This window comes from Pituophis catenifer, unplaced genomic scaffold (genome assembly GCF_029215685.1).
Source record: "Pituophis catenifer annectens isolate HBS135680 unplaced genomic scaffold, rPitCat1.0.hap2 SCAF_10, whole genome shotgun sequence".
NCBI classification, from domain to species: domain Eukaryota; kingdom Metazoa; phylum Chordata; class Lepidosauria; order Squamata; family Colubridae; genus Pituophis; species Pituophis catenifer.
Window position 1 is genome coordinate 31,741,533 of NW_027256890.1, and position 56,372 is coordinate 31,797,904.

A 56,372-nucleotide genomic window follows, 5' to 3' on the forward strand; every position below is an offset into this window, starting at 1 on the left:
CTTTGAAGCCTGTTACACGCCCTCCCTGTAGGCCAACTCTACCCTGTCCATGACAATTGCCTCCATCCTCTCCCCTAACAATTGGTGGCAGGACGCCAGTGAAGTGCCAAGTTGAAGATTGCAGTTCTGACATTCTGCCCCCTTTTTCAGAGATGTTAGTCCTGCAAAAACGCTTAAAACGTTTTTCTTTCATCAAGCTGGCCTGGCCTAAATCTTCTCCCCTTTTAAATATAAATTTTAAATACAAATTTTAATCTGTTTAAATTATGGGGTATTTTAAATTCAGCCAAATTATTTAATTCATTTTTAATCTATTTTAAATTTTTGTATCTCTGTGTTTTATCTTCTGGCTGTTCACCGCCCTGAGTCCTTCGGGAGAAGGGCGGTATAGAAATTTAATAAAATAAATAAATAAGGAAACACAAATGGGAGGGGAGATAAAGACAAATACGAATGCAGAGTTAACTGATGTTCAGTGAGGTTTCAGGGCTTTGAAGACTGGCATAGGCTGGTTCTGTTATGTATAAATGCCCACCATTCACCATCCCAGGTATGATAAGGGTTAACTCTACATCCACCTAGATCCTCCCCTGACCCCTCCTTACCTTAGCTCCGCCTCCCAGGTACTTAAGTCATGGTCCAGGAGTCCAGGGGCCACTTCCAGCTAAATACCTGTAATAGAAACATTGATCAATAAAGAGAATTGGTTCACTGCATCCTGTGTTTGGAGTTATTGGGTAAGATCCTAGAAATCAGTCACAGGTTGGTAGCAGAGGACGGCTTACCCACAACTCACAGAGATGGCAGAATCAAGAACCCAGACAGAGGCAGAGAAAAGAATGGCCACCAGAGCCTACATCAAACAGATGAAAGAACTGCAGGCTCTCGAAGGTGCCACAGCAAGGACCACCACAACTGAAGGTGATGGAGACTACAACCCGAGTCCACAACTCAAGGACGAAGGGCCAAGAGAAGAAACCTACTACTGCGAAAGGGCAGAGCCACCAAGCAATGAAGAATTCCGATCCACCATCCTGGGGATGATGGAAGCGACTGCCAGCAAAGAGGAGCTCACCGCGAAACTCCAAAGCCTACTCGAAAGCAATGGAGCAGCGATGAGCACCCAGCAACAGAGAGAAGAAATCCTCAGCCCGGCAAGAGGAAGGTATCCCCAAGCTGAAGCTCCGGACGTAGAGGATTTCATTTCCGCGCCATGCTCTCGGTGGCCATCTTGGAATGGCCAACAGCCAATGGGAAGCCAAGATCGAATGGCAGGAAACAGCGAGAACCCCAACTTCACTGGGGAAGACCCCCAAAACAGCACCCAAGCAAGATCACAAGCCTGCGGGGGCTCACCCATTGAGCCCGAAGCAGACGAAATGTTCGAAAACCTGGCTGCAGCACTCGGCTCAGCACTCAAGCCCCCAGGAGCCAGGAAGAAACAAAGCGATGCTCAGCACCCCCAAAAGAGCAGCAGGGTAGCTACTGGAACCCTTGCAGCATGCCAGCAGACACCACGCAGGACAACGCACCCCAAAAACTACACCCAAGACCCGGCCGCTTGCAGGACTGAATACCCGCAGGATTCACGCTCGCCACCCGCTGCACCAACTTCCCTAGGCCGCGGAATGAGGAGAAGAAACAACGACTCACCAACCACGCGGCCTCCACCAGGCTCCCCGACCCATCCGGAGGTCCTCCAGCGTTGCCCAGGATCCACCGCTGCTGCCGTGCCGCCGAATCCGGGAGATCCTCGACTTACGACAGCCACTGCCGCCGTTTTCAGGGATCCTCGACCTGCGACCGCCTCACCTCCTCGCCTTCTTCCAGCCTTCGCCCAAGATGCAGGGGCCCAGCCATGGCATCCGACGCCCAGGGAGGGCTACGGGCCCGCTAGGAGCGAGCCCAGCCCCCCACCAGCAGGCCTAGGCCTAGGCCTGAGAGCAGCAATAAGGAGCTCCTCACCAGACGACCTCCGGCGCGAAATGAGCCTCGCGCATGCCCAGTCGCCACCTACAGGAAGTACAAGGAACATAGAGATAAGTACAAGGAACATAGAGATAAGTACAAGGAACATAGAGATAAGTCAGTTCAGACTGGCAACAAGCATTCCCCCAGCATATTGTGAGTTCACTCACATAAAGAACCATGGACAGCACCAGACTGTAAGTAACATAACTTTTACTGCTGACAATTACAAATTGAAATTAGATGGGGCCAATCTCTTGGAGTGGTACCACCAACTACAGATTGCTTTTCTGAAAGAAAATATGTTGTACTTATTTGATGACCCACCCAAGAAGCCATGGACTTTTGAGATTGACTGTTTGCACCACAGGGCTTACTATCTGCTAATGTCTAGCTTGTCACCCAGCATTTACCCCAGTCTTGGCCGCCACTTAACTGTGGCAGAGATACTACAAAAAATACTTAATTTATTTTACAGTAAGAGTGCAGCCACTACAACCAAAATATCCAGGGAATTTTACTCAGCCAGGCATAAGGCAGGGACACCCATGGGGGAACATATACTCAAGCTAAACACCACCAGGGCAGAACTCATACAAAGGGGGGAAACCATTTCTGATAATATCATGAAAAGCATCATCATAAACTCCCTAAACCCCAGTTGGGAGAACTTTATCATGCAACTGGAGAGTCTCAACATAGAGCACCTCTCTTTAGAGACATTATCCAACAGGCTGATTGCGGAGGACAGCCTGAGAAGGGAACGCTCATCAAGCCTCAGGGAAAGCAGACCAACAAAAAGGGTAGACTTCCAGACCAGGGACCAAGATAAGCCAGAATGTTTTAACTGTGGGTCTAGGAATCACTATAGGAGAGATTGCCCCAGAAACCAGAGGGACAGGGACCACGGCTACCGTAGGGAAAGGCAAGGCCGCAAACCAGGATACTCAGACAGGCGCTCCCCAGAAAGCAGGTTCAGGCGCAGGGATTCACCCAACTCCAGGGACAGGAGAGGATATAGGGATAGCTCCAGGGATAGTCAGACCGGGTCACTATACGAACTTAGAGACCACCAACACCCAAACACCCAGGCAAAAGGAAGGAACACATGGCTCATTGACTCAGGAGCCACCAATCACACCACTAACAATAGGAACATACTGGAGGCATTCACGCCTAAGGAATACCACATCAATGTAGCCAACCAGAACAAGGTATTGGTGAAAGGAGAAGGGAGCACACACATAGATGGAATAGGGAAGATAGAGGGGGTACTATTCATCCCAGAAATACCCCACAATATATTAGCAACAGTCAAACTAAGTAAAGACTTGGGCATTGAGACAACCTTCAGGGAAGGGAAAGCATATATGACCAAAGGAAAGAGAAGCATAGGAAAGATCATGATAGAAGGGGGACTATCCTACTTAGTGCCCCAAGAGCACTCAAACACTAACTCAGAAAGTAACGAGAAAGGGACAAGCATGCCCACAGAAAATAGAGGGGGTGAAGGAGAACACACTGCAGGAGGCAAACCCACCACAAACACAACACACAAAGGGAAACCACATGTTGGCAAACCCATTCATGATGGGTGTGCCCACTTACTACACAGAAAATTAGGCCATGCTAGTTTTCCAATGGTACAAAAGATGAATGAATGCTCAAATGGCTTGCCATTAAAGAACTGTAAAAATTATTTGGAGTGTTCTGTGTGTAAATGTTCGAAAATCAAAACCAAACCAAGGCCCAAGAAGGCCTCCCGCACCACCAACTCAATATTCCAATTAGTTCACATGGACGTGGTGGGACCCATGAGACCCTCTATTAAATACAAGAAGAGGTTCTTCCTTACCATAGTCGATGACTATAGCCGTTACGGATTTGTATACACCCTCAACCACAAAAGTGAGGTGTTCCAAAAATTTAAAGAGTTCTACAAAAGGGTAGAAACTCAACATAACATAAAAATAAAGCAAATCATGACAGATAGGGGCTCAGAGTTCCTATCTAGGGACTTCTCCAATTGGACAAAGAAGCACGGGATACTACACTTCTCCTCTTCTCCGTTTTCGCCATTCCAAAATGGAGTATCAAAACGCAAAAACGGCGTATTACAAACAATGGTAAGGTGCGTCTTAGAAGACGCCGGACTAGGGCAACACTTCTGGGCAGAGGCACTCACATATTCAAACTACACACTGAACAGAATATGGTCAAGCGTAGTGAACAAAACTCCCTACGAGGTCATGTACAATAGGAAGCCTCAGATAGCACACCTGCACATATTTGGGGTAACTGCAGATGTACACATACCCAAAAAGTTAAGGAGAAAAGGGGACAAAGTGTCAAGGAGACTAAGATTCATGGGGTATGAGTCCGGAACCAAAGGTTACAGGTTCATCGACAAAGACAACAGATTTGTCGTGTCCAGATCAGCTGTGTTCCACGAGAACACAAACTGGTCAAGAATACACCTCAATGAGGTACTGCCCGGGCAAGAAACTGATGACAATGCTAGGACCAATAACAAACCAGACACAACCGAAAGCGAGACGCGCGAGAAACAAAGACCCAAACACAAAAGGGTAAATGCCAAAGAATGGAAAGAGAACCACCCCATCCTAAAGGTAAAAGTAGATGCACTCACTGAGAGGGAGGCCCAACACATGCACGACTCAGAAACGATACCCAGCAGGCCCATAAGACAGCAGATCTCGTCTGAGCTCTCCATATTTGCTCTTTTGGGAATTTAGTCAGCTTCTCTAAACTGGAGCTCAAGGTGATGTTCAGAGAGGCCAACACCTACCTGCCCCGTCCCGATCTAAGAGAGAAGACCATCGGGAAGCTTTTCTTCTCGGGGGTGAGGAGACCTTGGGATGCACCCCAATATTCTGGACAGCCATTTGTCTGACGTTGTAGAGCAGGGGTCCTCCAACGTTTTAAAGAGGGGGCCGATTCATTTTTTTTGCCTTTCTCCTTCCTAAGCCCCCGTTTAAATTGTTTTTAAAGACTTTTAATTTGAAGGAGTTCTTTACAAGCCCACAGCTGCTTTTCCAGGCTGCACCGGCGAGATCACCCCTCAGCTGGCCCTCAGCTGGCCTTACAGCTGGCTCGCTGGGAGATAAGGCAGTTAGGGGCGGGGCAAGGGGCGGGGCTTAATCACACCACTCCGCGGGCTGTATTCTTTGCCCGTGGGCCGTAGTTTGAGGGTGCCTGTTGTAGAGGGTCTGCTGCTTGAGCAGGGGGTTGGACTGGAAGACCTCCAAGGTCTTCTGCTAGTCTGTTAATCAGTGGAATGGCTTCCCTCCAGAAGTTGTTGATGGGGAGGGAGGGAGGAAGAAAAGAAGGAAGGAAGGAAGGAAGGAAGGAAGGAAGTTCGCCTGATTCGCCAGTTGCGTCCCTTTCTGGATCGGGACTCGTTAAATACAGTCACTCATGCCCTCGTCACTTCACGCCTGGACTACTGTAATGCTCTCTACATGGGGCTCCCCTTGAGGAGCACCCGGAGGCTCCAGCTGGTCCAGAATGCGGCCGCGCGGGTAGTTATGGGAGCAGCATGGCGCTCCCATGTGGCTCCCCTCCTGCGCGAGCTGCACTGGCTCCCTGTGGTCTTCCGGGTGCGCTTCAAGGTCTTAGTTACCACCTTTAGAGCGCTCCATGGCTTAGGACCGGGGTACTTACGAGACCACCTTCTGCCACCAATAGCCTCTCACCGCCCAGTACGCTCCCATAGAGAGGGGCTTCTCAGGGTGCCGTCAGCCAAACAATGTCAACTGGCGGCCCCCAGGGGGAGAGCCTTTTCTGTGAGGGCACCCACCATCTGGAACGAGCTCCCCCCAGAGATACAGAAGATTCCGGATCTGCGCACTTTCCGCCGTGCCCTCGAAACATTCCTGTTTCAGCAGGCCGGCCTGGCCTAACTTTCCCTTTATATTGCTTTTTGATTTTATTTTAAACTGGGATGTCTTGAATTATCTAGGACCAGAGTGTTTAGTATATTTTAATTGGTTTTTTATTAACGTTTGTATTAAATGTATTTTTATCGTTCGCTGTTCACCACCCTGAGTCCCTTAGGAATAGGGCGGTATATAAATTTAATAAATAAATAAATAAGGAAGCAGAGGGAGGGAGGGCGGATGGGAGGAAGGGAGGAAGGAAGACTCAATGACCCCAAATTCTTTTTACTCTTTGCATTATAGGCAGTTTTGTATTTTTACAACTGTCATTTACACTACCTTTTCCCATAGTATACTCCTCGACATATGACCGTCATAGAACCTCCAGTGGTCACTAAGTGATCGCAGCAGTCCTTAAGCCAATGCCGTGGTCGAATACTTAGGATAAACCAGATCTTTCAGTGATTTCCTTCTATAGATTGTCCTCGTCTTACGACCACAACTGAGCCCCAAATTTCTGCTGCTAAGCGAAACAGTTCTTCAGCAAGTTTTGCCCCACTGTACGACCTGCAGTTGTTAAGTTAGTCACGCGGTTCTTAAGTGAATCCGGTTTCCCCATTGACTTGGCCTATCAGACGGTCATTGATGGCTTGGTGGGCGTGGCCAACTTGACGTTGGCCGAGGGGAGAGATGGGGAACTCATCAAATTTGCAGATGACACCAAGCTGGCAGCAATAGCCAACACTCCAGCAGATAGGCTCAAGATACGGAAGGATCTTGACAGATCTTGAACATTGGGCGCTATCTAACAAAATGAAATTCAAGAGTGAAAAGAGCAAGGTTCTACTTTTAGGGAAGAAAAACCAAATGCACAGGTACCGTAGATGTGGTCCCTTGCTCAGTAGTGGTGACTGTGAGAGGGATCTTGGAGTCCTAGTGGACAACCATTTAGATAGGAGCCAGCCGTGTGCAGCAGCTGCCAAAAAAGCCAACACAGTTCTGGGCTGCGTAAACAGAGGGAGAGAATCAAGAGCCCGTGAAGTGTTAATACCACTGGAGGCGAAAACATATGAAGAACGGTTGCAGGAACTGGGTAATTTAATTTAATTTAATTTAATTTAATTTAATCAATTGAATTTATATGCCGCTCCTCTCCGAAGACCGCTCCTCTCCGAAGACTCAAGACTCCTCATGTCTAGTTTGATGAAGAGAAGGACTAGGGGAGACAGGATAGCAGTCTTCCAATATCTCAGGGGCTGCCCCAAAGAAGAAGGGGGCGGGAGAAGAAGCAACGGGTGGAAACTCATCAAGGAGAGAAGCAACCTAGAACTAAGGAGAGATTTCCTGACCGTTAGAACATTCACCCAGTGGGACAACTTGCCTCCAGAAGTTGAAGCTGAAGTTGAAACTACAATACTGGAAGCTTTTCAGAAGAGATTGGTCTGAGATGATTGGTCTGAGATGATTGTAGGGTCGCCTGCCTGAGCTAGGGGTTGGACTAGAAGACCTCCAAGGTCCCTTCCAACTCTCTTATTCTGAAATAATTGGAGAATTCTACTCAGTTCAAAGTTCAACTGATTAAGACAATAGCTGTGACTCGTGGAAACAGCAGATAATTTGGCTCAGCGAGGACATTCAAAATACACAAAAACATTATTAATAGGGTATATTTCTCACAGACGCTGGGACCCTGAACATAACACGCTCTCCTATTGTTGTTTGACTTATTAGCGTTTATTTCATGTCTAAAGTTTATTTGTGTCCAATCCAGAAAACGTTCAGCAAGTGAATGGCAGCTCAAATCTCTGGAGAAAGAGCAGACACCTTGATGTGCCGTGTAACCCCGTGAGAAAGAAGGAATGGTTAGGTGCAAAACTGACGGTAGGGAGATCTGATGCCATGAAGGTTGTTCAAAGCTGAAGAGGCCAAGAAACTCGAAATTTAAAGAGCTGCCGGTGTTTAAAGCAACTGAAGCAAACTCAGCTCTGAAACCAGAAGCTGCATTGAATCACCAAAATCGCCCCCTTCAAAACAAACTTTCTTTCTTTCTTCATCTAAGTGAAAGGATTGTCCATCTCACAAAGGAAGAGATTCTGGATGGTCTGCAAGGAAACTGAAACGCAGGCAACCCTTGACTTGCCATCACAATCTAGGCCAAAATTGAGGTTGCTAAGCGAGACGGTCCTTAAGTGAGTTTTGCCCCATTTTACAACCTTTCTTGCCACCGTTGTTAAGTGAATCTCTAGAGTGGAAACTAGACAGCCACTTATCTGAAATCTATAGGTTCTCCTGCTTGAACAGGGGGCTGGAATAGAAGCCCTCCAAGATCCCTTCCAGCTCATTCTATTCTATTCTATTCTGTTCTATTCTATTCTACTCTACTCTACTCTACTCTACTCTACTCTACTCTACTCTACTCTACTCTACTCTACTCTACTCTACTCTACTCTACTCCAGTTCCAACACTCACTCTTCACAACAGGATGGATCATAGGCTGAAAAAGCTTCCCTTCCTGAAGAAGGACAGCAAGGAGTCAGAGTCACAAATCAGCAACAATGACCTGCGTCAGTGGGACAATCAGGAAGTCCTCTTCTCTGGCTCCCACCCATCCGGTTCTTTAGCCAGTCAAAGAACCATGGAGGCCTTGCCTCTGATTGTGATGTCTTCCCCAGTTCAATTGGACATGAGGAAGAAGGTGCAGCCTCCAGCGCTGGTGCTGCCAGATTTGGTGCGCAGGACATCTGCCAGGACCCCTCTGAAGGCTTCTCAGGGGGAGATGAAGCCTGGCCTGAAAGAGCCCCCTCCCTTTCCAAGGAGGCCCAAGAGGGAAAGGCCTCGGGGGAGTAAACCCACTCCAGACGCCGTCCTGCCTTCATATCCAGGTATAGACGCTACAGGGCTGGGCTACCTATGGAACCACCTTGTCCCATCACATCAGCCCACCCCACACTACCAATCAATCTATCTATCAGAACACAGCCAGAAGGGACCTTGAAGGTCTTCTAGTCCAACCTCCTGCTCAAGAAGGAGATGCTACACAATCCCAGACAAATGCCTATCCAGTCTCTTCTTAAAAGCCTCCAGTGATGAAGCACTCACAACTTCTGGTGGCAAGAAGTTCCACTGGTTGATTGTCCTCACTGTTAGGAAGTTTCTCCTTAATTCCAGGCTGCTTCTCTCCATGAGTAGCTTCCATCCGTTGCTTCTCTTCCTGCCTTCTGCTGCTTTGGAAAATAAGTTGACCCCCTCCTCCATATATGGAATTGGAAAAAATTCCAATTCCATATATGGAGTTCAAAGTTCCTCCTCAAGACGGTTGTCTAAGAACATGAAGATCAGGGACTCGAGAGTTATGACACGTTTGACCCTTCCCTCAGGATCAGTCTGGTCTAAGCACATTTTTTCTCTCTTCGCTTTGAGAAGACTTGTCCCATCAAATTGCCCATCAATCTCTGTCTGTCTCTTCTTCTCAGAACTCTCTGACGAGTGCTTTAGAAATTTATGGGAGAGCAAGAAGCCGCTAAAAGGCAGACCCGTCAAGGAAGTCCTCATGAACCTCATGTTCATGAGGACATGAAAACCTCAGGTTTCCCCCAAGTTGATGTAAGACTACAACGGAGCACCAAATTTCTGCTGCTGAGGGAAACAGTCGTAAAGTGAACTTTGTCCCATTCTTGGTGATGCAGGCCAAGGAAACGTGGAATTGACCAAACCAGCGTGAGCTCTAATAATCCACTCTACTATTTGAGGGGGAAGAGAAAATGGGAGGCCGATTTGTTGCTGTTGCTTCTTTGTTTTGCATTGTGTTTTGTGGTTGCTGCACAAGCCGCCGAGTGCTCTCCTGAACAACAGCGGGAGGCCGATCGGTGTCAGCGCAAGCCTGGGCTTTGCAGGGGGCCTCGGCTGAATGATTGGCCCCAACTCTTCCTCCTTTCTTGGATTTAGCAATGCAGTGCAAGCCATCAAAACTTTAATATTATGTGCCGGCTATCAGGAGGAGTTCAGTCAGTTGGAGAAGGTTAGATGCTGGGACATGATGGTGACTCCTGATGGTTTGTTCGAAGCCATTTTCTTCCTGGTCCTGTAAGAAATTAAAAGACAAAAGAGGTTGGCTACAAGTGGCAGCGGGTGGGAGAGGGAGGGGAGGGGAGAGGGAGAGGGAGAAGAAAAGGCAGAGAGAGAGAGAGAAAGCTAGAGAGAGTGGGGAGAGGGAGGGGAGGGGAGAGGGAGAGGAAGAAGAAAAGGCAGAGAGAGAGAGAAAGCTAGAGAGAGTGGGGAGAGGGAGGGGAGGGGAGAGGGAGAGGGAGAAGAAAAGGCAGAGAGAGAGAGAAAGCTAGAGAGAGTGGGGAGAGGGAGGGGAGGGGAGAGGGAGAGGGAGAAGAAAAGGCAGAGAGAGAGAGAGAAAGCTAGAGAGAGTGGGGAGAGGGAGGGGAGGGGAGAGGGAGAGGGAGAAGAAAAGGCAGAGAGAGAGAGAGAAAGCTAGAGAGAGTGGGGAGAGGGAGGGGAGGGGAGAGGGAGAGGAAGAAGAAAAGGCAGAGAGAGAGAGAAAGCTAGAGAGAGTGGGGAGAGGGAGGGGAGGGGAGAGGGAGAGGAAGAAGAAAAGGCAGAGAGAGAGAGAAAGCTAGAGAGAGTGGGGAGAGGGAGGGGAGGGGAGAGGGAGAGGAAGAAGAAAAGGCAGAGAGAGAGAAAGCTAGAGAGAGTGGGGAGAGGGAGGGGAGGGGAGAGGGAGAGGGAGAAGAAAAGGCAGAGAGAGAGAGAAAGCTAGAGAGAGTGGGGAGAGGGAGGGGAGGGGAGAGGGAGAGGGAGAAGAAAAGGCAGAGAGAGAGAGAAAGCTAGAGAGAGTGGGGAGAGGGAGGGGAGGGGAGAGGGAGAGGAAGAAGAAAAGGCAGAGAGAGAGAAAGCTAGAGAGAGTGGGGAGAGGGAGGGGAGGGGAGAGGGAGAGGAAGAAGAAAAGGCAGAGAGAGAGAGAAAGCTAGAGAGAGTGGGGAGAGGGAGGGGAGGGGAGAGGGAGAGGGAGAAGAAAAGGCAGAGAGAGAGAGAAAGCTAGAGAGAGTGGGGAGAGGGAGGGGAGGGGAGAGGGAGAGGAAGAAGAAAAGGCAGAGAGAGAGAGAAAGCTAGAGAGAGTGGGGAGAGGGAGGGGAGGGGAGAGGGAGAGGAAGAAGAAAAGGCAGAGAGAGAGAGAAAGCTAGAGAGAGTGGGGAGAGGGAGGGGAGGGGAGAGGGAGAGAGAAAGAGAGGAACTGGGAGGGGGAGAGAGAGGAAGAGGAGAGAGGGAGGGAGAAAGAGAAAGAGGGAAAGAGAGAGGGAGGGAGAGAAAGAGAGGGAGGGTGAGAAATTCTCTAAATGGAGTAATTCATTGAGTAATTGAATTCACATCATGATTTCTCTAGCTTGTTTTTTTCTCCCTAACCAGCAGATCTCCTCTGAGCTCTCCATATTTGCTCTTTTGGGAACTTAGTCAGCTTCTCTAAACTGGAGCTCAAGGTGATGTTCAGAGAGGCCAACACCTACCTGCCCCGTCCCGATCTAAGAGAGAAGACCATCGGGAAGCTTTTCTTCTCGGGGGTGAGGAGACCTTGGGATGCACCCCAATATTCTGGACAGCCATTTGTCTGACGTTGTAGAGCAGGGGTCGTCCAACGTTTTAAAGAGGGGGCCGATTCATTTTTTTTGCCTTTCTCCTTCCTAAGCCCCCGTTTAAATTGCTTTTAAAGACTTTTAATTTGAAGGAGTTCTTTACAAGCCCAGAGCTGCTTTTCCAGGCTGCACCGGCGAGATCACCCCTCAGCTGGCCCTCAGCTGGCCTTACAGCTGGCTCGCTGGGAGATAAGGCAGTTAGGGGCGGGGCAAGGGGCGGGGCTTAATCACACCACCCCGCGGGCCGTATTCTTTGCCCGTGGGCCGTAGTTTGAGGGTGCCTGTTGTAGAGGGTCTGCTGCTTGAGCAGGGGGTCTCCAAGGTCTTCTGCTAGTCTGTTAATCGGTGGAAGGGCTTCCCTCCAGAAGTTGTTGGTGGGGAAGGTGGGAGGGAGGGAAAAGAAGGGAGGGAGGGAGGAAGGGAGGAAGGAAGGAAGGAAGTCTCAATGACCACAATTTCCTTTTACTCTTTGCATTATAGGCAGTTTTGTGTTCTTACAACTATCATTTACATTACCTTTTGCCATACTGTAGTCCTCGACATGACTGTCATAGAACCTCCAGTGGTCACTAAGTGATTTCAGCAGTCCTTAAGCCAATGCCATGGTCGAATACTTAGGATAAACCAGATCTTTCAGTGATTTCCATCTAAAAGTTGTCCTCGATATACGACCACAACTGAGCCCCAAATTTCTGTTGCTAAGCGAAAGTTCTTAAGCAAGTTTTGCCTCATTGTTTGACCTTCCTTGCCACAGTTGTTAAGTGAATCGCTGCAGTGCAGTTCTTACGGTGGTCAATCTGATGAATTAGTGAATCTGGTTTCCCCATTGACTTGGCCTATCAGACGGTCACAAAAGGGATCACGTAACCTCGAAACACTGCGACCGTCATAAATATGGACCGGCAAGTACCCAAATTTTGATCACATGACCATGAGGATGCTACAATGGTCTGAAAGTCTGAAAAATGGGCATGTCCCTTTTGTCAGTGCCGTTGTGACTTTCAGTGGTCACTAACCGAGGACTGTATTTTCTTTTTCTCTCCCCGTAATGGCTGAAAGTGGCATCTTTAGTCGAGGCTCTCAGGGCAGTTCCCTTCCTTGGCTTGGCTAATGCTCCGTATCTCCACTCTTCTTCCTCAGCTGCTGTATCACCCGGAGGTTGGAGACTTCTTTATGACGCAAGACATTCTCGATGATTCAGCCGTATCCTCTCATCCAGATCTTTAGCGTGAGAGGGCTGGGATAGGTTCTTCAGCACCCCTTCGAGGTAAGAGATGGGGGGCAGGAAGGGAGTGGCTTCCAAGGTAGTAGCAGGTGTGGCCTCACTCTCTGGGAAGTCTTCAAGGCTGGGAAGGACAGAAGAAGGAGAAGAAGACAATCATCAGGAACAGGATGGACTCAGCTAGAGTGGTGTCTCTTCTACAAAGATGGGTGCACCCCTGGAAGATCTGAAGGATCAAGTAGATCTCAAAGCAGAACAAGAGGAAACAGATGGGAACTGATGAAGGAGAGAAACAACCTGGAACTAAGGAGAAATTTCCTGACTGTGAGAACAATTCATCCTTGGAACGACTTGCCTCCAGAAATTGTGGCTGCTCCATCACTGGAGCTTTTCAAGAAGAGACCAGGCAGCCATTTGTGCAGCATAGTCTAGGGTCTTCTGCTTGAGCAGGGGGTTGGACTGGAAGACCTCCAAGTTCCTTTTCAACCCTCTTCTTCTATGCTCTGGGGGCTTCTCTTGTGTTTGTCATGATCGCTGCGAGACTCAGAGAACTCCAGTGACCGTGTTTAATTGCTCGTTCCTTTCCCTGCTTCCTCCAGAAGAACATCTCAGGGCCAGTTTTCATGCCGGTCATCAACTGCGCTTGTCACCCAGAGAAGAGTGTAGCGAAGGAAACTCTCCGGACCCTCCATTTCCTCCTTAGGCGCCTTGTTGCGGACATCCATGCATTGAGGCGGTCCATCTAATTCCTCTCCTGTTGAAATATTTTCCTGACGAAAGTCAACCAAATCACGACAAACTGGTTTCCCCTCCTCTTTTTTAATTATTTCTGTAAGAAATAAGAAATGAATGAAGGAATCAATAAAAACATGAGTGAATGGATGAATAAAGGAACGAATAAACAAAGGAATAGATGGATAAATGAATAAATAAATGAATGGATTAATGAATAGATGAACCAATGGATGGATGAATGACTGGATGGATAGATGGAAGGATGGAAGGATGGATGGATGAATATCAAAGCTGTTCTGGCGAGGAAGCCCACAGATGCCTCTACTTTCAGTGGTGCATTTTGGGGGGGGGTGGCTTATGCCAAATTTTGCTCCAATTTTTTTTTTTTTTTTTTTATTAAATTTCCATACCGCCCTTCTCCCGAAGGACTCAGGGCAGTGAACAGCCACAAGATAAAACACATAAATACAAAAAATTTAAAATGAATTAAAAACGAATTAAATAATTTCAGCCCCCACCAGTTTGCCCACTGCCTCCCACCAACCAGGGCATGCCTGCTCTTGATGAGGAGACCCCCCCGAGGCTGACTCTTCTGCTCAGCCCCTTTCCCCTTCCCTCAGGCCTGGCCCACCTCTAGATTTAAGGAAAGCAGATCCGCGGGCTGAGGGCTTACTGCAATGGGCATGGTAGACTTGCTGTTTCTTCTCCCGATGGCTTTGGTGCTGGGGTCTTGATCCTGAAGCCTTTTGAGGAGGGGCTTCGTGATCTTCAGGTTAGCATAGAGGTCTGCGGCCAGCGCCTTCCATAACTCTCTGGTGCTTCTGTGCAGGTGGAAAAATGGATTGGGGGAAAAATCAGATTCTTTCCCCATTTTCGAAGAGACAGTCAATCCAGATAGATTAAATCCCCCCCCCACCAACGGAAGAAAGGATTAGAAAACAGATGGCCAAATGAACCGTTTTAATACAAACAGGGTGTGTCTAACTGATGAGGACTTATAAGTCCAAAATAGATCTATCTTAGTCTCCTTAGTCTCCCAATGGGCAGCAGAGTGTTTGCTGGCTGCCAGGAAAAAAAAAGCCTAGAAACTAGTGGATTGTGATTTCACTGAATTAGGGTTCCATAAAAATCTTGGTTTATGTAGGAAGAACCTGGCTAAAGAGAAATACACGTAAAGCCTATGAAAAGGAAAGGAAAAAAAAAACAAATACTGTACCTTTACAGGGAGGATACATGGGATGAGGGTGTGGCTAACTGATGAGGACTTATAAGTCCGAGATAGATCTATCATAGTCTCCTTAGTCTCCCAATGGGCAGCAGAGTGTTTGCTGGCTGCCAGAAAAAAAAAGCCCAGCATCAGATGCTTGGCCACTGGTTCAGATTTATGACCGTTGCTGTGTCCCAAAGTCAAGCGATCACAGTTTGCGACCTTCTGACAAGGAAAGTCAGTGGGGAAACCAGATTCACTTAACAACCATGTTTCTAACTTGAGAGCTGCAGTGATTCACTTAACAGATGTGACAAGAAAAGTCCTAAAATATCTTTAAAAGGTCATTCCCATATCCTCTTCCCCCTCCCTCTTCCCTCCTTCCCTTCTTCCCTCCATCCCTCCCTCCCTTCCTTCCCTCCTTCCTTCTTTCCCTCCCTCCCTCCCTTAATTCCTTCCTTCCTTCCTTCCTTCCTTCCTTCCTTCCTTCCTTCCTTCCTTCTTTCCTCAACAACTGTTTCTAACCCAACAACTGCAGTGGTTCACTTAACAACCATGGCAAGAAAGTTCGTAAAATGGGGGGAAATCCACTTAACAACGGTCTTGCTTCAGAACAGCAATGTTGGGCTCGCTTGTGTCGTAAGTCGAGGACCGCCCATATATTCCTCTGGGTTGGTATCTCCCTGTGAAGGAGCAAGGGTTGCCAACTGATCTGATTGCAGGAAGCTTACGTTGCTCCTGGGCCTTTGCTGCTTTTTCTCTGCAGCAATGAAAGCCTTCCGAAGCACGGAAACCCTGGTCCACTCCCGAAGTTTGCTTTTCAAGGAAGCCCAGGCAGGTAAAACGTTGGCCATTTCCCTGCCACATCTGCTGAGGAGTTGGCAAGCCACACCACACCCTCCGTGGCTGAGAGTTCAGTGGGCCGTCCCTCACGGAGGGCCTCTGCGCCACCGGAAGTGCCAGGGACCCCAAAACTGATCAAGGGAGGGGAGGTTTCCAGGAGCAGCGTGTCTCCAAAATTAACCCAAAGGTGCTTTTCCCAGAATGACCCAGTTGGAAGTTGGAGCAGTGGTGAAATTCAAAAATTTTCCCTACCGGTTCTGTGGGCGTGGCTTGGTGGGCAGTTGACCGGGTGGGCGTGGCTTGGTGATGTGACTGGGTGGGCGTGGCTTGGTGGTTATGTGACTGGGTGGGCGTGGCTGTACAATTGACTCACACACAATGCAAAAGCTGCTTGACTTCACACAAAATGGCCCCTGCAACAAACAGGAACCTCACAGAATCACAGAGAGCTCAAAAACAAACTATCACACTTTACACAAAAATAACACAAAAGCTGCACAACTGACTCAAACGCAATGCAAAAGCGGCTGAACTTCACACAAAATGGCCCCTGCAACAAGCAGGAACCTCATAGACAATCAGGCACAGCTGATTTCTCACAGCTGATTGGTAGTAAAAAAATGCTAAAAAAAAGTTTTAAAAAAGCTCCGATATTGCCTGGTTCAGCTGATTGTCGTACTTTTTAAAGCATTTTTAAACTATCGGTTTGGGCAAAAGGTAGCAATTATTACTATCGGTTCGGGCTCACCTGCCCAAACTGGTAGCATTTCACCCCTGCCTTGGAGGTCTTCTACTCCAAACCACTCCTTTTTTTTTATTAAAAAGTTTTTTTTAAAATTTTACACATATTTTCCCTTCCCTCCTCTCCCCTCCTGCCCAACCCTCCCCCCTCCCCCCAGACTTCCCAGAGCAAATACAGGCTATAGCATTTAACAAACATATAAAAAAACATAAGCTAACTATCTATAGATTTATCTCCCTTTTACACTTTAACTCCCCTTGTTCATAACTGAATATAACTATTTAAACCAATTATTGTTTGAAAATAATGAATCCAACTTCATTCTTGTCCGTTCTTCAATAATATGCAAATCTTCTTTCTTCCAGCATTGCACAATCAGCACCCAATTACAATTAACCATCACATCTCCAACCCTTACATATATTAACCCATTGACAAAATATTTTAACCAATCTTAAATAAACTATATTGTAAAAACCTTATTTGTACTTTTTACCCCATAAACTCATATTAATTCTTCCTGGGAACATGCCTTACTTAATAACTTTGCATAAACTTATTCATCTTATTCTCTACAAATACAAATATAATCAAATAACATCTTCACTATTTGATATCTATAAAAAATATTGTAAAAGACCTTCCCTCAACCCTTGCACCACTTATATTTTCCTTATACCCCACAAGTTTATATTTATTCTTCAACAAAACATTCTTTATAAGCTTATATAAATTTTCAGCAAAGCATTCCTTAAAATTAACTTTAGTGTTAATATACTTCAGGACAAAAGTGAAAGTTTGGTCAGTAGCCCATAACAATTCAAACGTAAGATTACTTAATATAACTTTTCAAAACAAATCATGTCCCTAAATAAAAGTCTAGTCATTCATTTTCACTACTACTATCCTCCCCAGGCAAAAAGATTGTAATTTTTCCATCTTGATTTTTTCCTGACTTTTTTGCGAACCTTCTTCTTCAGTCTTATTCCTCCATCTCATCATGTTGAGAAACTGACCGGGACATGTTCAGAAAGTTCAAACAAGGTATGCCATATATATCGGGAAATTCCAACATTCCAAAATCAAATTCTGATTATTATTTTTTTACAGAACTTGGCTGAGGAAAGACTCGTAAGATTATGCCACCATCTGCTGGAAGAATTTGGAAAGACTTGGCAGAAAGTGGAGAACGAAAAGAAAGGAAACGGAAAGTGGAGAACGAAAAGAAAGGAAACGGAAAGTGGAGAATGAAAAGAAAGGAAACGGAAAGTGGAGAACGAAAAGAAAGGAAAGCCTTGGGGTAAGGTAGTCCTCGACTTACAACAGTTCATTTAGTGACCATTCAAAGTTACAACGGCACGGAAAAAGTGACTTAGGGCTGTTTTCCACAGCATTTCCCAGGGTCACACAATCCAGATCCAGACACTAGGCCACTGATTCACATTTACGACTGTTGCAGTGTCCCAGGGTGACGTGATCCCCTTTTGTGACCGTCTGACCAGCAAAGCCAATTCACTTAACAACCTTGTTGCTTATTTAACAACTGCAGAGATTCACCTAACAATGGTGCAAGAATGGTTCGTAAAATGGGACAAAACTCACTTAAAAATGTCTCACTTAGCAACAGAAACTTTGGGCTCAATTGTGGTCGTAAGCTGAGGACCAACCATGTTTCAACGGTCATCAGTGTGAAAAAGGGACGTAAAACACTTTCTTCAGTGCTATTGTAGCTTCGAACGGACACTAAATGACCGGTTATAAGTTGAGAATTACCTGTCCTGATATTTCTATGCCTTTTTGGTCTGCCTTTCTCCACTTTGGGGCATCTACCATAATTAGACGCTATTCTTTTCTAAAGAAAAGAAGAATTAGGGGCGACATGATAGCAGTTTTGCAGTATTTGAGGGGCTACCCCAAAGAAGACGGGGTCCAATTATTCTCCAAAGCACCAGAAGGCAGGAGAAGAAACCACGGAAACTCATCAAGGAGAGAAGCAACCTGGAATTAAGGAGAAACTTCTTAACAAAGAAGACAATTAACCAGGGGAACAGCCTGCCACCAGAAGTTGTGGGTGCTTTATCAGTGGAGGCTTTAAAGAAGACAAAGTTATCTTAGATTGTGTAAATTCTCCTGCTTGAGCAGGGGTTCGGTTAGAAGACCTCCAAGGTCAGGGGTGAATCTCCTGGTTCGGACCAGATTGCCCGATCCGGTAGCGATGGCGGCGGGTGGTTCGGAGAACCGGTAGCAAAAATCCCTGCATCCCCCCCCCCCCACACACACCATGCCCAGCTGACCCGCACGATCATCAGAGGCTTTTTTTTTACTTTTAAAAGCATTTTTTCTACAACCTCTTCCGCTGAAAAAATGTTTCCGCCGATCCCAGCTGAGTTGCCTGATTGGCAGAGAGGCTTTTTTAAAAAATGCTTTAAAAGCCTCTGACAATCCCAGCTGTGTTGCCTGATCGGCAGAGGCTTTTCAAAGCATTTTTTTGCATTTGCAGAAAAAATGCTTTGAAAAGTTAAAAAAACAAAGTTGGCCATGCCCACCCAGTCACATTACCCCCCCCCCAAGCCACGCCCAAAGAACCGGTAGTAACAAATTTTACATTTCACCCCTGTCCAAGGTCCCTTCCAGCTCTATTCTATTCTTCTTCTTCTATTCTAAAAACAATTTCCCCTAGGAGACGCACATGAATATATGATTATTGACAATGTCTGTACTGAACAACTCCCTTAATCCATTTAAAAGTCATTAAATCGATCACGGACGCAGGATGACCTGGTTTATGACCGGTCCAACTTACAACCTATGAGGCTGGGCTCATTCAGGGCTGAAAGTTGAAAGGACTGCCAGGAACAGATATGAGGAGGGGACCAGTGCTCGGCCACCTTCTGGCTTAACAAACTAAGTTGAGAAACGTCGCATGCTTTCCAAAGGAGATCAGGGCCCATGGGAAGACGCCTTTGGGATCCAGAGGTTTTCCTGAAGGCTTTTATTCAATGCTCCATCTATGTGGATAATAATGAGCATCTTTTTGGAGGACATTAGATCTCCCCCCACGGAGTGTTCAGCTCTCTGCATCTGCCCTACTCTAGGCGTTCCTATTTCTGTTGGAAGACGACCAAGAGTGGAGATGTTCCAGATATCATCGATGGTTGATGGTTGCTACCGCCCTTCTCCAATAGCACCTGTGGCTCTGTGACCTTCTCGTGGAACCTTCTCCTCTCTCTGACATTAAATTGTTCTGTCTATCTCCAGGGCCTGTTTCCACAATCTCCCTGCCAGGTCTTGTTTCTGCGACGTTCCTTCGTGGTCCTTCGCGATGTAAGAATTATCTTCACGCTTCCTCGCTTTCCCCAAAGACCAGCTGGAAGGCAGGTGCCCAGAGGGTCATGGGTTGCCCCTTCCCCACTTTGGAAGAGCTTTATAGCTCCCGCTGGCTTTAGAAAGTTCAAAGCATCCTTAAGGATCCATTTCATCCTGGGCCCCCCTCTTTTTGAACTATTACCATCTGGCAGACGGTACAGGACAATAAAAACAAGGACAAATAGGCTGAAAAACAGCTTCTATCCCAGAGCAGTAACTATACAATTCTACGTACAGTGCAATATTAATACAATACCAGGGTTTTTTAATTCAATTGCATACAATGTGAAGGAAGTGTGTTTTTGTTTTATTATTATAGGGTTTTTAAAAAGTATAATATACAGTGAGGATGGCACTTAATTTCATTCTATGAGGTGCCATGACAATAATGAAAACTATGAAACTATGAAACTATTATTGCTTGGTCTCGGAGATCCTCCTGATGACTTTGGAGGGGAGTTGACTACTAACAAGACCCGGCTTGATCAGATGGCCACACTGCCGAAAGATTTCTTGCATTGAGTCAGCTGCAGCCTGAGCCACTGAGGCTTCGGAATCGCCTTGCAGATCCTGGAGACCTGAAACGAATCCAAAAAACAAAGGATTTCCGGGATCAACCGTGAGAACCAGCCCTGATCAGCGAAAGAGCTTCTGGAGAAAAACTCCTTGTTTCAAGCGAGGGAACTTTGAAACTCACCGAGGAAAACTTCTTTCATTTGTTTTGAAGTCATCACTTCTGGTTGCATGTATTGCGCGCAGCAGCCTGGGCACGTAAAAAGAAAACGTTGGTGGGGTTAACAGAGACGGCTAAATCGACTGATTCAGGAAAAAAACGCGCAATTCATTGGTTTCCACTTGGAAGAGTCGCTTTGGGACTTTACGGGATGGTTCCAGGGATTGGGTCTGTCTAATAATAAGAAGGACTAGGGGTAGCCGTTCTTCCTATGTTTTTGTCTCCAGGTCTCACTGGAGGCTTTCAAGAAGAGATTAACGAAGAGATTGGACAGCCACTGGTCTGAAATGGGATCGAGTCTCCTGCTTTAGCAGGGGGTTGGACTAGAAGACCTCTAAGGTCCCTTCCAACTCTATTACTTTATGTTCTAGGACTGTGCAAACAACCATCATCTTGGAAAAAAATCTAAGCAGCCTTGAATCCAGTTAATACTAGAATGGGAGGCCAGCTGGAAATATTTCCAGAGGAAAAACCACGGCTGTGGGTTTGCCTATACAAGAGAGAGGGATACAGGCCAGGTAGTCCTCAACTTCTAACAGTTCATTTAGTGACCATTCAAAGTTACAATGGCACTGAAAAAAGTAACTTACGACTGCTTTTCACACTTAGAAGCGTTGCCACATCAAGATCAAAATCCGGATGCTTGGCAAACCGACTCGTATTTATGACGCTTACAGTGTCTTGGGGGTCAAAGATCACTTCGGCTGAGCCAAATCCGGGAGGAAGCCAGATTCACTTAACAACCATGTGACTAACTTAACAACGGCAGCGATACCCTTAAGAAAGAGGGCAGGAACTGCCTGAGAAACTGTTGCGCGATCGTAGCAGTTCCGGAGAAGCCACACGGTATAAGAGCAGCTTCCAGTCTGATTAAGCGACATGGCTTAATTCGGCATAGATTCTTTTGGTGATAAGGCCGCCCGCCTGTCTTGGGTTTTCCTGCCCTCCTTCCAGAGTTGGCATTGGTGATTACCAATTAAGAGGGCAGCTGCCTCGCGATGGGAAGAGTTCCGGCTCCTCAGGAATCCCAGCATCTGATCCAACATCGCAGGAAGGTTTTGCTTGCATTTATTCATCTGGGGAAAACAAGGCAACAAACAAGCCAATGAACTAGAGAGCTTCCTTTTTAATTTTTTTTTTTTTTTTTTACCAAGGGGCTGCTTTCTTGGTTAGGTTTCTAGTCCTCGTGTCCTCAACAACTTACTGTACTGTACTAAACTGTGACATTATTATACTATGCTATACTTTACTATACTAATTGATATTTATGTTATTAGAGACAGTTTTATCCAAATTAAAAGCATAAAGGAAAATAAAGAAAAATAGCAGATAGTGAAAAAAGAAAAAAGAAAAAGAAAAGGGAAAGAAAAATGATAAGGAAATGGCTTCTAAACTTATAAATGCATTTATATTTTGCCCCCCTCTACGTCCTAATTTCCTTTTCCCACAAACTGCCATTTCCAAGCCTCAAACCCACAAACCAGCAAGGTTTCTAGTCCTCATGGTTGCATGGAACCTCTGCTGTTCCCGAGAGAGCAAAAACCCAAGAAGAATCCCTCTAGTCAGTTGAGTCTAGTGCTTAACGCCTCAGGCAAGAAACCAGGAACCGGTGAGTTCTAGTCCCGCCTTCATCATGATAGTGAGCTGGGGGACTTTGAGAGTTCTAGTCCCGCCTTTGGCATGAAAGCTGGATGGGTGATTTTGGCTAATTACCAGGAGACGGTGAGTTCTAGTCCCCCCTTGGGCAAGCAAGCGGACTGGGTGACTTTGGGCCAATGAGCAGGGAATGGTGAGTTTTGGTCCTGCCTTAGGCATGAAAGCCAGCTGGGTGACTTTGGGAGTTCTAGTCCCTCCTTAGTCACGATGGCCAGCTGGGTGACTTTGGTGCAGTCCCTCTCTCTCAGGGCAACCCACCTCACAGGGTTGTTGTGAAGAAAAGAAGAAGTATTAGGGATGCCCACCATCTTGAACTATTTATAAAAATAAGAAAGGCAGGGCAAAATAAAGAAATAAACGGTTAGTATACTCTAATCTGGAAGAAAACAGGCCAGCTTGGCTCCTACTTACAACCACGTAGCAGATGTTGGAGTACATGCTATGGAGACTGGTGTACATTTCATAGTCAAACAAGTTGCTGGGAAAGCCCCCCCAGTTCATAAAGGACACGCAGGAGTCGAGGGTCTTCCTGGAGACCTGGCCGAGGGAGGAAAGAGGGAGATCCTGTCACCTAGTTGGGTCATGAAACAAGTCTTCAAGGAAACAACCAATTTCAGGGAGCACCAAGGACCCCACAACTTCAGGATTGTCCAGAATCTCTTTGCATTCTCCAGAGTGTCCACGTGGTACAACCACGTTGCTCTGAGTGAAGATGGGGGTACAGAGTGGTCTCTGTGAAGGTAGCATGATCAGAGCAGGAGCTCAGGTTAGCCAGCCCTTCAACTCACCTCTTTCGTCCGATCATTTGACAGTTGTATGAATAGGGGAATAAGGCTGTTCAGGATGTTTTCAGCCATATTACTGTTCCGTATCTCCTTCAGTCCTTTCAGGAGCATGCCAAAAATGGTGATGGAGGTATTCCTCAGTTCGATGTCGTCCTACGAAGGAAGAGAGACAGGTTAGTTCCTCCAATAGCAGAATAGCCATGCAGAAGTTTCTTGAAGGAGAACACACAAGTTCAGAGCACACCTATTCCCAGTTCAATGTCCATGGAGAGGGAGGGAGGAGGGGGAGAAAGAGAGGGAGGGAGGGAGGGAGGGAAGAGGGAGAGAGAGGGAGGGAGGGAGGGAGGGAGAGGGGGAAACCATTTTGTCATGATTTGGTTGACTTACATCATGAAAATATTTTAGAAGGAGCGGAATGAGGTTGACTGCCTTCCATGCATGGGTTTCTATCTTGAGGTGTCTGAGGAGGAAACGCAGGGTCCTTATAGCTTCTTTTGCCACGTTCTTCTGTTCGTGACAGGCGCAGTTTAGCACTGGCATCAACAGTGGCTCCAAGATGTTCTTCTGGAGGAAGCAGGGAAAGAAACGAGCAATTAAACATGGTCACTGGAGTTCTCTGAGTCTCACAGCGATCATGACAAACGCAAGAGAAGGCCACAGAGCATAGAAGAAGAGGGTTGAAAAGGAACTTGGAGGTCTTCCAGTCCAACCCCCTGCTCAAGCAGGAGACCCTAGACTCTGCTGGACAAATGGTTATCTAAACTCTTCTTGAAAAGCTCCAGTGATGGAGCAGCCACAACTTCTGGAGGGAAGTCGTTCCAAGGATGAATTGTTCTCAGGGTCAGGAAATTTCTCCTTAGTTCCAGGTTGTTTCTCTCCTTCATTAGTTCCCATCTGCTGCTTCTCGTTCTCCTTTCAGGGGTTTGGATAATAGGTTGACCCCCTCTTCTTTGGGGCAGCCCTTCAAATATTGGAAGACTGCTATCAGGTCTCCCCTGGTCCTTAACAGAATCACAAAGATGGAAGGGATCTTGGAGATCTTCTAGTCCAACTCCCGGCTCAAGCCGGAACCCCTAGATCATTTCAGACAAATGGTTATCCAAACTCTTCTTGAAAAGCTCCAGTGTTGGAGCATCCAAAACTTCTGGAGACAAGTTGTTTCACTAATTAATTGTTTTGGGTGTCAGGAAATTTATCCTAAGTTCTAGGTTGCTTTTCTCCTTGATTAGTTTCCATCCGTTGCTTCTTGTTCTGCTTTCAGATGTCCTCCAAGAGGATCTGGCCTCTACTTGCACCTTCAGATCTTCCAGGGTTGCAGCCATCTTTGGAGAAGAGACACCACTCTAGCTGTCCTCTTTCTGCTGGTTGCCTTCTTCTTCTCCTTCTTCTATCCTTCCCAGCCTTGTAGACTTCCCAGAGAGCGAGGTCACACCTGCTACTACCTTGGAAGCCACTCCCTTCCTGCCTCCCATCTCTTACCTCAAACGGGTGTTGGATGAGGTTCCCCAGTCCTCGAACGCTGAAAGTCTGTATCAGCGGATATGGCTGTGTCATCCATTCCATCAGCACCTTGAGGATGTCTTGGATGACAAAGAATTGGCAAATTTCCGGATGGTACAGCAACTGAGGAAGAAGAGTGGAGATACGGAGCATTAGCCAAGCAAAGGAAGGGAACTTCCCTGAGAGCCTCTACTAAAGATGCCACTTTCAGCCATTACGGGGAGAGAAAAAGAAAATAAACACAGTCCTCGGTTAGTGACCGCTGAAAGTCACAATGGCACTAACAAAAGGGATACGTCCATTTTTCAGAATTATGACCATGGTAGCATCCTCATGGTCATGTGATCAAAATTTGGGTACTTGCCGGTCCATATTTGAGTTGAAGATGTGGCTCTTTCGTCAACTTAACTGATCCGTTATGGGTGTACATTGTTATAATTTTAAATTGTTTTAATTGGGTTGTTGATTTTAATTTATTGTGATTTGTATTGGATATTGTTTTTGTAAGCCGCCCTGAGTCCCTCGGGAGAATGGCGGCATATAAATATATATATATATGACGGTCGCAGTGTTTCGAGGTTACGTCATCCCTTTTGTGACTGTCTGATAGGTAGTGTAAATGATAGTTGCAAGAATACAAAAAATAATGCAAAAAGTAAAAGGAATTTGGGGTCATTGAGTCTTCCTTCCTCCCTCCCTCCCTCCCTCCCTCCCTCCCACAACTTCTGGAGGGAAGCCATTCCAGTGATTAACAGAATACCAGGAGACCTTGGAGGTCTTCTAGCCCAACCCCCTGGTGAAGCAGGAGACCCTCTACCATGTCAGACAAATGGCTGTCTAGTTTCTTCTTCAAGACCTCCAGTGATGGAGAACCCACAACTTCTAGTTTCTAACCATAAAGTTCTGTTGAACCCTGGGCAACTTTCCTTGAGCTCCAGAAGGTTGGGGTGCATCTCAAGGTCTCCTCACCTCCGAAAAGAAAACCATCCCAATGGTTTTGTGTCTTAAATCGGGGTGGCGCACGTAGGTCTCGGCCTGTCGGAACATGACCTTCAGCTCATGTTTCGAGTAGTTGAACAAGATCCTAAGAGAATAAAGATGGAGAGATCAGACAAGATCTGCTGGTTAGGGAGAAGAAAATCACCAAGCTAGAGAAATCATGAGCTGAATGATCGATAAATGAATTACTCAATGAATTACTCCATTTAGAGAATTTCTCACCCTCCCTCTCTCCCTCTCCCCTTCCTCTCTCTCTCACCCTCCCTCTCTCTCACCCTCCCTCTCTCTTTCACCCTCCCTCTCTCTTTCTCCCTCTCCCTCTCCCCTCCCTCTCCTCCCCTCTAATCTTTCCTCTCTCACACTTTTGCCTTCTGTGTGTCTCTCTCCCTCTTTCTCTCCCTCTTTCTCTCCCTCTCCCCTTCCCTCTCTCTCCCCTTCCCCCTATCTCTCTGCCTCCTCTTCTTCCTCCTCTCCCTCTGCCTCCCCTCCCTCTCTCACCCACTGCCCCTCGTAGCCAAGCTCTTTTGACTTTTAATTTCTTACCGGACCAGGTGGAAAATGCCTTCAAACACACTTTCAGGACTCATCAGCATCGCCCAACATTGAACCATATCTAAGTCCTTGAACTCCTCCTGATAGCCGGTGCGCAAGATGAGGTGTTTGATGGCTTTGACTGCGTTGCTAAATGAAACAAAGGCAGAAGAGTTGATGCCAATCATTCAGCTGATCCCCCTGCACTTCCGACCATTACAGTAGCCCTATGGTCATGTGGTCAGAATTCAGACTCTCGGCAACTGAGCCATATTTATGACGGTCACAGTGTCTCAGAGTCACGCGATCCCCTTTTGGGACCTTCTGACAAGCAAAGTCAACGGGGAAGCCAGATTCACTTAACGACCATGGGACTTAACCACTCTGGCAAGAAAGGTTGCAAAATGGGACAAAGTTCACTTAACGACTGTTTCCTGAGCTTTGCAGAAATGGAGAAAGGATCCAGATTGGGCCCAGGAGATTCCTTACCCCAGATGGTAGGTCAGTTCTGACCCGCCCTTGCCTGCTCCCAGCAGAAAATAGATGTGCGTCACGAGCGCCAGGAGCAGGCTGGAGAACTTATGCTGGACAATGGTTGCTGCCTCAGGAAGCGAGAGGAGGAAGGAGAGCGCATTGGTGGCCTAGAAACAGGAGGAGAGGAGAGTCAGCTCGGGCTCATCAGGTTACTTAGATTCATCATCATCTATTTCTTCTTTTAACGACCCCCTAATCCCTTGCGGGGTGGAGTCTGGGCAACTGAATGGAGCTGAGGCTTTCCTGGCTGGATGCCCTTCTTGTCGCCAATGCAGAGTTTTGTTCGGCAGATACATTCTCATTGTGCCCAGAGAAAGAAAAAAATCCTCATGTCCATGAAACCTGAGCCAGGAATGTCCATGTCTGAGACACGGAGCCAAAGGTTGCTAGAAGTGGGACTTCTGAAACTCCCATTCTACACCCCCTCCAGACTTTGAGAGGCCAGTGGGGTGTAGATACAGGACAAAAGGGAGACAACGAGTAGCGCAAGTGAGACAGAACTGGGGACAAAGAGATCGGTAACCTCACGTTTCTCTGTTTGTCTTCATTCCTAAGTGGGCTCTTGACTCTCCACCTCTTAGGGGTCCTTGGAGGGGCCCTGGGTGCTGTCTGAGCGTGTGTTTTTTGGTTGCAGATGTTTCATGACCCAGCTAGGTAACATCATCAGTGCTGGAAGAGTTAGGCTTAGAGGTAGGGTTAGACTGGTTGGGTCGGGAAACATCTGCAAGAAAACCACCAAGCTCAGTAAGCACCAAGGACCCCACAGTTCAAACCTGGACTACAAATCTATTGGTCTTAATTAATTAAATTTCTCCACCGGCCATCTGAGCAATCTGACACTGGGAAGTTTACAACAATGTAATAAAACAATATAACACATAATAAAAATACAGATTAAGAATATTTAAAATAAGATATGACACAAAGTACTCCGTTGGGTGTTTGCCTTTGTTGGTTCCTATCATGTATTTTCTTAAATCAAACTCTTTTTTAGTTATTTCTGTAAGAAATAACGTAAGAAATGAATAAAGGAATCAATTGAATTATGAATGATTGGATGAGTAAAGGAATGAATAAATGAAGGAATGTATGAATAAACGAATAAATCAATGAACGGATACATGAATGAATGGATTAATGAAAAGATGAACCGATGGATGGATGGGTGGATAGATGATAGATGGCTGGCTGGCTGGCTGGATGAATGGGTGGATGAATGGATGGATGGATGAATATCAAAGCTGTTCTGGTGAGGAAGCCCACAGATGCCTCTACTTTCAATGGGGCATTTTGGGGGGAAGGGGGGCTTACGTCAAATTTTGCTCCGATTTCAGCCCCCACCAGTTTGCCCTCTGCCTCCCTCCAGCCAGGGCGTGCCTGCTCCTGATGAGGAGACCCCTGAGGGTGACTCTTCTGCTCAGCCCCTTCCCCCTTTCCTCAGGCCTGGCCCACCTGCAGATCTAAGGAAAGGAGAGCCACCGGTTGAGGGCTTACCGCAATGGGCATGATGCATCTCCTCCCAATAGCTTCGGTGCTGTGGCCTTGGTCATCAAGCCTTTTAAGGAGGGGCTTCATGATCTTCAGGTTAGCATAGGGGTCTGCAGCCAGCGCCCTCCACAGCTCCCTAGCACTTCTGTGCAGGTGGAAAAATGGATTGGGGAAAAAAATCAGATTCTTTCCCCATTTTCAAAGAGACGGCCATTCCAGATAGATTAACCCCCACAACGGAAGAAAGGGTTAGAGAACCGATGGCCAAATCAACTGCTTTAAGGCATGGAAAAAAATATAGCTACAGGTAGTTCTCGACTTGCAACCGTTTGTCTAGTAGCCATTCAAAGGAGGGCCTCTGCGCCACCGGAAGTGCCAGAGAACCCAGAACTGGTCAAGGGAGGGGATGTTTCTAGGAGCAGTGTGTCTACAGAATTAACCCAAAGGTGCTTTTCACAGAATGACCGAGTTGGAAGGGACCTTGGAGCAGTGGTGAAATTCAAAAATGTTCCCAACCGGTTCTGTGGGCGTTGGTTGGTGGGCATGTGACCGGGTGGCCGTTTCTTGGTGGTCATATGACCAGGCGGCCGTGGCTTGGTGGTTATGTGTCCGGGTGGGCGTGGCTGCACAACTGATTCACACACAATGCAGAACCTCACTGAATCACAGAGAGCTCAAAAGCAAACTATCACACTTTACACAAAAGTAACACAAAAGCTACACAACTGACTCACATACAATGCAGAAGCAGCTGGACTTTACACAAAATGGCCCCTGCAACAAACAGGAACCTCACAGACAATCAGGCACAGCTGATTTTCTCACAGCTGACTGGTAGTAAAAAAATGCTGAAATTAGAAATTACAAAAAGGTTCCGACATTGCCCGGCACAGCTGATTGTCGTACTTTTTAAAGCGTTTTTTTTACTACCGGTTCGGGCAAACAGTAGCAATTATTACTATCGGTTCGGGCGAACCAGACCAAACCAGAGGATTTCACCCCTGCCTTGGAGGTCTTGTACTCCAAACCGCTTCTCAGGCAGGAAATCTTATCCCATTTCAGACAAATGGCTGTCCAATCTCTTCTTGAAAACCTCCAGTGATGGTGCACCCACAACTTCTGGAGGCAAGTTGTTCCACTGGTTAATTGTTTGCGCTGCTAGGAAAGTTCTGCACATTGTAGGTTGCTTCTCTCTTTGATTCGTCTCCATCCTTTGCTTCTTGCCTGCCCTCAGGTGGTTTGGAAAATAGGTTGACCCCCTCCTCTTTGTGGCAGCCCCTCAGATATCAGAACACTGCTATCCTGTCCCCCCTCAATCCTTCCTTTCATTGAACTAGAGAGACCCAATTCCTGCAACTCTTCTTCATATGTTTTAGGCTCCGGTTCACTAATCATCTTCGTTGCTCTTCTCTGCACTCTTTCAGAGTCTCTGCATTGTTTCTACAGTGTTAAAAAACCAAGAAGGTCCAGCTGCCTTTTGGAAAAGCACCTTTGGGACAATCATGACCTGGATGGTGGAGACAACCAGCCTAGGAAGCTCTCAGAATTCAGATCGACTGCACAGCCAACCAGCGACTGCACTGGCCCTCAACCAACCCAATGCAACCTCCCCCCCAATCAGCACATGACCTGCCCACCCCAAGCTACAGATATTCACCCCTATCGCAAATGGTTGAGAATCTCTGTAGAGCACAAGAAAACAGGAGGCACATCTCCTTGAGGTTCTTCTTACCCATCGCACGCCACCGAGCACTCGAGGAGAATATCCACGACTTTGTTCACCCGTTTGGACGCCAGGTGACACACTGCCTTTAGCATTTGTTGTTTGGTGGCAGGGTCCAAGATCTTCGGGAGACGTCGGTAGATCTCCTTGAGGATCATGGGCAGCTATGGCAAAAGAGAAATCCAAGGGATGACCGACTTTCTCAACAGCCCTAAGATTACCTGGTGGTCTCCATCCAACCCTAGCCTTCTTAAATCCAGCCGAAGTGTTGTCACCAAGTCAACAAGGTCTCACCCATTCTCATCTTTCTTTTCTACAAAATCTCCTCTATCCCTTTTGCTCCAAACCCTGCCATTTTCTTACCTCCTCCATTTCCATCCCACATTCTTCCAAGAACGAATTGAGCAGGAGTCCCGCAGTGTGTGAAATGTTTTTGTCCAGGTGTGTCAGAGCTGCCAGGGCTTTTAAGATCAGGTCGTTTATTTGTGATGGGCTCAGATGCTCGCCAAAGGCCTATCGGAAAGAAGAAAAGGAGACCATGAAGAGATGCATCAGGGTTTTGACAAGCCAGAGACTTTGACCCGTATCTGGGGACAGCACCCCATGTAGAGAGGCAGGCCATATTCCATGACATCCACCACGTGATATTAGGATGTGGGTGAAAGAAGCCAACATGGCAGCCGAGATCGCCTGCTCCTAGACATTGTGGGGGATGGATATCCACCCTCCGGCCTTTGGAGCCTGCCGTCCCCACTGTGATATTGACTTTTTTGAGTATCTCCAGGTCAAGAGGAGGAGAGAAAGGAAGGTCAATAAGAAGCCAGGCAAAATGCTGAACGAAAACGTACCGTAGCCATTTTGGAGACGTTATTATAAAATATTGTTGGCCCCGAAAAGGAGAAGTCTTCCCTCAGCCAACTGACGACCTTCCCCTTCTTGTTTCTAGGTTTCTCATCCATTTCTTTGGCTTTGGAGGGAGGAAAACAAGAGAAGGTCAGATTTTGGCATTCGGAACTTCTGAACATCCTTCGTCTGATGGCCGGTTTAGTCGTTCCAACAGAAGAGAAGCTCTGTAGCTCAGGGCTGACCTGAGGGGTCCCTGGTGCTCTCTGGGCTCGGTGGTTTTCTCGTTACCTAGTTGGGTCACGAAACCTTCACAAGAAAACAACAAAGCTCAGAGACACCAGTCCTCCTCCTCCCCCCTCGCTCCCTCTTTCTCTGCCCCCCCCTTTCTCTTATCTCACTGATCAGGAACGAAACAGGTACAATGACCTCTTTAGTGGTCCAATTACAGGCAGTCCTCGACTTACGGCCACCATTGAGTCCTAAGCAAGACAGTTATGAAGCGAGTTTTGCCTCATGTTGCGATTTTTTTTCTTGCCAACGTGGTTAAGTGAATTGCCGCAGCAGTTAAGTTAGCAACCCGGTTGTTAAGTGAATCCGTCTTCCCCATTGACTTTGTTTGGCAGAAGGTCACAAAAGGGATCACATGACCCTGGGACACTGCGACCGTCATAAATCGGAGTCAGTGGCCAAGTGTCCAGATTTTGATCCCGTGAGCATGGGGATGCTGCAACGGTCGTAAGTGTGAAAGACAATCACAAGTCACTTTTTTTCAGTGCCGGTTAAACTTTGAATGGTTACTAAATGAATTGTTGTAAGTCAAGGACTACCTGTAACCCCTTTTCTAGGTTAACACAATAGATGGGACTGTAAATGGAGGGGAAATATAGGGCTACATAAGAGACAAATTACATAAATGAAGGAATGAAGGAATGAACCAACAAACGAATGAACAAAGGAATGAATGAATCAAACCGGATTTAACCCAGACTACCTTGGTCTGATGTGCAAATGAAGCATTAGGTTGTGAATTGATTGTGTGCTGCCTGGGGAATTCTGGGCATTGAAATCCACATGGCTTAAAGTTGCCACTGGGTTAAGCTTTTAACTAGCCAAATTTAACCGATCCTTTTCTTTAGGTAAACCATTGATATAAGTGCCTGTCTTTCAACCGATTGTGGACGGCTCCCAATTAAAAATTAGAAGACACGTAAAATGGGGTTGAAACTATAAAATTAACAAATAATGTATTGCAATTATAAACCCTCTTTAGCTCTTTCCTTAACAATGCCCACTCAACCCGTAACTTGGTTAACCCGTTTTCTGGCTTCCTGCAATACATGCAGCCATCCAATGACTAAAAGGTGGCTTTGCAAAACACGCTAAGACCCAATCCATGTGCCAAGACTCACAAGCCCAGGCTGGCTGATGGCAGATGCCTAGCCTAACTCTGTGGTCGGCAAACTGCAGCTCGCGAGCCACATGCGGCTCTTTGGCCCCTTGAGTGTGGCTCTTCCACAAAATACCACCTGCGGGCGCGCACGCACAGTGCGATTGAAACTTCGTGGCCCATGCGCAGAAGTCGGTTTTCGGCCTGGGCGAGTCTATTCTGAAGAAGTGGCGTTAGAAGAAGTGGGGGTGTCTTGCGGGCGAGAGACGGGAGACGCGGCGCAGGTGGGCCATGGGATACGCAGCGTGGGAGAGGCGCACGCGATTCATGCACGAGTTGCGTGAGCCAGTCAGTCAGCAATCTCCTTGTGCAGTGGTTAGTGCTAGTCGCATCCGCAAATCACGCGCGGGTGACAAAAGTAACTACTCGGAGCATAAAGTTACCTGTATTTTTCCAACCAGCTGCAAATCCTACAGGTATTTTTGTCATCAATTTAAGAATTGTAATTATTTTGTGTTGGTGGCTTTATTATTATAAAATGAAACATTTTTTTAGGTGCCCTGTTTGACATGGCTACAAAGAAAAAGCAAAGAAAAACGGAAGACGAAAACCATGAATTTAAAGTTGAACGGACCGAGACTTTCGCGTTTGTTCAAAACTTAAATGGCCTTCCGACCTGTCTTATTTGTCAGGAAAAATTGGTGCATAACAAGAAATAAAATTTGGAGAGACACTTTAAAACTAAACACGTGTCATTTAGTAGTAAATATCCTGTCGGTGATGCAAGGAAGAAAGCAGTTGAGGAACTTCAGAAGAGTCAAGAAAAATCAAGTTCTGTATTTAATTACTGGATTCAATCTTCCAACAATGTTAATATTGCAAGTTTTGTGGTTAGTCAAAAGATTGCTAAGAGAGGAAAACCATATACAGACGGCGAATACATAAAAAGTTGTTTTATAAATGCATCCGAAGAGCTATTTCGGGATTTTAAGAACAAAGCCGATATTCTAAAAAAAATTAAAGAGTTACCATTGTCTGCTAAAACAGTGAAAGACAGAACAGTCAAAATGTCTTCGAATATAACCAACCAGCAAGTCGAAGATCTTAAATTGGTTTCAGCTTTATCAATAGCAGTTGACGAGTCTTGTGACATAAATGATACAGCGCAAGTTTCACTTTTTGTACGATTTATTTCATCTACAGGTCCTAAAGAAGAAATTTTAGGATTATTGCCACTCAAAGGTCAAACACGTGGAGAGGACATGGCAATGCTGTAATTGAGTACATTGAAAAACATCATATTCCACTCAATAAAATTGTCTTAATTTCAACAGACAGGGCGAAAAGTATGACCGGCGTAAGAAACGGGTTTGTTGCTATTTTGAAAGAAAAAATTAATCACGAGGTACTTACTTACCATTGCATCATTCATCAAGAAGCGCTTTGTGCTCAGACATTTCCAGAAGAAATTTGCAAAGTTATGGAATTGGTGATTAAGATTATCAACTCCATTATAACTAAACCTCTTAATCATTGCCAATTTAAAGGATTTTTAGTTGAAATGGAGAGCGAGTACGCCGATCTTCTGCTGCATAACAAGGTACGTTGGTTATCAAGAGGAAACGTTTTGAAACGTTTCGCTTCCTTATTAACAGAAATTAAAGCATTTCTCCATGAGAAGGGGATTCGCTATCCAGAACTAACGAACAATCAGTGGATCCAAAAATTTTATTTCATGGTAGACATTACATCTCATCTAAATCAGCTTAATCGTAAACTACAGGGGAAAGGAAACACCATTTTTTCGATGTTAGAAGAAGTTATTTCATTCGAAAACCAATGATCTCTTTTTGCTCAAGATTTTGAAAGAGAAACTTTGATTCACTTTCCAAGCCTGTTGAAACATCGCCAAGAAAATAATTCTGATATTGACATTTGCTATTTCAAAACAACACTTTTAAATATGAGGGAAGCTTTTCTCAACAGGTTTCAGGAATTCAGAAACAGCAAAGCGACGTTAGCCTTTGTTAAAAAGCCTCTTAATGCTACTGTACCAGAATTAAATTTTTCTCCCTTTAATATTGACATTGGCAACTTTGAAATGCAATTGCTGGATTTCAAAAACAAAGAATTGTGGAGCTCGAAATTTGAAGGTCTTTGTGCCGATACAGAAATATTGGAGAAAAATAAATGTGAACTTAGTTCACAGCACAAGTGGTCTGCTTTGAAAGACCCGGAGAAGGAAGATATGATGATTTTTAACACCTGGAATAGTATTCCTGACTCATATCATCAACTGAAAAAAATAGCGTTTGCTGTTTTTTCCTTATTCGGGTCTACATAGTTATGCGAACAATCATTTTCAAGCATGAACCTTATCAAGAGTAAATTGAGAAGTTGTCTTATTGATGAGAACCTGGAATCGTGCCTAAAATTAAAAACAAACCTGACTTACTCAAACTTTCCAAGGAGATGCAAGGCCATTGTTCACATTAGTGTTTGTCAGTCATTGTCATGATTTAATTTTATGGATATTGTAAGGTCAATTGTAAGAAATTTAATTTTATCAATAAATAATATCGTTATTAAGTATGAGATCAAGTTTGATTCAACGTACCTATAGTTTAACTAAGACTTAAAACTTTAAGTAAAGTTTATTAAGTTAATTTTAGGGAACGTTGTGGAGTGAAAGAAGATGTAGTGTCGGGGAGATGGTTTGGACATATAAAGAGGATGAACGAAAGGAGATAGACGAAAGAAGTATACAGGACGAGTGTGGATGGGAGAGATGGAAGGGGTCGATCTCAGCGAACGTACCTCCATCAGATTGAGGACGTTCTTAGCAAAGGCCAGTTTAGGAGTACCCTAATTAAGTTAATAACAATCTACCTACCTATCTAGTTTAAGTTTAACCAATTTGGCTCTCCAAAGAAATTTCAATCGTTGTACTGTTGATATTTGGCTCTGTTGACTAATGAGTTTGCCGACCACTGGCCTAACGGATCCACTTAACGTGAGAAACTCAGTCTTCAAATGACCCCTGGCCCTGAGAGGTGCCAATACCAACGGCCAATTCCAGGCATCTCTGCCCAGGCAAACGACCGGGGTCTTGGTCACGCCACAAGCTGTGCCACCCAGTGCTCTCCTGGGCAGTGCGCATCCCTGGGCTCCTGGCAGCCCTTGGAGTCCAACTTTCTCACCCATTTTGCTCATGATGAGGTGGTGGAGGTGGTAGGCGGCCTCTGCGGACGTCTGGCCAACTTCTTTGCTGGTGTCACCAACGTGCAGGCCCAGCAAAGCCACCAGCTGTCCCAGCAAAGAAAAGTCACCTGTGGTCTAATGAAAGGAAGCAAAAAGGAGGGGAAAGATGAGAAGGGGGGCTCATGAAGGTTTCAGCCAGCTGAAATCAGAGCATAGGAAGCATAGCACCATAGAATCCTAGAATCCTACCTTTTAGAATTCTAGAATCACAGAATCTTAGAAACATAAAATCTTAGAATTTTAGAATTATCCAATATTTGAATCTTAGAAGACTAGAATCATAGTCATAGATTCATAAAATCAGGGAATCCTAGAATCTTTGAATAATAGAATCTTAGAATCATAGAATCTTTGAATCTCTAAATCATACAATCTTTGAATCTTTGAATCTTTGAATCTTTGAATCTTTGAATCTCTGAATCTCTGAATCTTTGAATCACAGAATCATAGAACCTTAGAATCCCAGAACCTCAATTGCTGGAAGGGACTGTGGAGGTTTTCTCCTCCAACCCCTTCATCAAGCGCGACTCCTTCTATCCTCCTGGTCACATCCCAAAGATGCTTTTTCCAAAAGGCAGCAGGACTTTCTTCTTTTTCTTCCTTTCTTTGAAAACATCTCACTTTGCATCCCAAACGGTGACTTACGTCGAAATTGACGTTTTCAGAAACGAACTTCAGGAGGTGTCTGATGCTCTTGATGGCCCTCTCTCTCTCGTGTCCCTTGGGAGATTCAATCCAGGGATTAATGTGCTGCCCGGTAAAACAAAGGAGGAGGAGGAAAGGAAGAATTTGTGATTCACAGTTGGAAGAGCCACAGAAGTTGCCAGGACTGGGGAGAAAATCTAAGGAACTCAACAAATTTGAGACATTGGTCAATTGAGGTCTATTTTAGACTGAAAACTAGAGTAGCAATTGAAGATTTCTGGAATACAACTAGTCTTACAACAGTTCATTTAGAGCCGTGGTGGCACAGTGGTTAGAACGCAGTATTGCAGGCTAATTCTGCCAACTGCCAGAAGTTCAGCAGTTCCATCCTGATCGGCTCCAGGTTGACTCAGCTTTCCGTCCTTACCAGGTCGGTAAAATGAGGACCCAGATAGGAGAAGATTTAGAGAGGGCTGTAAACCACGGTGAAGCGGTATGTAAGTCTAAGTGCTATTAGTATTTAGTCACTGTTCAAAGTTACAATGGCACTGAAAAAGGGACTTACGACCATTCTTCACACTTATGACCATTGCAGCATCCCTATGGTCACGTGATCAAAATTTGAACACTTGGCCAATGACTCATCTTTATGACGGTTGCAGCATCCCAGCTCGGTCACTAAATGAATGGCTGTATGTCGAGGACTTCCTGTATAAGTAGTCCTTGACTTACGACCAGAATTTGGGGTGCTTACCAAGGTGGATGTTAGGCGACTTGTGACTGGCTTTATGACCTTTTTTTGCCAGGGTTGAACGAATCCCTGTGGTCCTTAAATGAATAATGCAGTCATTAGCCGAATCTCGCTTTCCCCGTAGACTTTGGCTTGTCGGAAGCCAGTTGGGCAGTTCGCCAATGGTGTTCAGGTGACACCCCCCCCCCCCATGATACTGCAACCATCACAAATACAGGTAGTCCTCGACTTATGACCACAATGAGTCCAAAATTTCTGTTGCTAAAATGAATCCCATCGGCATCGACATAATCTGCATCAGTCAATTGCAGAAGGCAGCTTTACTCGGAACAGCTGCGAGGCTCTATGACAGGGGTGTCAAACTCGATTTCATGGAGGGCCGAATCAAGGTTGTGTTTGACCTCGAGGGGGGCGTGGCCGAGGTGGGAGTGGCCAGCTCAACGTCTCTCGTGTCAGGGGCACCTGTGGACTTCCCTGAGACCCTCCCTCACTCTTATTATAATCTCCTCCCTCCCTCCCTCCCTTCCTCCTTGCCGTGGGACAAGAGAGACACGAATATCAGAGAAATAGTGGAATAGAATCATTAGTGAAAAGATGCCAGAGGAGGGACAAAACAAATGTAAATGACAAAAATGAACATCATTTTTTAACTATTGAAATGAGTTAAATTGAATGGTTGAATTGTCCCATGGGACGAGTTGTCCATCCAATAGTCACATTTATCTAGCCCGGGTCCTTGGGAGGGACAGAATCGCCAAATCCAGCCTAAACATCTGGCTGACCAACCCCGAGAAAGAATCACTCTTTACCGTCAAGACATCCTGCAGGGAATCCAAATTGGGAGCCTCGGACAGCAAGGCGGTGAGCATGGTGTTGCAGGTGGTCACCATCTGGTCATAAAAATCCTAGAAGGAGAAAAAGAATATCTAAAGGAAGAAGTGGTGTAAAGGAAGAAAGAGGAAGAAATCCAGGGCTGGGGAACTTATGGCCCTTTTAGGACGACTGGTGGACTGCAACTCCCAACAATCCTGAGCCAGCCACGGACTTCTGGGAGTTGAAGTCCACCCTTCTGCAATCAACGGAGTGGCCCGTCTTGCAGGGCTGGTTTTTCTTCCAGAGTTGGAGGAAATGCTTTCTCGGCTGAACACGAGGAACAAAAGGACATTGGGCTCGATGGATGGATCCAGAGTTTTGGAGGAGATTTTGAATCATGCTTATTTCCAGGTGGATCTCAGATGGCTTGGCTCCATCTGGACTGCTCACCTGAGTTTGAGCTGGTTGTCCTGGGCTGTTCACGTTCAGTTTTGTCACCAGGTAAGCCGGCAAGGAAAACACCTTCTGGATGCTTTTTCTCACCACTTTAGACCTCATCTCGGAGTTCAAGGGGGGCTTCATACGGCTGATGAAAGACGAGAAAAGAGGAGGAGAGTGAGAAGATCATAGACTCATTAGGCTAAAAGGGACCTCGGAGGTCTTCTACTCCAACCCTTGCTTGATGGTCCTTAAACCATCCCAGTCATATGGTTGTCCACTCTTTTCTTGAAAACCTCGAGTGATGGAGCACCCCCAACTTCTGGAGGCAAACTGTTCCACTGATGGATTGTTCTCGGTGTCAGGAAATTTCTCCTGGATCTCTCTTTGATAAGCTTCCATACATCGCTTCTCATCATGCTCTCAGCTACTTTGGAGAGGAAGGTGACCCCCTCCTCTCTGTGAGAGCCCCTCAAATATCAGAACTCCCCTCATCATCCTGGTTGCTCTTCCCTGCACTCTTTCTAGAGTCTCAACATCTTTTTTATATTGTGATGACCAAAACAGGATGCAGGATTTCTCTCTCTCTCCCTCCCTCCTTCCTCTGTCTCTCTCTCTGTCTCTGTCTCTCTCTCTCTCTCTCTCTCTCGGCAGGTACATACCTCATGCAGGTGATGGTGATGATCGCTTGATGGAGATTTTCGATGGACAAGGGTTTCGCGGGCTCATCTTCAATGACTTCCTGAAAAGAGAAGGAAACCCATCTAAGAAAGAACCTGAGATATGGCCACCATCCAGCTGGCCCTCTTCCCAGCCCTACGCTTTTTCTGGTTGACACAGGAAGTCCCCAGCTTACAACTGGTCACTTAGCCACCATTTAAAGTTTTGAGGGATCTCTCCAGGACTACTTATGACCCAGATGCCAAGTTCCGAGAGGCGCCCCTTCCTCAGCGATCCTGTGACCCCATTTCGGTCACTTGGCCACCAGCTTGCATTGATGGCAGTTTGCAGTGTCCCGTGACCATGATTTAAGTCAGGGGTGGGTAACTTTGGCCTCTTGATGACCTATATAAAATTGGGAAGCCAGCTTCCCTTAACAGCCGTGCGATTAACTGAACGAAAAGGATTCGGCTTACAACGGTGGCAAGACAGGTCGTACAATGGGCAGAATTCCCTTAACAAATGTCCCACTTAGCAACAAAACCTTTCAGGCTCAATTGATTGGCATTCAATTCGGTTCAAATTCACTTCCAAAAAGAAAGACGCCCAGGAGCACCTGCCTCCCTCCCTCTCCCCACTTACAACGATGTTTGTGACCAGTTCCTGTTTCTGGGGCAAATCGAGGTCTTGCCTCCTGCTGTTGGCAACAGCTTTGGTGATCATGATGATGGACCTCATGAAGGCTTTCTTCAGCCCTTCGTCCTGGAAAACCCCAGTGGGAATGAAAAGAAACCAGAAGGAAGAGGATGTATTTATTTATTGAAACCTTTACGTAGCCGATTGTCTTTGGTTGAACTCTGGGGGCCCCCAATCAAAGCATCCCTGGACACTCTGGGTTCTAGTCCCACTTTAGGATGAAAGGCAGCTGAGAGACTTTGGGCCAATCACCAGGAGATGGTGAGTTCTAGTTCCTCCTTAGGGAAAAAGGCCAACTGTCTTTGGGCCAATCACCAGGAGACTGTGAGTTCAAGTCCCGCCCTAGGCACGAGAGCCAGCTAGGTGAGTTGGGGCCAGTCTCAATCCAAAACACGTCACAGAGTTGTTGTGTGGAAAGGAAGAAAGAGTGTAATGCACGAGCGCTGCCTTGAGGATAATAAATGCAACAAGACCATAGATTCTCCTCCTCCTCCTCCTCCTCCTCCTCCTCCTCCTCCTCCTCCTCCTCTCCCACAACATGCTAGTTGGGTCATGAAATGTCTTTAAGAAATCAAACAAGCTAAGGACTCCGGATTATAATTGTTCTTGTGATTAAACTCAGCATTAAGAGAAGTAGAGGGTGGAAACCTGCCTACCTTTTTCATGCTGGAATACTGATAGAGTATTTCTGAGACAATGTTGTCCAGGAAAGGCATCATGTCCTCTACTTGCGCTCCCAGGACTGCCTGGCCATAGCAGAGTATTAATGTGGTCCGAATCCATCTCTCGGAGAGAGTCTGTGAGTCCTGTCAGTCCAAAGACGAGGGGGTCAAACTCTTTCCCAAAGCACCAGAAGACAAGACAAGAAGCAATGGATGGAAACTGATGGAGCTTCTTAGTCATCCAGGTCACGGTTGCCCCAAAGGGGCTTTTTCCAAAGGCAACTGGACTTTGTTTTTCCTTGAAGAGGTTTCGCTTCTCATCCCAGAAGCTTCTTCAGGTCTGACTTTGGTCAAAAGAGAAGAAGCTTTTTGGATGAGAAGCGAAATGTCTTCAGGAAAAAACCAAGCCCAGGCCTTTGGAAAAAGCACCTTTGGGTCTACTCGAGGTGTTTGTTGGGGCAGCTCCTAATCTTCTCTAGCCTTATAAAATAGTTCTCCAGGAGATGGAGATGGAGAATTTCAGCACCACCTACATCCTCAGCGCTGGTCTCGGGTCTAAGAGATCTATGACCAATCTGAGGAGACCTGACAGCCTGGAGCCTAAGTCCTTCTAAGCACATTGGACTTTCCTTCCCAGAATCCCCCAGCCTCCTTCTGTACTGAGTTTCAGACCTTGCAACCCCATCCCTGGTCTTACCTCAATGGGGGCTTCTACTGCAAACGGTCCTCTTGTCTGCCTGAACTGGCCAGCCTCCTCCAGGGCCACCAGAATCTCAGGCAGGTGGCAAAAGGATGCCATTCGAATGGATTCCGAGATTCCCTAGGCAAAGCGATGTTTGTGAATTAGGACATTTATTGATTTATTGGTTCGATTTATATGCCGCCCTTCTCCGGAGACTCAGGGCGGCTTACAATGCGTTAAGCAATAGCCTTCATACTTTTGTATAGACCTGCTTAGTAGGGCTTTCGCCCCCCCCCCCCAAGCGGTGTTCTTTTTTATACAAAGTCAGCTTATTGCCCCCACAATCCGGGTCCCCATTTTACCTACCTCGGAAGGATGGAAGGTTGAGTCAACCTTGAGCCTGGTGAGATTTGAACTCACAGTAATTGCCGGCAGCTGGCAGCTAAGTGCTACTTAACAGCACTTTAGTCCGCTGCACCACCAAGGCTCTTATTTGCACCTAACCCTTTGTCTTTACCTTCCGCTTTCTCCTCCCCTTCTCCACCTCCTGCTCCTCCTCCTCTCTGCAAACCCCAGGCCCTTCTAGCACTGATGAAATTACCTAGCTGGCTAATGAAATGTCTGCAACAAAACAACCAAGCACAGAGAGCACCAAGGACCCCACAGTCCTCCTCCTCCTCCTCCTCTCTGTAACCCCCATTCTCTTCTAGCACTGATGATGTTACCTAGCTGGATAATAAAACATCTACAGGAAAACAACCAAGTTAAGAGAGCACCAAGGACCCCACAATTCTCCTCCTCCTCCTCCTCCTCCCTTCACCTCTATTCTGCAAAACCTGTTCTCTTCTGGCACTGATGAGGTGACCTAGTTGGGTCACTAAACGTCTGCAAGAAAACATCCAAGCTCAGAGAGCCCCAAGGACCCCACAAAGATGGAGGTCTCAGCCCCCGCAGGCATCCCACTGCCACTCACCTCTCGGTCTGTTTCTTCCTGGAGTGAAAAACTTAGAAGGCTTTGGAGCTGTTCCGTCACCAGGTCCTTCTGTGTTGAGTTTCGTAGTTTAACGCCATAATATTTGTAGAGGCTAATCTGAAGGTGGGAAAAAGAGTCCGTGAGTCCTAGGGAGCTCCACCAAACGGCCAGGAAAAGGAAATATAGGAGAAATTATGATCAAAAAAGGACTCCGTGTGGTCAAGCACACGGAAACTGGTCCTGGGTGACCTGATCGGGGAGATGGGCAGCATACGAATCTAATAAGTCAATAATTGCCATTTTGACTTTCTTCCTCTTCTTGAAAAGCTACTTTAACCCCCCTTCCCCCATCCCCATAGGTGCCCTTTGCTGATTCTCTGTTTGGCCGTCCTGAGATCCTTTATGGTTTCTGTGGAGATCTGGCAGCTTCATCTTTTTACGTGCATTAGCTCTCCGTGGTGGATTGGGACAACTTGCCATGGCCCTCTTGGCTTGGCCAACTAACCATGGCCAACTAGCCATGGCCTACTTGCCGTGGCCAACTCACCAGGGAACAAGAGTTACACTAATAGCAGGGTTCCAATACCTCCAGGGTTGCCAAAAAGAGGAGTGGGTCAGCCTATTCTCCAAAGCACCCGAAGGCAAGACAAGAAACAATGGATGGAAACTTATCGAGGAGAGAACCAATCTAGAACCAAGGAGAAACTTCCAAACAGTGAGAACAATTAACCAGTGGAACAATTTGCCTCCAGAAGTTGTGGGTGTTGCATCACTGGAAGCTTTTAAGAAGAGATTGGACAACCGTTTGCCTGAAATGGGAAAGGGTTTCCTCCTTCAGTAGGGGGTTGGACTAGAAGACCTCCAAGGCCCCCTTCCAAGTCTGTAGTTCTATTAATCATTGTCTGTCTAATATTGAGGAAATGGTGGAACAGAAGCATCAAAGAAAGGAGGCCTCAAAGGAGGGACAAATGAAACATAAATGACAAATGTTAAAATGATTTTTAACATTATTGGAGAGAACGGAATGGTTGAATTAACCCGCGGTGAGTCTGCTGTGGCTCGTGGGCAGCCACGGTGAGTTGGCCATGGCAAGCTGTCCTCTTCTGATGTTGCATCTAAGATAACTGCGGCCCTAAAAGTGTAAAACCTCCGCATATTTACCTTGTCTTTAGACAAGACCTGGGACGTGCTTTGCTTCTGGTCGATGGGCGGCAATGCGCTTGTTTTCCTCCTGGGCAGTTTGTGGTCTGAAGGAATCTGCTTTGCCAACAACAACAAGAACAACAAAAAAGAAGTTGTGAGAAAGTGAAGGAGCAGAGGAAGGAACAGCTTTCTGTGTGTTTCCAAGGGGAGGATTGGTTTCCCTTCTGCGTCCGGATGCATATTATAAGTAATTTGACTTTTCTAGCTGGGACAGACACGAAGCACGTAACAAGGACCATCCGGATTGTATCAGCTGGAGCTGAGGCAGCTTTTGAGATGAACGGTTGGAAAATCTCTGCCACAAATTGTGAGAACTTGATTTATCACCATTTATTGTTGTGGCCCTCCAGCAGCCGAATCAGAGGAGGAGGAGGAGGAGTAGGCGTGGGAGTCAGGGCCAGCATCAAGGCAACCTGAGAGCTCCGAGGGGGAAGAGGGAATGGGGCTGGCAGAGAGAGAGACAGAGGAGGAGCCTGGGCCATCCGTCAGCCCTCAGATGGTGAGTCAACAGACCGCAGGTCTGGAGGTGGATGAGGAAGAGGAGGAGCAGCTGGGTCCAGTGCCTGACGCGCGGATACACAGAAGGCAGAGGAGAGGAGAGCAGTGGAAATCTATGGGCCGGTCCTTGGGACAGACGAGCCACCACGGCTAGCGAAGCCCCTCCCTAGCTCTGGGGATAAAAGGCAGGGGGCGGAGATGAATAGATGTGGCAGACAACGATTCTTCTCCCTGCCGGATGGAGTTGTTAGCCTGCGGTGAGAGAGAAACTTTTTGTCGGGGCTGCTGGCTCTCCTCATAAAGGAATCTTTGAGTTCACTTCAGAGGGTTTGTCGTGTTTGGGTCAGAACATTTATTTACTGACTGTTCGAAGTTATAACGGGTAGTTTACAACTGAAAAAAAAGGACTGTTTCTCACACTCAGGACCATTTCGCATTTCCGTGGCATGCCGAGAGCTTCCGGTCCCTGTTGTTGCTGCCCAGCATTCAGTGCCAGACAGTGCAACAGGGCGGATGGTTGTCTTGTAGGTCTTAGATTTAAGATGGGTGGCCATTCGTCTGTCCAGTAACACACTGGTGAGTTCTCGCCAACGTATCCAGGCTGCATTCTCCTTTGCTCTCACCTCGCCATTGATGTCACCATTGACATTGGAGGTGGGATCCCAGATACCAAAAAATGTCCACCTTCTTTAGGTTTTCTCCATTGATTTGAAGCATTCCAGGGGTGGTGACAGTCCCTAAGTACCCAGTTGTCTTGATGTTGAGGTGGAGTCCAAAATGGTTGAGGCGATCATTCCATGGTCGTTCCATGATCCTTCCAGCAAGGACCCCATAGTTCAGCAAATTCTCCATAACTACATTTGTCTACTTTTGGGATAAATGATCTCCACCGAGGCAGCCCTGGCTTCTGGACCCTCTCCACGATGGACCTCAGGGCCCACCGCGACACAAACCCAGCTGCTTACCTGGAAAGGACGAAGATGGTCCAAGATGGTCTCTAATATTTCTCTCTCGTCCATCAGATCCAAGATTTCTTTGACGGGTCTGCCTTTCAATGGCTTCCTGCTCTCCCATAAGTTTCTGAAGCACTCGTCCGAGAGTTCTGAGAAGAAGAGACAGACAGAGATTGATGGGCAATTCGACAGGACAAGCCTTCTCAAAGCAGAGAGAGACAAGGAGTGCGTAGTGGATCACCAGGCTGAGCCTGAGGGAGGGGTCAAATATGTCAAAAGTCTCGAGGCCCTGATCTTCCTGTCCTTAGACAACCATCTTATATATGGAATTGGAATTTTTTATTGCTTTGAAATTTCATGATGTTGTAATTTTATAATTTAAATCTAGCCTTTGAAAAAGGCTAAGAGGGAGGGGTCTTTCCTCACCTCTGAGGGTAAGATGTTCCCTAATACAGTGGCAACGGTAGAGAAGACCCTCTTCCTAGACCCCACAGTCGAAACTCTTTGACTGATGGAGTCTGCACCATAACGTCCCTACCTGATGAAGGATGATTGCAGGATTTGGATTTGGGTAGTCTAGGAAAAGGAAGGAAGGGTGTACTAGTGACATGAGAGCAGTCTTCCAGTATTTGAGGGGCTGGCACACAGAGGAGGGGGTCAACTTATTTTCCAAAGCACTAGAAGGTAGGAAGAGAAACTTATTGCTTAATGCAATTGGTCTCTGGAGAAGGAAGACCTCTAAGGTCCCTTCTGGCTCTGTCCTGATGGATTGATTGATGGATGGATGGATGGATGGATGGATGGATTGTGTGGGGTGGGCTGATGTGATAGGACAAGGCTGGTTCCATAGGTAGCCCAGCCCTGTAGCGTCTATACCTGGATACGAAGGATTTCTCCCCGGAGCCCTTTCCCTCTCGGGCCTCCTTGGCAAGGGAGGGGGCTCCTTCAGGCCAGCCTTGATCTCCCCCTGAGGAGCCCTCGGAGGGGTCCTGGCAGTTGTCCTGCGCAGTAAATCGGGCAGCACCAGTGCTGGAGGCTGCACCTTGTTCCTCATGTCTACTGGAGCTGGCGAACCCTTTACAAGAAGGGGCAAGACCTGCGTGGTTCTTTGAGTGGCCGAAGAAGTGGATGGGTGGGAGCCAGAGAAGTCAGCTTGCTGACTCTTCCACTGCCGTGGGTCATTATTCGTAATTTGTGGATGGGACTCCTTGCTGTCCTCCTTCTTCAAGAAGGGCAACTTTTTTAGCATGTGGTCCATCCTCTCGTGAAGAGGGAGTTCTTGAACTGGATGGAGATCCTGTCAATAAAGGAGAAGTTTTGTAACTCCAGATTGAAAGGAGGGGTCCTTGGTGCTCCTATCTATCTATCTATCTATCTATCTATCTATCTATCTATCTATCTATCATCTATCTATCTATCTATCTATCTATCTATCTATCATCTATCATCTATCATCTATCTATCTATCTATCTATCTATCTATCTATCATCTATCATCTATCTATCTATCTATCTATCATCTATCTATCTATATATCTATCTATCTATCATCTATCTATCTATCTATCTATCATCTATCTATCTATCATCTATCTATCTATCATCTATCATCTATCTATCTATCATCTATCATCTATCTATCTATCATCTATCTATCTATCATCTATCATCTATCATCTATCATCTATCATCTATCTATCTATCTATCTATCTATCTATCTATCTAGTTGTCTATCTATCTATCTATCTATCATCTATCTATCTATCTATCTATCATCTATCTATCTATCTATCTATCTATCTATCATCTATCTATCTATCATCTATCATCTATCTATCTATCTATCTATCATCTATCATCTATCATCTATCATCTATCATCTATCTATCTATCTATCTATCTATCATCTATCATCTATCTATCTATCATCTATCATCTATCTATCTATCATCTATCTATCTATCATCTATCTATCTATCTATCTATCTATCATCTATCATCTATCTATCTATCATCTATCATCTATCTATCTATCATCTATCTATCTATCATCTATCATCTATCATCTATCTATCTATCTATCATCTATCTATCTATCATCTATCTATCTATCTATCTATCTATCTATCATCTATCTATCTATCTATCTATCTATCATCTATCTATCTATCTATCATCTATCTATCTATCTATCTATCTATCTACTTATCTATCTATCTATCTATCTATCTATCATCTATCTATCTATCTATCTATCATCTATCTATCTATCTATCTATCTATCTATCATCTATCTATCTATCTATCTATCTATCATCTATCTATCTATCTATCATCTATCTATCTATCTATCTATCTATCTATCATCTATCTATCTATCATCTATCATCTATCATCTATCTATCTATCATCTATCTATCTATCATCTATCATCTATCATCTATCATCTATCATCTATCTATCTATCTATCTATCTATCTATCTATCATCTATCTATCTATCTATCTATCTATCTATCTATCTATCTATCTATCTAGTTGTCTATCTATCTATCTCTATTTATCACATGTTCTTCCTGGGTCAACAAGCTCAGGCTGCCCAAGGAGCTGCTGATGTACAGAGGAATTTGGGAGTCTCTCCTTTGTACCTCTACAACTGTCTGGTTTGGCACAGCAACCAAACTAAAAGTCCCCTAAAGAGAGAAGACGGCAAGGAAATTACAGGCAGCAGAGAGAAAGCAGAGTTGCTTAACTCGTTCTTTGCATCGGTCTTCATGCAAAAAGAAACTATAGCCCAACCTACCAACAACGTAACTGTGAAAGACAGACTAGAAATAAAAGTTGAAAGGCTTCAGCGAGGTATTTGACAAAGTAGAACACTCCCCTCCGCTCTGCTCTGTTCTACTCTGCTCAACACAACTCAACTGAACTCAACTATCCTCTACTCTCCTCAACTCTCCACAGCTCCCCTCTCATCCCTTCTGCCTTTATATCTCTGCCCCAGGGGCCGTGACATCACCGCATTATGTTCTCATGGGGGACAGCTGGTGTCATGACCCAAGGGGCCTCTTACTCCCCAAGATAATAGGGATGGGATATGGAGGGTCCCCTGGATAACCCCCTTGATAACATTAGCGACATTATGGGGAGCAAAGCTAGGGGTCACTATGGAATGACCCACTGTGATGGTGTCCCTCAACGTGCTAGATCTCAAAAGAACCTAACCAAGATTAAGGCTGATCAACTTTGTTCTTTGATTGGCTAAGTCTGCCACTGAGCATAGGACTAAAACATTCCAAATTAATAAGGGAGTAAGGCAAGGTTGCCCCCTATCCCCTTTATTGTTTATTTTGGCCTTAGAAGTTCTTTTACGGAAAATTAGAATTAATGAGGAAATAAAAGGACTGAAGATCAGGAAGGAAATTTACAAGACGCAAGCATTTGCAGACGATGTAGCCTTAATCCTTGAAGACCCCATAGAATCAGGACCAAAAGTGCTAGAGGAATTAAGTAAATATGGAGAGGTGGCAGGCTTCACATTGAACAAAACCAAAACCAAAGTATTGATTAAGAATACAACTGAGAGCCAGAAAAACAAGTATTAGGACTACAGGTTGCCAAAAAAATTAAATACCTAGGAATTTGGATTACATCAAGATGTTCGACCTTAAAAGACGACAATTATACTCCCCTAATTAGGAAGATGAAACAAGACCTTGACAGATGGAAGAAATAAGATGATCACTTTTGGGCAAGATAGCCACAATTAAGATGAATATTCTCCCCAGAATACTATTTTTATTCCAAAACATACCGGTAAATTTAGAGAAAAAGTTTTTTTTAGAATTAGACAAAATCATCAGAGAATTTATATGGGAGGGGGAAAAACCGAGGTTTTCTATTAAAATTTTAAGGGGCAAAAGAGATATAGGTGGATTTGGACTCCCCGATTGGGAAATATATTACAGGGCAGCTAAGCTAGTCTGGATAAGAGATTGGATCACCCTGGAAAATGAGAGGATTCTTACCCTAGAAGGCCACGATTTGCAAAAAGGGTGGCATGCCCACATTTGGGATGTAGAGAAGAAAAGGAAGACATATTTCCATAGACATAAAATTAGAGACTCATTGATACAAACATGGACCCCGATTAGGCAAAGATATTACAAAAAAATTCCAAGTTGGCTCTCAACGATGGAGGCCCTGATCCACCCCACTAGATGGAGGATGGAGAAAATGGGCAGATACAAAGATATCTTAGACAAAGGAGGGAATCTTAAATCAAATGATACTTTACGAGAGCAAGGAATAACTTTAGATTGGTGGACCTATTCACCAATAAAATCTAGATATCAGAAAGACAAAGAACAATACGGTTTAGAACTTGGATCAAATGGATTGGATAAAGTCCTGATGGGAACAAATAAAAAGATTCTGGCCAAACTATACAACTATTTATTAGGTGATGACAAGTCCGAAGATATCACAAAGAATCAAATAAATGCATGGGAGAAAAATATAGGGCGTGATATAAATTTTGGGGAACGGGAGGAGGCATGGAATAGGAATCTTAAATTGACTACAGCTGCGACATACAAGGAAAACCATTATAAAATGCTACATAGATGGTATTTAGCCCCGGCCAGACTAGCAAAGATATACCCTAATATACATCCTAATTGTTGGCAATGTGGCCACGGTCAAGGCACCTTCTTTCACATGTGGTGGACATGCCCGGAAGCGAAAGGATATTGGAACAAAATCAGGAGATGGTTATATGAAATAATTGGCGAAGATATTGAATTAACACCAGAGATATTTCTCCTGGGAATAGTAAAGAAGCCATATGGAAAGGAAAAGATACATTTAATGATCCACATAATTAGAGCCGCCAGATTGGCATACGCACAGTACTGGAAAGAGAAAACCCAACCACCAGAAGAGCTCACAATTAGGAAAATATTGGAGTGAGCAGAGATGACTAAATTAACTCATGAATTAAACGATGATGAGAAGTCAGTTTATTATATTGTGTGGGAAAGGTGGTACAAGTGGATGCATGATAAAATGAAAGAAAGACCTAAAGGTGTGTTAAATAACGGTAAAAAGTGATTTGAAATATCACCAAGTATTATTGATGTATATAGTTAAAACACTGCACATCTGATACTAACTGAAAATGTCAGTACACTTATGTTTTTTTTCTTTTTTGTAAAAAATCTCAATAAAGTTTCTCAAAAAAACCACAAAAAACATTAGCGACATTATGGGGAGCAAAACTAGGGGTCACTATGGAATGACTCAGTGTGATGGTGTCCCTCAACGTGCTAGATCTCAAAAGAACCTAACCAAGATTAAGGCTGATCAACTTTGTTCTTTGATTGGCTAAGTCTGCTACCGAGCTTGGTTTTTTAATTTTTCTTATTATGAGATATGAGATATATGAGATATGATATACTGGTGTAGGGTTTCCTGCATGGGCAGGGGTTGGATTAGGAGACCTCCAAGGTTCCTTCCAACTCTCTAATTCTATTCTATTCTATTCTATTCTATTCTATTCTATTCTATTCTATTCTATTCTATTCTATTCTATTCTATTCTATTCTTATGGAGTCCTTGGCTTACAACCGTTCTTTTAGTGCTGGTTCAAATTACAACAGCACTGAACAAAGTATTTTTCACACTTATGACCATTCTGGCATCTCCACGGTCATATGATCAGAATTTGGACCTTTGGCAAGTGACTCACATTTATGACAGTCGCCGTGTCCCAGGAGTCACGTGATCCCCTTTTGCGGCCTTCTGACAAGCAAAGCCAAGGGGGAAACCTGATTCACTTAACAACCATGTTACTAATTTAGGAATTGCAGTGATTCACTTAACAACTGGCAACAAAAATGTTGGGCTCAGTTGTGGTCGTAAATCGAGGACTACTTGTATATATGATTTTTTGGGGGCTCCAGTTTCTGCACTGCCCATCATCGCTGAAGTGTTGTAGTAGTTTTGGTAAAACTCTCCAACGATACAAAAGCTGCAGTTGAAAACAAAGTCTTTTTAAAAAAAAGCCAAACAGGTTTGTTTTTTTAAAAAAGGTAAAAGGGACAATTGCAGAGTTGAAAGGAGAGGAAGCTCCTTCTTCCCTGTGGAAATTGGGATCGTAGAAAACACCCAGGAGCATAGAAGAGTCCAAAGGCAGATGCAAGAATAAATGTGATAAATGTATTTATTCATATAACAAAACATATTAACTATATACAAAGGCTGTCTTAATATCCATTAGGGTAGGGGGCACACAGCGTGTGTGACTACCCCTATCAAAGATCATGTCTCATGGAGAACAAACGTAAAAGAGAGCATAGTGGAAAGGTTAGAGGGGGTTTTATACTCAGTGTAAGCCCCTCCTCTCCACATAGGGGTGGGGGCACTTCCTGCCTCCACTAATGTCTGTATGATATATGTGCCAATGGCTTGCAAATACTTGACAGTTCCCCTCCTTGCGAGCCAATGGCATGCAAACATACAAATGCAATGCACAACAAATTTTACCCTGTGAGACATAACTTTTTACACAGATCTTTGTGCCTATCTGCTGGTAGAGGTTTTGTGAAAATATCAGCTGTTTGATATTTGGTCTGACAATGTGATAAAGATATAAATCCCATCTCTACTAGTTGCCTAACATTTTGATAGCGGATATCGATATGTCTGGACCTTTTTCCCACCGCATAGGCTTTGGCAATGCCTATGGCCCCGGTGTTGTCTTCTATAATTTGGATGGGCAAAGTCGGTGGTGTCCAGATGCTAGAAATTAAGGCATCAAACCATATCAGATCGTTCCCTGCCTCTGATAAGCATGCATATTCGGCCTCAGCGGTGGAGCACGAAACAAATTTCTGTTGCCCCACATGCCAATGGATGGGTGCCTCATTTAATAGTACCAAGAAGCCCGAAGTACTCCTACGTGTCTTGGTATCTCCGGCCCAGTCCGCATCTGCGAAGCATTTTAATTGGGCCTTGTCTCTATTCTCAGGTTCCAAGCGAAGCACGTAATCTGCTGTGGTCTTGAGATACCTTAATAGCTTTTTAATGGCTAACCAGTGGAACTGGGTAGGATGTTCCACTTGTCTAGATAGCAGGTTTACGGCCAGGGCAATATCTGGACGGCTCCAGTTACTTATATATAGTAATGAGCCAATCACTGACCTAAATAGAGTATTATTTTGGAACTCTGGGCTATCCTTGTGTGCCAATCCATAATAGTCGGTCTGCATTGGGATAGCCGTTGGCTTGCTATCTTCCATTTTACATTTCACCAAGAGTTCCTCTATCTTTTCCTTTTGGGAGAGAGCAAAACCTTTTGGTGTAGTGATGATTTGTACGCCTAGGTACTTGTCCACATATCCTAAAGACTTTAGAGTGAACTTTTTTTGTAGGGTCCTGGCAAATATAATACTTCCCCCCTTGTCAGGCCCTATATATAAAAGATCATCGACATACACTAGGACTTTCTCCAGCCCCCCTTTGGTATCCCTTGTGAAGGTACATTTATCAGCTGGAGATGGATGGAAACCCAGTGATTTGAGAGTTTTAGTCAGGCATTTGTACCACAGTCTGCCTGATTGTTTGAGGCCGTACAAACTTTTCTTCAGAAGCCAGGTGTGGCCTTCCTGCCGTTGAAATCCGGGGGCACCTCTGACGTAAATTTCTTGTTTTAGATGTGCGTGTAAATAAGCAGTTTGCACATCAAATTGAAAAATGTGTTCCCCATGTGCTGCTGCGGTGACCAAAGCAGCCCTCACACTTTCCGCTCTCACGGTGGGGGAGTATGTTTCATCAAAGTCCTGCAAGTAGCGCTGTGCGTAGCCTTGTGCTACCAGCCGGGCCTTATAGAGGAGTTTGTTGTTGGGCATTGGCTTGACCTTGTAGACCCAACGGGTGCCAATTGCTTTCCTCTTTTTGGGGACTTCCATGGGGATGAAGACTTTCAATTTTTTGAGACTGTCCATTTCCCGCTCCATTGCCACCCTCCACCTGCGCTGTTCTTCCTCGGGAAGCTGAAGGACATCTGAGTACGTTTTAGGGGCCATGGTAACGCTGTTGACCGAGGCAACACAGCCAATGTCCAACCTTTTGGGTGGCACCCCTTTATTGGAGCGTTTTGATCGTCTGGGAAATTGCCACTCACCATCATCATTGTCATCCGGAGCATCGGTGTCAGAATTGGAGCTGCCGGAAGTATCTTTCCAATCAAAATGGGGCGGGCCTCTGTCCCAGGCGCTGCGAAGATATGGTCGTTTAGGTGAGGCAGGAGGTGTGAAGTCACCCAGGGATTCCTTGTCTGAATCGTCAGAGTCAGGTAGGGATTCATCACCATCTGGATCTTCGCTGGTCAGTTGCTTGGAGTTTGTTGGTTCATCCTCTTCAGGTGGTGCTGCTTGTTCAGTGTCGCTTCTAATAGGGGAATAACCGGGTTCATTGGAATGAATTTTTGACCAATTTGACCCCTCCTCAAAGGAAGCTGATCTAGAGACAATGACAAGGTTATTTTTGTCTACAAACCTAGAGGCCTTGCTGCCGGTTGCATAACCTATAAATCTGAGCCTCCTTGATGCCTTGCCCCCCTTTCTTCTGAGGTGCTTGGGAATATGGACCCAGGCATAGGAACCAAAAATTCTCAGGTGTGAGAGGCTAGGTTTCCTTCCATGGACCAGGAAGTATGGGGTTTGGTTAATGGCACTACTCCACGTCCTGTTGACTAGATAATTAGCCATTTTGACCGCTTCTGCCCAAAAAACTTGGCTCATGTCAGCATCTGCAAGTAGGCAGTTCATGACATTCTGCAGCACTCCATTTCTCCTTTCTGAAATACCATTCTCGGACGGAGTTCGAGGGGATGATTTAAAATGGAGGATACCTCTCTCCTTCATCCACTTTTCAAAAATCTCGGATGTAAACTCAGTCCCCCTATCACTCTGCACCTGAGCGATGCACACCTTGTGTTGCGTTTGGATCTGGTTGTAAAGATATTTGAAGTTGGTAAAGACTTCAGTTTTGTCCTTTAAAATAAATACATGGCCATAACGAGAGTAATCATCTACTACCGTTAAAAAATAACGCCCCCTACCAAGGGAGGGTCTAAAAGGACCAACCAAATCCATGTGTACCAGCTGATAAGGGTACCTTGCACGACGGGAAGAGACCTTAGGTATAGCAGCAGTTTTAGATTTTGCTGCCTTACAGATGGCACATTCCAAATAGGTATTACAATTCTTTATCTTAAGCCCATCAGAAAAATCTTGCATTTTCTTAATAACTGGGAAGCTGGCATGGCCAAGCCTGCGGTGTAATATATGAGCACAATCCAAATGTAAAGGTTTACCCATGCATACTTTATCAACCTTATGTATCTTACCATTACAAGCTTTGGTCTGTTCAGTAATGAGAGTAGGCACTGGATTAAAGGTCACCTTAGAGTTCCTCAGGGTTGGCTGAGGAGTTGTGACCTTAATGGGCTCAGCCTTAATGGCTTTGGATGTCCTAGGAGCTGGTTTAAAAGCTTCATTGGTTTTAGGTCCAGGGTCCTTGAGTTTGGACAACCTGGGGGCTGGCACAGAAGCTTTCTGCTCTATCTGGGCGTTAGCTCCCTGAGCCCTCTTGTTAGGTTTCTTGTGCCTTTTGACCTGTGCTTTTGGGGAAAAATAAGGCAAATTGTTGATTTTTACAATATCGCCAACAACACTCCCATTTTCGGAAACATAACCTCCACCCTTCTCAAAAACCAGTTTTACATTTTTATCCTCCATCAATTTTAAGATGCTTAAAAGGTTGTTCTTGATTGAGGGAACATACAGTGCCTCTGTGACATCTCCTATACCAGGCACATTGATCATGCCTTCCCCAGTTACCTCTGCCTTGTCCCCAGTGGCAACTTTTACTGAGGACTTGAGTGGGTGTAAAACCTTAAATTGTTGGTTTGTGTTGGCTATATGCGTTGATGCACCTGAATCAAGAAGCCACAGCCCCTCAGCATCCTTTATCTGGGAGGTGTGATTGTCACTAGTGACACTACAGAATTGGTATCCTTTATGACCACCTCCCCCTCTTCCACGGCCTCTTTTATTTTTACTGTGCTTAAGTCCAGCCGTGTTGGCCCTAGAGCGAGGGCACTCCCTTTTAAAGTGACCTTGTATGCCACAGTCAAAGCAGGTGGGAAGGGTATTAATCCTTTCACTTGTGTCCTGGCGCCTCCTCTGAGGCCTAGGCCTGTGATATGCCTCCTTCATTTCTTGTTGTTCCTCATCTCTGCGCCTTAAATCTTCCTCAATAAAGCGGCCAGAAAAGTATTCTATATTTCTTTGTTCCCTAGAAACCCCTTCTAGAGAAATAATAAAGGGACTCCAGGATTTGTCTAGGGAGTTCAACATCACACTAATTAAAGTGGATTCAGAAACAGGCTCCCCCCTCTGTATAAGCTCATCCCTCATGGCTTTAAGCGTTGCCAAATGTTCCCCCATTTTGACACCAGGTCTGAGTTTATAGTTGTGGAACATTCTTGACAATCTGCTTGGTTGCAGCCATATTGTCACTATGGAACAAATTATATAGGGCAGTCCAAACTTCCTGAGCTGTGAGGCCGTCTGAAAGACTGGCATACAGAGCTGTGTCTATAGAACTTAACAGAGTTATGTAAGCTCTTTTATGCAGGAACTCAATTTCAGGGCTCCAAGGTAAAGGGGGTGGTCTTTTGATCATGTCCAGAGTATTTTCTCTTAAGAGAATTATCTGAATCTCTTTACACCATTTTTTAAAATTCTGACCACTTAAATGTAATTTTTCAAAATTATTTGGCAAAGTTACAAAATTATTGCCATTAAACTGCATGGGGAGTTGTTCAAATGGCTGAAAAGATCCTGATGTGAATGGCATTGGGATCCCTAAGCCTGGGATCGATTGCTTAGGTCTGGCTCCTTTTTGTAGTCCTTCTGTAGTTTGAAGCAACTGGGCACGTGCAGGAAATGGAGCATGCTCCAAAGCCTTTTCTTGTTGGAGCTCCGATCTCCCTCTCTGAGCTCTGAAGTCAGGTCTGGCTGGAGCCTCAGAATAGGTCCGGACATCAGCGATGTGGCGGGGAAGCCTTGGAGGAGTGGGAAGAAGGCCTGGAGATCTTTCTGGAGACTGGAGGCCCATCAGATGAGGTCCATGGGCTGGGTAGGCCTGGAAATGTCTCTGGATCTCCTCTTCTCCATCAGAGGAGCAGGATTGCAGCTCCGGGTCATCCCAGCAGGGCCGGAAAGGTGTGGGGGCCTCAGCCTGGGCCTCCCTGGAGCATTCAGTGAGTGGTGAGTGCCTCTGCAGTGGGGGGTGGGAGGCTGTAGGTCCATCTGGGTTCCTCCGGGGGTGGGAGGTTGGGTTTGGGGCCCTCCTTGAGTGGGCAGCTGGGTCTGGGGCCTCGGGGGGGCCGGTGGGTGGTTGCTCCATTAGTTGCAGGGCAGCGACCAGGGCCTCTATGGCCTCTTTGATGTTTGCCATAGCAGGCGGGGCCTGGCAAGGGCCTTGTGGGCTCGGAGTGGTCCTCTGGGCCGCTGGAATGCTGAACTGACTGGCTGGCGTTGTAGGCCTGGGCTGTGGAGCTGGGGAGGGCCTGGCTCGTGGTTCTGGCAAAGTGCCCAGGGGAGCAGCCATCTTGGAGGAAGTTGCCTCCGGAAGTGGCCTGGCGGCCATTTTGTTTGGCGGGAAACTGGGTGGGGGGGCAGTCTCTCTGGCGGCAGGCGCCATCTTGGAGAGATCAGGCAGGGGAGTCCTTACCGGGATGGCAGGCATCTCTGGTGCTGCCTCCTCAGGCCTCTTTCTGGCTGCTGCCCTTGTCTTCAGGAGGCAGGCGAGCGCTGCTCTGCACTCCTCTTCTGACATCTCAGCCACTTGCCTGTCCAGGCTTTCATCTGGTCCTTCTGCCCCCTCTTCGTCAGTGCTGAAGAAGCCTTCTCCAGCATCGCTTGGTTCGGCCCCTGGGATCTCTTGCTGCATCTGGGTGGCCTCTGGCTGCCAGGGTGTAGCAGGATGGAAACCCCCTTCAATGTTTTCCATCGTTGATTCAGTCTGGGGCTGCTGTGAAGTTCTCCTCCGTTGAAGGCCTCTGGTCACAACAGGGGAGCTTCTCTCACAGGTTATTTTGGAGGGCATCTCGCCTTTTCAACAGCTCCTGGAGTGGAGTTCTGCTACCATTCCCTCTGCTACCATTCTGTGGAAATTGGGATCGTAGAAAACACCCAGGAGCATAGAAGAGTCCAAAGGCAGATGCAAGAATAAATGTGATAAATGTATTTATTCATATAACAA

The 56,372-nt window shown here is 45.9% G+C and overlaps 1 protein-coding gene across 1 annotated transcript; it reads right to left on the reverse strand.

Moving 5' to 3' along the window:
* Window positions 1–20,033: 20,033 nt before the first annotated feature.
* On the reverse strand, window positions 20,034–45,327 carry LOC139322236 (maestro heat-like repeat family member 5). The gene is made up of 26 exons (XM_070951270.1): window positions 44,913–45,327; window positions 44,049–44,185; window positions 42,544–42,639; window positions 41,383–41,499; window positions 40,425–40,547; window positions 39,722–39,871; window positions 39,012–39,131; window positions 38,372–38,451; window positions 37,722–37,857; window positions 37,268–37,363; window positions 35,708–35,812; window positions 35,002–35,137; window positions 30,417–30,535; window positions 29,932–30,081; window positions 29,578–29,732; window positions 27,852–27,990; window positions 26,313–26,464; window positions 25,836–25,973; window positions 25,263–25,377; window positions 24,273–24,416; window positions 23,181–23,357; window positions 22,797–22,946; window positions 22,420–22,545; window positions 21,326–21,428; window positions 20,317–20,382; window positions 20,034–20,197 (listed from the first exon to the last, which is right to left on the reverse strand). Exons 1-26 carry the CDS (start codon window positions 45,292–45,294, stop codon window positions 20,034–20,036), a joined length of 3,576 nt encoding a protein of 1,191 aa, XP_070807371.1. The 5' UTR covers window positions 45,295–45,327.
* Window positions 45,328–56,372: the final 11,045 nt, after the last annotated feature.

What these genes read in the sequence shown, in the direction of transcription:
- LOC139322236 (XM_070951270.1), bottom strand. Translation starts at nt 45,294, where the DNA reads ATGGACCACATGCTAAAAAAGTTGCCCTTCTTGAAGAAGGAGGACAGC. An exon ending in AACTGGTCACAAACATCGTT is followed by an intron (nt 38,452 to 39,011) that starts GTAAGTGGGGAG and finishes TTCTCTTTTCAG; the next exon opens with GAAGTCATTGAAGATGAGCC. An exon ending in GGCAGCTGCCCTCTTAATTG is followed by an intron (nt 20,383 to 21,325) that starts GTAATCACCAAT and finishes TTACGTGCCCAG; the next exon opens with GCTGCTGCGCGCAATACATG.